Raw genomic sequence first — 62,625 nt, 5'->3', positions numbered from 1 at the left:
TGTCTGTTATTTTACTTGTATATTCAAAGTTCAATCCATTGTGTTGGTGGTAATGCCAAATGCCACATCTCAATGTTTATACCACTTTTCTTTTACTTTCAAACTACACAATTATTTAGCTTAGCACAACCATGAGGTTCAAAAATCAACACGCTCAATACATAAAGGCTTGCCCTGGTGGTGTGTCCTGTAACCAAAATTAGTATCTTCACTTACTCACCAATGGACTGTGGACCACACCTCCCACATTCATTATTCAAGATACAACTCCTTGTTCCCATGTACTTGGTGCTATCAAGTTAGTACTATAATTTATTTTTGGTTTAACCATTCAGTATCATCCGATCATTATTTGGATTCATATGCCAACTATTTTAGTGCATGTTTGGTTTTCAGTTTGAACTCTGTTGGCGCACATTCCAAGAGAAAATGAATGTGGTTTTCACGCTTTCCAATAGCAAACGTGAAAGAAGGTTGTGAGTTAAGTTGGAATGAGAGTACTTTCACTTTCATGTTAACTTAAATACAAACAGTCTTAGATTGAGGATTTTGTTACCGTTTAAGCTCTTTAAACCTTCCCTTAGGTAGTTTCAAAAAAACAAAAAAAACCTTCCCTTAGGTGTATTGTGTGAGGGTCGAACTCGAAAACTCTTCCTACACATTCAATCTGTGTTGCCAACTAAACTATCCTTCGTGGGTAGTTAGTATTATAATTTGTGATTTATACTAGTACCTTCTTTAAAAATATTCACTCAATAATTGCACTAATGATAAAATAGCACAAGAATTATTTGGACGCCTTGGTATTATCAGAAAATTTCTTCTTTTTAATTTTGGATTTTAAATTCCAGTGGGCATCTTTAAAAACAACAATTTCAGATTTTCAGTATTTTCTATGGACAGCAACAGTATTGCCAACTAACACTAAGTTTTTCATTCCTTAAAACAACACTTGTTTTAATTTGGTGATGTTTGTACGTGTACCAATTAAATACTACAATTTGCACTTCCAAAAATTGCATGGCTGTTGTGTGAAGTAATGGGTATTTAACATACTGCATTAAAAGTTTGGGGCCTAATAATTCAAGAGGAGGGATGATAACTGAACTGTCAAGTGGCTGATGAGTAGGTTCATAATGTTTCATTTTAAAATATTATGAACTCAAGGTTTTGCCTTCCCTCTTCATTGCAAAACAAATGCCAACTCGGTAAACCTAAATTCTAATCCCAAAATCTGTGAGAAACTGCATGTTTCAATTTATTTTTATCTGATTATAATTATAAAAAAAACTGTTGTTAAGAGATTTTCTCATGTCAAATAATAAGCTCATGTTAATTTTTTATGTGTCTCTTCATAAATATTTATCCCATATGCTTCAAAAGGATAGAAATAGACACAAAATTTTAACATTACTTTTGTCACATGAATTCCTAATATGAGAGACATCAATCCCTTACAAGCTGCTTTAGAACACATGAAAAAGAAGCTATCAGATGTTGCTCTGTCACTAACCTTGTTGAGGGAAAGTGTGAACTACAATTGATTCTGAAGACAAAATTAACTATAAGGAGAAAAATTTGAGTAATTTCTGGATGATAAAATTGATTCTGTGGAAATAGAAGTTGAAACAAACATGCTTTGAGTATACTAGTATGGGATGTGGGTTATTTTCTCTTGTGTCCTTAGTTTTCCCAGCAACCAAACAATCAGAACAGAAGCATGCCCCATGAAAATCATATTTCTTTGATGTGAATTATGGGGGAGGAGGGGGAGAGTCATATTTGGAACTGAGCCATAGAAGAAGCAAATTGGTACTAAAACTGGTTTCTGAAAAACTTGGTGCAAGTTCCAATGAAACAGGAAACATCATTCAAGGCACAGAAAATGTAAAAACTGAACATTTACAAATTCTAATCCATACACAGTTACATACTTCCAAAAGCCCAAAATTCTCTCGTTATCCTCTGTACAGCATCTCTCTCTACCAATCTAGCTAAGCAAGCACTACTTCTACTATCAGATACAAATGCAACTTCAATTCTGCTAACATATAATAATAGTATATGGCAAAATCAAGTATGAAAATTAAATGTGGAAAGAAACCATATCTGCTTATACTCTGAGCAATGGCAAAATCTATCTCTTATTGTGTAAAGGGTTGGATCCTGTAGGAACCATTCGTTTCTGAGACTCGAACTCTAAACCTCTGCTGCTGCTGTTGATAGGAGACTCACCCCCAAGATGAAAAGCTTGTTTGGTTGAAGTGGAAGGGCCTGAAAACTTGGTCCTAATGGCATGAGAAGTAGGTGTAAGGAAGAGAAGGATACTCATAAGAAGGAACAAGTGGAACTGCTTCATGTTCAATATTTAACTATATAACTCAGGCTAAGAGGGACAAAAGGTGCAAATGCAAATTTGGGGTGGGCTAAGCTTGTTTTTTTTATTTATATATACAATGCTGGTCTTCGGCTCAGTTGTGTTCCTGTAATATGCTTAATGCCACCATATTTAATTTGTGTTTAGTATTAATTCAGTGTAATGTGAACGGACTATTATCTTTATCCATAAAAAGAATTATATTTACTTTTTATTTTAAAGTGCATACTAACATTGGGTTGCATGGATTCGAATCTATATATAAAGTTAGACTTAATATAAAGCACTAATTCAGTTTTTGTGTGCAGTTAGGTACAAGGTGGCCTTACTACCCTCTGATTGGGATCAAATGGTCAACCATTGGTTTGATATCAAAATCTTTAGGTAGGGTCTGGCAAAGTATCAGTGGCCTAGAATGATGGTTGCAGGGGATGTTGTATACAAGGGCCTTGGCCTAGTAATCAAGAAAATTGAATACTGAATCACATGGGAAGTATAATCCGGATATGTGAAAAGCTTCATAACAAGGAGCCGGAGATATACAGTGAGTGGTTTTGCAATGACTTTTGAGTTAACTCTTGAACTAAAATACCCGATCAGCTATGTTCAATTTGGATTATATTTATTGACGTTAGTGTTAACATACTTAATATTTACTTCAAAGTAAAAAGTGAATAATTTTTTTATTTTATATATTAAAATGAAAATATTTTCCCGTTAACCATCCAACCACACATTTTTACAATTTTTTTTTTAAGTCTTTTACAAATTTATAGTGTATGTACTTCTCTCATTAACATAATAACAGCTGTTCTTTTATGATTAATTTTTACTATATTAATTCTTTAAAATTAAAATACAAATAACTAAATGTATGTCATCAATGAGTAGAGAAGATTTGCACACATTAGCAAACAAAAAAGAGAGAGAGAAGATTTGCACACCCCCATAGCATCGTGTAATAACTATGGTGCTTATAATGTAAAGTCTCTTTATAAATTACACATGCATATTTTTGGTAAAAATGTGTAAGGACATCCATTTGATTTTATAACCGCTATATCATTCTACACTTCGATAGCTGTCACATTGAATGTTCAATCCAAATAAAGATCTTGATGTTTAGCTATCGAATGCATGGTTGACTGATATGGCATATACATAAACTTAAGTGGCCTCTAGAGCTTTACCGTCAAAATCTATAGCAATCATAAATAATGCACAGAGTTTATGTTAATTAAAGATCTGTATTATTGAAAATTTTGTGATTGTCAGTTTAAATTAATCTATATTCTATCCTAACATCATTAGTATTAGTTACTAAGTACATGCACTGATGATGCACGAAAAAAATATATATATATTTAGTTATTTGACATATATATAAATAAGGGGAAGTTTAATTCTCATGCTTGTCTTTACAAGTATCATTACATAAAGAAAAACCTTGAGTTCCTTAATAAAGCAATTTTCTTCATTTATTTTCTGAAAATGAATGAACATACGGTTTCAGTTAGACATACAATTGATATATGAGTTAGTGACGGTTTTAGACCGCCACGAATATTTGTGGCGGTCAAAAACTGTCACTAATTCATATATCTATTGTATGTCAACCCAAAATAGTATGATGTTTATGTTTAATGACTCTTTTATTTCACACATGTCAGTTCTGAATTCCAACTTACAATTTCTCTTATTGAGGTATTTACTCATTGGCAAATGCTCTTTAAGTAGTACGAGACCATACCAAACGAAATATAAGAATATGTTTATATAGCCAATCATTTTATTGTTATTTTACTAAGAAAATTAACTTCTTTTAACTTTCGGGAGTTGGGAAGCCGAATCTTTTACGTACATTTAACACTCATGGGAGTCAGGAGGCGAATCTTCCTAGTGGCTGATCATCAAGGTCCTCAACAGGGTTAGGATGATTCTCTTATGGCATTAAACCAATGGAAGTGACTCCTGAATGCGGGTCAAGATGTGTAAGATGCAAATGCAAGCCAAAATCTCTAACCAACTGCTTAACACACAATACATACTTCTAGCCTTCACAACCTCCTATCTGACTACAACAACATCGGTCTAGCCGCCTCATCCCAGCCCTCCATCTTGCGCGTTGTCAAAAAACACTTCACCACCATGGCGCCATTAGAAGCCTGAGTCCCACTATAGTCAATGAGGTCATTGGGCGTGTGTCTTTACATCAGCCACAAGTCTCGCCCCCAACAACATCCTTACAACAAATGTAGTTTAATTTTAAATTGGCACAATTTAATGGGCTGTTTGCATTAGCGTGGCTTGGCCGATGTAAAATTACATTTTTAAGTACCGTCGACTAAGCTCACTCAAAAAATCAATTTTAAATTTAAAACATGTAAAATATAACTTTTTTCCTTTTGAAAGAGGTTAGCGTCAATATCTAACCTACGCTAATTGTCGCAACTAATAACACTCTTTCTTCTAATGATATTACTTGAATATAGGTTTTTTTTATGGAAACTTGAATATAAGTTAGCATGAATTCAATTAACAAAATTTTATAAAATGGAAGTTCAATAAAATATTGTGAGTACTAATTACTCTAGAGTTTAAATTGCAATTAATTTAAAAAAAAAAAGTGAAATGCATCCTCATAGTCAACAATCATCAGACTAATTCCTTGAGAATCTAGAATCAAAACACCAATAAATTAAATATTTATGGAGCTTAATTATCTAACTACTGTGTTGGGACTTATTAATATCTTTCTTTGTAAAATTTCAAATGGTATACCAACAACAAAATTTATTTTTTCAAATATAACCGTGAGCAACCTCATATATAAATTGTCTAATTTAGAATTCATAGCTAATTAGCGTGTGAACCCAGCAAATTAATTCAGTCCTATCAACTGTAGCTATACATGAAATATTAACCACCATATTTTGGAAAGGCATCAATAATCTTAAAAAGTTTCAGCAACTTAATGAATAAAATTGGTTCAAATCTTCAAAGAAAGGATAATTAAAAAGTACGTCGTTGGAGAATGTTGTTATTAATCAACCTAAACATAATGCGCGTTTAATCATTCAGCTTCCATGTGTGTCATGTCCTCTAAATTCATATTTGTGTATCGGCTTCAAATATTGACATTATTCTCGTCTATGTAACCTACCACACTAACATAATTTCTTCCCATAATCCACGTACCTAGATTTTCTTCCACTAATAATCATTATGTACACTATATGCATTTTTTTGCTCTATTTTAAAATTTGCATATATGAACATATGCATGCGACATTTTCTATCAAAGTGATGATGACTAATATAATGAATTAGCTTCCGATACATGGATGCATCAATTAATTTGAGCATGGTTATTGGGTCCTCTTTGAGAAAGAGCAAAATCGAAATTGAATGATACACTAATTAAGAGGCTATTTAGTTTTAGAAAACATTTATTATTTTCATTTTTTATTTTTATTTTTAAATTTTTTAAACTTAAAAAACATGTTTTGTTTTTACTTTCTGTGAACTATAAAGATGCATAGTATAATTTTTAACATTTGTAATTTGACGTTTAAATAAAATATAAAATGATTGATGCACGTATTTTCGTCCAACAAATTTTTTGAAGTCATTGGTTTACAATACATTATAAGACGTTTTAATTTTTATGATTAAAAGTGTGTTTATTTTTTCATTTCAAACACCCTCAATGTCAGTTTGCAACTCAAATTCACACTTAATGTGAACACACACCAAGTGGCTTAGAGATTAATTATTACTTATGGGAGAAAATACATTAAAAATATGTTGGAAAAATTGAGGATGAACAACGCGGACACAAACTATCACACCAACACTAGAGCAATGGCACGAACAAAACCAGTGAATTGTTAAGGTGAGTCGCGAAACTTAATTCGCTGTCGTCGAGAGTTTTATTCGGTGTAATTCCGAACACTCCCCCATGATTAAACAACCCCTTTCGATATGAATCGGGTCTCAGAACTAGCGAGATAAACTTTATTATCATTGCCCAGCAAAAGGAGGTTGAGAGGAGTAGAAGAAGGCTGATTTCTATCTCTCATGAGAAAATAGACTTAGTATATTTTATAGGGATGGTTTCATCAAATACAAGGTACACCCTCCGGTCACATATATAAGCAAAAAACACTTTTTAGGTTCATTCATTTAATGAATGTATCTAGTCATTAAAACAATTAGATACATTCATTAAATGAATGAACCTAAAAAGTGTTTTTTGCTTATATATGTGACCGGAGGGTGTAGTGGAGAGTATAAGTGTTGGGCGGCATAAATTAAATGGTGGGCGAAAAAGTGGAAGGGAGGTTTGGAGAAGAGAGAGTTAGGGGGAAGTATGTGTGTTTGGTAGGTGAGAGGAGGGAGATAGAGGGGAGAAAAAGTGGTGGGTCCCACCACTTTTTTGGTCTCTCCAAATTGAAGAGAGATGAGTGAAGGCTTGATTTACACTATGTTTGGGGTCTCTCTCTTCTCTATCTCTCTTCTCTTTAAATCTACTTTATTTCTCACGTATTTCTCTCTACTCAACTTCTCTCTTCTCTACTCTCTCTTCTCTATCTCTCTCTTCTCTACCAAACAGAGTGTTAATGAGTGGGTGGCAACACAATAAACAAAGTTGATATAATCTATGTTTGATGCTTTGAATTTAATTATACTGGACGGTAGGCATATGTAAACACATGAGTATTTCAAGTTATCATGGTCATGGTCATGAAGGACTTTTGAAATACAATAATTTTCCAGCAAAATATAATGTAAAATTATCTATATATAGTCACTTAACAACTTAAATTGTTTAGGTGGTGCCAATGAAATGGAATACGATTGTTGTATGAAACTGGAATCTTTTTAGCATAGTAAGGTTGGGCGTGGTGCAGCATCAAGTCCATTGACCTGAAAGGCATCTATCACTTTTTCATGCTGTTGTTAATTTGTCTCAGAAGTCACTCTAGTGGACAACCATGATTGAATTTTCTTTATAATACTAAAATACATGTAAGTCAAAGGCATATATTTTTTTTAATTGTTGTTTTTGTTTTTGTCAACATTTTTAATTGCTGTTGGGTAACTTGGGTTTGTGTAAGCAGTCCTCGTTTGGGCCATGGTCAATCCCACAATCCACGTGTGGAATTAATATTGATATATTCTAATGTAAAAATGTTACCAAACTAGTTCATATTCTAAGAGAAAGCCCTACTATGGAATTAATATATTTACTATCTTGCACGCCCACATAATCACGCTACCATGCTGTATAACGCAAACAGTGTCTCTAAATTTGTTTGTCAAATTAAGTTCAGATTTCTATACAGTTACAAGCAGTTAGGAAATGTGTATTATGTAAGTAGCAATTCTTCATTATCAATGATACAACATATGGAACAATAACAAATATGCACAAGAGGCCTCAAATAGAGTTCATTTTACAAACATGACTATATGTACCTGAGCAGAAACATTCACATCTCTCATGTATCAAAAAAAAAAAAAAAAACAAATCGTGTATAATGATTGTCAACTATGATAAAATTGTTAATCCCTCCACCCTTTGTACTGAATCTGGACCAGAAATATGTGTCAATATTCCCTTGCTACATTCATTTTACAAACACTGTTTACTCAGTGTGTGAGAATTTGACCCAAAAACATGATTGAAAATGCCAAATATTTGCTTTACTGTCACCATCCTATCTTCCAGACATAAGATTCACAAGATTTTGATTTTCGTAGAAGGAGCCAACATCCCAGTCGTCAGTGGTTGAAGAAAGTGTCATAAGGGCAACCACAATGGATCTCATACTTGGACGCAGTTGTGGATTGTCCTGTGTGCACGCTTTGGCTAGTTGGGCCATCTGCAAGCCAGAACAGTTACTAGTGTTGAAATCATAAAAACAAATGTGCAGTGTTATAGACACCATATGGAAGAGCTTACATGAGTTTACCTCTTAGCATAAACGCTTACGCAAATGTTTGAAAGAGCTTATCTGCCTATAAGCTGTTTTAAGATTATTTTCATAAGTTGTTCAGATTAGCTTGAGCGATTATACCTATTTATAATCTATTTTGAGCTTATTTCATTAACATTCTCAATAGCATATGAATAAGCGCTTAATTAAGTTGTTTACCCAAACACACCCCTAATGAATGTTCTCACCTTGCGAACTGAATCAACAGGGTAGTTATCGCCAAGCCTTTGATCCACTAGTTTGCGAAGATCTTCTGTAGGATCCGGCTGACTAAGAACTCCTTCAAACTACATTACATAATTAAAAATGAAAAGAAATTAAAACCATGATTTAGATTGATGAAGAACCATGATGATGGTTGATTTGAAAATATTAACATGGACTAGTAAAAATTCTTGAGTAGAGACATAAAGATTGACCAAAGCTACTAGGCCTTTTGAGTCAGTAATAGATTCGCTTGTCTTGACGATTGCGTCCTTAGCCGAAATAAGTTCATAAAGAACAACTCCAAAAGCATACACATCTACTTTGGGAGAGACATCTCCATATTGAGCATACCTTCACAAACAACCATGGTAATCATTAAACAAATTCACATTCACAAGAACGTGAACTTTTTACTTAACTGAATCAAGTGCAAGCAAATTTTAGATTATGATCTATTCAAAAGAAAAAAATATATAAAACATCAGAACTATGGGTATTTGCTAGAACCTAAAACTTGATGCCTAAACAGAACAGGACAATAGACTTGATCAGTCACTGCAAAAATATGCACAAAAAATCAACCTAAGGATTTTAGTCCACTAAATTCTACTTGAAAAGAGGATATTTTTGTCATATCAAGGGTTGCTTGTAGCTAACATGCAATCATCAATTTAAAGCAATAGGGGCAGCTAAAAACACATAGACACCACACTAGTTAACCTTACTAAACATAAAGTTGAACTCAGTTTTGGTACATTATCCAGTGAAGTTCCAGAACAACTATTAAATCTTCAAAATTGTTGCAAACTAAGCCACACAGAATAGAATTTTCCTTTTCTGGGGGAACCACAGGCCAGTAACATGTTTGACAATTGCACTCCGCGTTCTCTCTCTTTCAAAAAAACTGCCACGTGAACTTGGAAAATAAACTTGATTCCATGTTCATTATAAATAGAGAGACTCTTAATATATATTAAAAGAACATAAGTTATCATACTCCGGTGGCATGTATCCAAATGTCCCAACAAGACGACCAGTGGGAAGCGAGGAACTTCCAACTTCTGTGAGTTTGGTCAATCCAAAATCAGCAACCTGAAAATATGAATGTTTTATGAGCCTTCATAAACAAATAATAAAAATAAAGATAGAATCTCAAAACAAATTCAACCTTCCCCCGGTAGTTTTTGTCTATTAATATATTTGCTGACTTTATGTCACGATGAATATATACAGGCACTGTATGCTCATGAATATATTCAAGACCTCTTGCAGAATCCAAAGCAATCTGCACCCTTGTAGCCCATGGCAGTGGATCTCTACCTGGAAACATTATCACTTCACCATTAAGTAAAGATAATCACCATACATCATAGGTAAATAAAAGCTAAAGTATGAGCTGACCTAACCTGAACCACGCAAATGTTGACTCAAGTTTCCATTCTCGATGAATTCATAGACAAGGAAAAGGGAGCCCTCGATACTATATCCGATCAACCGCACCTACGTGGTCATTAAAAGTTTAATACATTAAACAAAATAGGACTTGAGATTTCATAGGCATCACATTAACTTTTTAAATTAAATTAGACAGTATACATGATCAAGAGATGCCTTAGAAATAAAACATTTGCATCAGCAGAGGAAAGCACAAAAGAGAGGATAAGGGAGAAGAAAAAAGTGAAGATGCATAGGCAAGGTAATCTGGACTCCCACTAGTATTTCCGTTAAGTTCTTTGGTCAATTAGATAAAATTTCCTTCTATAGTTATTATGAAAGTTTTTTTTGAAAGTATTATGAAAGATAATATTAAGCTAAAAATAAAACAAAAATAAAGGCTGGGGAATAAACTTTAAAATCAAAAGAAAAATGAAAAGGCTCAGGATGGATGCAATAACAAATAGAAACAAAGATATCAGGAAGTATTCACCATTAACAATCCTCTACTAGTAATCTATTATTTTTAAACCTAAATAAATTCCTGATGCTACTCAAATCTGAAGATGACGACCGACAAAAAAACAATCCATCTAATCTACACTCCTTATAGAGGCTCCCCCAAAGTCTTCTCTACACACACATATTCAATCCACCTAAGGCTGAGATTCTTTCATCTTTTCCGCAGCAAGATCCAATCGTTGGAATTACTAAAAATTCTCTCAGAATAAATCTCCAGCAGCATAGTGTGCAATTCAATATGAAGAAAAAATTAATACATTTAAATGCTTAATGTTTTAAAGGATCAATACCAGGTTAAGATGATGAACACGTGTAAGGACTTTCAATTCAGCGAGAAATTCTTTTGACGCTTGCATATCCATCTTCTTGATGGCAGCTCTCTGCATAGGAAAAGTCATTGCTTATATAATGAGAATATAGATTCTGCAAAGTACAAGATGGAATGGCTCTTAAGAACAAACACAATCCGGCCCATCATAATTATAACATTATATAAACCGATAACATAGGTGGCTTCTTACTGTTATTCATAGTGCAGGAAATATAGTAAATATTATGCGGCAATCTCAACTTCAAGCAAGCAAAGATAAAATTTCTTATTAAAAGAGAGGATGAAAGGAGAATTATTGATTAACTGTTTCTATATTGCCATTATTTCCTTTTACCCAGTTTGGTTTTTTAAGTCTCTTAATTCATCATTGTAAAACCATTTTGAAGCAACTCTCAATCCTTTCTCACAAGTATGTTCTAGCTTGGCTTCCACAATGTGCATCTCAAACAACCAAGAAATGACGTTAAAATATTGATATATGGAAGGATGACATTATTTTTAAATCATTGACCCATACATAGCATGCAGCATATAATATCACCTTCTATCCCAAAATGGCAAGAAAAATTTACTGAACCTCAACTGTGATGAATCATGAATTATCAAGTTTTTCAGCTTCTCTTTGTTCATGTTTCAGTTGTAAAACATAATAGCTTAAGTACTATATTTAACAGAATATCACACAGTATCCATACAGTTATACCATAACATTCAATTTCAACAAGTTTTCGTTCAACTGACTATTAGTCAAAATACTAAACCTTCATAAAACTTCTCTCAAGAAACACTTCCAATAATAGACAGTTATATATGTGATTACTAACCTCTCCCCTCAGCTCCGCATAATAGACAGAGCCAAAACCACCTTGACCAATTTTATTAGCCAAACTAAAGTTATCTGTAGCAGTTGCTAGTTCATCATACGAGAACTCCACTGATTTGTCCACTGTTATGCCTGCCATGGCCGCAGGGCCACCGGGCCCCGGTGTTTCATTCACAGTACTACGGGGATTTTCATCTGAAAAGCACCAAATCATGAACTTCAGTTTTAATTTTCAGAACATGTAAGAGTCAGAGGCACTGAATGTTGACCAAGGTTCCAACAAGAGTAAAAAGCAGCAAGAGCGGCAGAGACGAAATTATTTGTGGTGGATGATTGTAAGAAGAAAAGATTGTACTATGAACAAATATACTCTAGAGAAAGTTAAGTAGCACATATTGAGAAGATAGCATCGGATACCAATGTCTTTTAATCATGTGAGGAGAAAAAAGATGCTTCATTGAGAAAAGTGGTTGAGGATGATCAAAGACAACTTTAGGATAACCATTAGACAAGATTGATCCATATCTATTTTCTAAAATCGGTATTTATAAAGCATAATGGAATTGTTTGATCCATATAGATGATCCCACCTTGTCGGATAAAGCCTGCTTGTTTTAGTTGCTATAGGTGAACAAGAGCAAGAGCAAGAGGATCTCAGTATTTGTTTCAAAATTCAAAAGAAACCCATTTAGAACAGGAAAACACACTACCCATTTACATGGATGCGCATAAAAATCATTAAATGGAATCAGAAATCTAGATTTTTACTTAGTCTGACTTTTTCTATATGTCACAATATTTTCTAGTAACAACATAAACAACCACTGCAGCAGATATAAATTAAGAGATGGATGCTATCTGATATTGGTCATATAACAAACAGTTAACTTTTTCCACTTGGATTTTCAACAGAACTGAGACATGTAACCTACAATTGAAAGGGCGATTGAGGTTATTTCAGTTAGATCTTACATGTAATAGGACTAAAGGATAGCTGTTAAATCAGATAGAGGTAGAGAAGAGAGGTATTGGAAGTGATATGTGTAGAAAGAATTATACCCTTCCCGTCTTGAGGAAAAATTGCACGGGTCTCTTGTGAAAGAAGTTCCTCCTTCTGTATCCTCTTCTTCCGGAAATATCCAACATATATAAAACCTGCCAATAACAGAAGACAAACCGCTACTCCAGCAGCTATTCCAGCAATAGCCCCACCAGCAAGACCTGCATAGATTGAAGCAAAATATGAGCTCAAATCAGCATCCCCTTTCTACTTTTAGTATAAGCTGACCATGTGTTCAACATGAATATGGGAACAATCTTTCCATAACCAAATTTCTGAGAAGAAAGTCAAACCTCCTGAACTGCAAAAGAAAATAAAAAGACAGCCATTAGCTTTAGTCATTTATCGGAGACAAATAAAAACTAATGCAGCCATATGAACAGATGGCAGAAAAAGTATGTAACAAAATTTACCTGGACCCCAGAAGCACATAGCTACCATTTTGATCTGAAAAAGAAAAAAAAATGAAAGAATGAAGTCACAAAATTGGAGAAGCAAAAGTATCTCATCATTAATCAGGGATAGTTTTTATACAATGCAACTAAGTAACCATAAATAGATATCACAATTCACAACAGACTATAACTGACTTTAACAGCTAACCAACTAAAACTAACTGCATTAGTTATTTACACTCCATTAAGAAGTGAGACACATAATGTGAAAATTTATCTGCTTGAATAAATTTTAACTATGCAGGATACGTCAAGAAAAAATAGTTACTATTTTGGTGATAGATGCTCCATTCAAGTTGTCACTTGTCAGATGCAATGAAAGTTACAAACCTAACTTGTTTTTTTTTTGTCAGGAGGTTATAAACCTAACTTAAATAGGAAGTTTAGCAGACTTCTGAATGCTGAGCTTATTTCAACTTCCAAGGGTAGGTAGAAAGAAAAATAGCAACATCACCGCTTGCTCCTAAACCCTTTGGTAAATCATAATAGGGCATCATTTGATCAACTTTAAACAAGTATCATGACATTATCAAATCCTACAACATGATTTATTCACAATCCCAGGGTAACTTATAAAGACAAAATCATAACATGACATGTAACAAAGCATCCAAATCGGCCCATGCACAAGCAAGCTCCACATTAAAATCCTCGAAGAAATGTGAAATCAAAACCAAGTCACCACCAGCACCGTTCAACAAACCCATTGGAATCACTCATCCTCTTCCCTATCCCTATCCCGCCACTAAATGTTGGGAATTTTCAAGTGTGAGTAAGTCCCACATTGGAAGCTAAGGATAAGTTTGAGTGGTTTATAAGTGTGAGGACCCATACACCCATTGCCTTAAGGTTTTGGGTGAAAGATGTGGTGTCTGGTCCACTTATGGTTTGCTCAAAGCCCAATGTGGAGTTTTATCCCCCGATTTTAAACCATCTCCTTTGTTTGACCATTTCTTTGGCCCAACACTAAAAGCATATAAACTAATGCAATAACCGAGTAAAAAACACGAAAATCAGCAAAGCAACAAACAACAATGAACAATAAAACAGCACCCACCTTTGGCCGGAATATAAACAATGCCGCTTCCTTGGTTGAAATTCACATTGGGATTGTACTTCTGCAGCAACGCGGAGTCCAATTTCACATTACTCGCCACAGACCCCAAAGTCTCCCCAGGCCTAAGCGGATACGTAACAAACAACCCATAATCACCCACACCACTATCCCCACAAGAACAATTAACCGTAACATTCAAAGTTCCGGTATCGGGAATATTATCCGGCGGGTAGCTATTGAACCTCCTCAACCATTCAACTGTGGTCAAATTCGCGTAGTTAGTCCCGGCAATGGTGTCATACCTGTCCCCTTTCTGAACATCATACTGAAATGTGTGGCCTAAGAACTCGCCTTCGATGCAGTCGCAGGGGAACGGAACGTTGATCCTCTGGCCAGCTTGGACGCTGTCTTTGCTAGCTATGGTGTCTTGGTTGTAGGAGACTATGTCCTCAGGCTTGGTAAGAAGTGAGGATTGCATAATTTCTGAAAAATTGCGGTAGTTATAAAAAGAATAGAAAAATAAAAAGTGGAATTACATGAATTGATTGTGATTTGTGGTACCTGAAATATATGTGAGATTGGAGCCATTCAATAGGTAGTAGGAGGCTTGAGCTAGAGCACAGCCATGTGTGCATTTGGATTGTGAAGTGGAAGGTAACAAGATGAAGGAGAATAAGAGAAGAGTAATGGGGAACCCTAATCTGGGGTGTTCCATTGAATGATGAATTGTGTGTGTTTGTTAAAGTTGGAATTATCTCATTCTCATCTGGGTTTTGAGTTGAGTTGACTAGGAGAATGGAAACTAGTTGGAGAATTCAGAATTTGCTTTGAGAATTTGGGGTGGAATTTAATGGTACATGTTGTCTGTTGTTTGAACGAGTCTGCAATTGTTTTATCATTTTTGGCTTCAAATCAAGGTTTGTATTAGTATAATAATAAGAATAAGAATATGTGTTTATTATAGAATTTGACGTAGTCTTCTAATAATAGCTTAAGTGGTAATAGCTAGAGACACCTGAGTTAAGATAGGGAGATTCAGGAATTAATTTCTGAATAATGCAATTTATTTATCTTGATGATGATGTAAAAAAAATAGAATTTGATGTAATAATAGAGAGGCAGTGGCGTGTGGGTTCCGCCTACAGTAGGAAGAAGAAGACTCAGTAAGCTGAGTGATGACCCAACGGTTAACGGTAAATTCCCGCCTCTATTAGAAAGTTAACGCGCTACAGCTACTCTCATGGGTGATAAAGAATGGAAACAAGAATATAAGGATCTGTTTGGTTTGTTCTTTTCATATTATTTTTTTTCATAAGAAAAAAAAAGTTAAAAAGAAATTTGGTTGATTAAAAATATTTTTTAAAATATAATCAAAATAAATAAATAAACATTTTTCATTTTCAATGAAAAGTGATGGTGGTGTTCGTGGTAGCTATGACGATAGCAGTGATGATGATAGTGGTTGTGGGGCGATAATAACAACGACGACAGCAATGGTGTTGACAATGACAACGGCAACAACGATGGTAGTGGTATATAGTAATAGTGACGACAGTGGTAGCGATGGTGGTGACGGTGAAGATGAAAACAAAGCGTAAAAACAAACATAATTTCTAAATTTAATAAATTTAAAAATAAATATTTTCAGAAAATGAAAAACAATTTTTTTTTTCTCAAAACAAACAGAATGTAACAAAATTTGTTAGACATTTTTCTTTTCAGTCAATAGTTAATTAATGATTGAACTGGTAGCAATTAAACAATATTTTTAATATTATTTATTCTTATATATAATAAATTTATACAGCATATTAGAAAAATTTAGACTAATTTAATTTTAAATGATTATAGACTTGCCATCTTATATAATATATATGATAAAAATAAATGGTTAAAATTATTTGGCACCAAAATTATAAAAAAACAAAAACAAAAACAAAAGGTTATTGACTAATTGAATGGTGGCTTGAAGGACACCGGACATTGATAAGGTAATAGTCAACTTTTGGATCAATTTCCAGCAAGATATTTGATAATTGCATCCATAACAACCCTGCAGCAGCCCTCCACAAGCAGCTCTTGAATTATTGAACAAGAAGCTTCCATGCGCTCAACAATTTCTATCATTCTGTTCATTATATATGACATCTATCACATCATATCATATGTTAGTATCAACGCATATATATATTTTATTTATCTTTATTCATTCCTCACTCAGACTTGGGTGCAGCAACAAATTTATATTTTACATTTATAAATTATTTATTTTCAAGTATTATGGTATTTCTGGAGCATATTTTAATGATCTACCAAGTTGTAGTGTTTTAAGTGTTTAAGATTTATGTAGACTTTCACTCTTCATTTCTTTAAGAGAAGTCATGTTGAGTTTTACCTAGGGTTGGATGGCATTATTCCAAAAAGTTAGAATTGTCGAAATAGTTAACACGTGAGCTAACCCAATTAAACCCAACTCATCAAAGAGATGGGTTGGTAAAAACTTAACTCATATGTACCTTGAGTCATTTTAGCCCCGCTCATTCAATGTATGTTTGTATTTTAATTTGTATCACATTCTCATACATTCTCAAAAAAAAAAAACTGAGTTTACACAATTTTCAAGAAAAAACATGAAAGGAGGTAAGGAGTCAAGTTGAAGCAACAAGCAAATTGAAATACAACACATAACCTTAACCAACAAGTTAGAGCGGGTTTGAGACAGGTTGGCGTGATTTCTCTTTAATTAATTGATTTACGTTTTTTTATTAAAGCTAGAAGGGTAGTTAGACAAACAAAGCTACAGTTGAACCCTAAATTTCAAATGCCACGACACACCCTTCCAGCTCTAACTTTAGCTCCGTCCAACCTTCTTCGTCATTGCGAAGGCAGACATATGCTGCTACTATTCAGGCTCAAGTTCGTAATGTGTCCAGCCCATTGTTCCTGACCAAATTTCTCATATCACTAGTCAGTACTTTCTCTTTGATCGTTGTTGTACGAACTTCTAGAGATGTTGTGGACCGAATACCCAAGTCATAGGCTATTGTTTCATTCCATGATTTATGTGCTCTAATCTTGTAACTAGTTAGTTATTGGGTGCAATTTAATGTGTATTTTATATGTAAATTGCTCACGAGAAAACCATAAAATAGAGTAAGTAGATCGACATGAAACAAACATGTCTTATTAGGTATGGAGGAACCCCTTATATAGTCGAGGTCTCCCTATATTACAAATAATGTGATAGTGTCAATCAAACAATTACATTATGGAGGTGGAGAGAATCAAGTAATTACATTTACGAGGGAAGAGAGAATTCAAGGGTTCTGAGAGAGGATGCGTCTGGACACTTTTCTCCAAGGTGGCCGACTCATGTCAACAGGTACCTGGCCAACATGCTAAGATTTTGACGCAATATTCGTAACTTGGTCGGCCCAGTGCGTCAGCAGTCCACGACCCCCACGACTATAGGAGTTGAGGCATTGGCGACCGAGCCTTGCTCTAGTCAAACAACTTACCTTGTTATGTCCATGGGCGAGGCAGGCTTGAGTTATGTGATCGACCCAATATTTCAATGGTCCATAAACAAAATACCAAATCTGCAAAACATGCCTATTGTCTAATAATTTAAAATTTTCAACCCGCAAGCCTTTTCATTTAGAAATAAAGCATTGGTCCAAACTTTGACATCAAGGTAATATAATAACTAAGTTTCGAAAAAGGTAATATAATAACTATAAATAATCATCGACTTCTGATAAATGATAGAAAATGCGACTTATTATGAGACATACAATGCATTCATTACGCATCAACCGAGTTATTATATTTCACCTCTTAAAAGGAAAATAAACTAAATTAAAATATTTAATAGCATGACGATACACTTGATGGAAGTATTAGTCAAGTACGAAATTGTAGATTTTTTATTAAAATGCAAAAAATGATTCTTAATTACGTAAATATTTGTATGAATAAATCATGTAATTATTTCATAATTTTAGATATTTTCTAATTTTTAGTTTTAGCGAGTCAAATCACCAACTAATCTACAATGAGTCGAGTTATATTGAGCCGAACGTACCCGCCTTAACTTTTGTTTGTCACACCGAAAAAAGTGAGACGGGTCGGCTCGACCCACTTTACGAGATTTGGGTTTGGCACCCCACCTATTGGGTTTGGCCCCCCATGTATTCAATACGGAAATTTAATTTCCGTTTTTAAAACGGAATTTAAAATTCCGATTTATTTTTTATATGCAATGAACGGTTGAAAATGTGCCACATATGCTAAAATACATAACGGTTTTTTAATTTCCGTTTTTTTGTATTAAAATCGGAATTTAAATTCCCGTTTTTAATAAAGTGGGGTGCGAAACCCAATATGTGGGGTGCCAAACCAAATTCTCCCACTTTACCCTCAACCCCCCGTGTTGAGACCCAAGTCAGACCTGATTTTCACCTAAAAAAGTGGGAAAAAGAAATTAAAAAAAAAGAGCGTGGCATTCCCGTCTCCACCATTCCAGTCTCCGACTTGCAGTGCTGCAACCCATCCGTAAGTTTCTTCTCTCTCTCTCTCTCTCTCTCTCCCTCCTCTTCCGCCGTCACTGGTTCCTCTCCGATTGAAAATGTTACCACACATGTATACGAAACAAGAATCAACTTAGGTTTTTTTCAATATGAAGATTAGAAACCCTACCTAACCCTCTTTCAAATTAGGGTTGTTTTCATGTACTGTTCCTCTTGTTTATGGCCTACTCTCATTTCGTAAATTTGTTATCGGCCATTCTCGTTTGGGGTGCTGCTTACATTACTGTTGCAGTTATCGCATCCTTCAGAGCAATCAACTTTCTCTGCACTTTCTGAACAACTATCATGGGTTATGCTCAGCTTGTTATTGGTCCTGCTGGTAGTGGCAAGGTAATTCAATTCTTCTTCTATTCACCTTATTTTGATCTGTTCTGTTAAACTACATGTTAATCTTTGTCAATTAGTCTACGTATTGCTCGAGTTTGCACCAGCACTGTGAAACTACGCGCCGAACCATACATGTTGTGAACCTTGATCCTGCTGCTGAGAATTTCGACTATCCTGTCGCCATGGGTAAGCGCGATGCGTTGTTTGTCGTGGCTTTGAATTTATTGCTTTGTGGTGGAGCTTGACTGTTTTAGGTTTGGATGGTTGCAGATGTAAGGGAGCTTATTTCCCTGGATGATGTTATGGAGGAGCTCGGATTAGGTCCTAATGGCGGTCTTGTATATTGCATGGAGTATCCTTTATTTCGATATCATTGTTTATTTCCTGCCGCTTTAAACTTCTGTTTTTACTTGAATACTTGTACAAATTATCTCCATCTATTTCTGGTTTTTCCCTTTATTTACTTTTTGTTAGCTACTGAAATTTGTTGCCTTAATAATCATATTTAGACACCTTGAAGAGAACCTAGATGATTGGCTTGATGAAGAGCTGGACAATTATTTAGATGATGATTACTTGGTTTTTGACTGCCCTGGTATTCACAATCATCTCTATACCTATTTGTGTTTTCATATGTATGTATTGGTATCCACAGATTGCAATTATCAGAGTTTTGTGATTGTGAGGGGATAATATTGTTACAAAATGCAGTCACATGAGTTTGTTTATGCAAGGCCACAATCAGATTTGGTAGTATGATGCAACTAATGCTTGTATTAGATTTTTTCCTTTTAGAACAAAACAGTTGTGTGGCCAGTCTGCATAGCCTCAAGTTAATTTTTGTAAACTTTATCACAAATCTTTTTGGTTCCAACTGACATGACAACATGTGATCACTCTAACTTAATCTTGTAATCTTTTGCAGGTCAGATAGAACTTTATTCACATGTGCCAGTACTTAAGAACTTTGTGGAACATTTGCAACAGAAAAACTTTAATGTCTGTGTTGTGTACTTACTGGATTCACAGGTTTGTGATAGATTTGCTCAAATCACACTTCTTATTAAGAAACTGACTCTCTCAGTGTTCCTTTCAGAGTCAGACTTCTTACTACTGTAGTCGTATTACCTTTGATTTGATGATTCTAACCAATTTTAGAACATTTCCAGTTCATGACAGATGTGACTAAATTTATAAGTGGATGCATGGCCAGCCTTTCTGCAATGGTTCAACTTGAATTACCTCATGTCAATATCCTCTCAAAAATGGACCTTGTGACTAACAAAAAAGATCTTGACGAGTAATATATTCAATTAATTTCTTTCACTAATTTGTTTTGTTCACTTTATTCAGTCAAATTCTAATATATGTATCTTTTTCTCTTAGTTTCTTGGATCCAGAGCCTACCTTTTTACTGTCTGAATTGAATCAACGGATGGCTCCTCAATATGCAAAGCTGAATAAGGCTTTGATTGAACTGGTGGGCAATCTATGAATTTTTAAGAATTTGGTTGTTCCTATTTGTCAATAGCATTCATTTTGTCGCTTTTCAGTGGTAAACTGTTTATTGAAGTCTGGGTCATAATATGCTTTGCCCTATTTTATTTTCATATTTCAGTAGCAGTTTACTGTTCAGTGGTACAGGTGCTGGGATGTTAAAAAAATATGAGTACTGCTAGGAAATACTAACAACTTCATAAAAAAAATTGGACTAAAGAAAAGATGATTTTATAGATAACGGTCTAATGTGTATTTGAGTTGATTCTTATTCTGAAAAATAAAGATAATACTTGTCTGATGTTTAGCTAGCATGAACTGTGATTGCTCTCTGAGCAAGAATCAGGGGGAGACACTCCTTCTTTTCGTATGATAATTTGCCTGAGAGCACACCTGATTGTGGACTAATTTAGAAAAAGGGAAACAAATTTACAATGTTGCCAATGAGTGTCCTTTTTAAAAGAAGTAATAAGTCATGTTATATCTGCTACACTGACCCTGTTCTGCTATAATGTCCATGTAGTTCATCACCTTTAGGTACACTGCAGACTACAGTGTGCACCTATTAATCACCGTTTTTGAGAAATATGTAATGCTTGCACTCCCTTGAGATATACTAATAAAAAGTCATGACAAGCTTTTTTGGTATTGTGTATACAATACAAACATAGATGATATATCAATTGAATTATTTAGCTCTAAAGTAAGTGTGGTGCCATAAAGCATCTGGGAATGTTGTCCCTATATATAATTGAAAAGTTATATTGATCTCTCTATCTAGGAATTAGCAACATTTTATTGACATAGCCCCAATTGAAACTTTGTCAATGTTGCAATTCAGGCAGATTAAACATTCCTCCAGATTTTATATCTGTGATCTCTATCAGTGTCATATTTCTCTTCAATTTAATGTTTTTCTTGCAAGAAATTAGGTGACACCAATCAATAAGTGTGATTTCAGTTTCACAATCTACTATCATCAGGAACCTAAAGTGCGTGTGTAAGTTATGAATATCTTAGGGGGTTTTGCTTCCATTTGTTTTTATTTCTCATTGCACTTTTGTGTAAATATCAAGGGAATGATGTGATGGTTTTACCATTTGCCTATTATAAACTTTAGAAAATAATGAAGGTTCTGTTTGAAATTCCTAACTCATTGCCTTATCACTTACATTTCTGAACAGACATTCCTAAATATTCTCTTACCACTTAGGCTTCCTAGGATCATTTATTTGAGTTCTGCAATCTTTTTTTTCTTTCTTAATTCCATCAGCTTGTTTATTTATTTATTCATTCCTTCTGTAACAGGTGAACAATTATAGCATGGTGAGTTTTATACCACTGGACTTGAGGAAGGAAAAAAGGTATAGTCCTCTACATCCTTTAGCTGCTTATCATTGCTGCAGTGCTGCTTGTTCATCATTTTAGTGATCTGTTATTGTTAGCATATAAGGCATATAATTTGGCTCTAGTTAGTTGTTCCGTGATACTGAGTAAATGCCGTTGAGGATACTGAAATATAAAAATCGAATGACATTTTTTTTAATAGGCAAATGTTAGTTGTTAGTAATGTTAGTAAATTAGTCCTCCTTAGGGTTCGAACCCTGGAGCCTTCACACTTCATTCCCCCGAACCCTTATGTTACCACTTGAGCTAACCTTCGGGGGCAGTCAATCGAATGACATAAACTGGTGTAGATTATTTTCATGAAAAAAAGTGGTATGAATGAACTATGAAGTTTGAGTTAAATTAGACTGGAAGCCCTTGGCTATAAGTTGATAACTGGTTGCAGGATTTTGGGAAGAATACCAGTGTCAAGCCCAAGAAAACCTGATTGATTTGATTGCCTTCATGACTATTCTATCAAAATTACTTGAACTTTGAATTATGCTCTGGTCTAGGATCAAAATGCCAAATTTGCTGCTTTAAATATGAGTTCAAACTTAAAATAATAGTTGAGAAGCTGCCCACCATTGATGTTTACCGGATAAACAGGGTTTTGGTATATTGGATTGATCAGTGAATTGCAAACTATTTGTTTAACCTCAAATGCAGCTTGCTGATATTGAGAATCAAAGGACGTGAAAGAACTCATTCTTGATTTATTTTCACCAGGCTGTACAGTTGGTTGTGTTTTCATTAATTTGCAAACTTAAGACAAATAGAAATTTCAATTAATCTTAACTAATCAAGTCCAGCTCTTAAATTACCAAAGTGGTGTTTTTTTTTTGATAAGCAAGTGGTGTTTTGGTTAACTATGGGAACTGATTTTTACTTGTCATTGAAACCTGTGCTAGTTGCATGATTATTGTGTATTTTTCCGTTTCTACTATCCTTTCCAAAGGGGAGTTCAAGTCATTGAAATCTATATATTTAACATCCTCTGTTTGACTGTTCCATTAGCATGGCATACCCCCAAATGAAGTGATTTTTGTTTTATACTTATTATTGGATTGTTTTCAATTGCAGTATTCAATACGTATTGGCTCAAATTGACACCTGCATCCAGTATGGAGAAGATGCAGATGTGAAAGTTAGGGATTTTGACCCAGAGGATGATGAGTAAAGCTTATCCCCTTCTGCAGCAAGTACTGTCCAGTCTTCACATCTTCGTAATATTTATCAAACTCAACCTTTTTTATGTATAGTCTGATTAGAATGTTTTAGTGTGGATTATTAAAATTTTAGCCTCCAAATGGGGGTTAGTTGCAGAGGGTGCTTGGCCATTCCCTTGCTGGCACTGCTTGCATGGTTACAACATGAACACATTTAGACCCGTAACTTTGTTTCCCAACATTTAACAACACAAAAAGGGGGTTAAATTTGAGTTTTGGGAATGTTGATTTTTCTGCAAATAGAAATCTAGTTCAACTTTTTCCTGATATCTTGGAATTGAGTAGAGTTGCTGCTAGAAACAAACAGTTGTTGAACAAACAGTTGCTAGTAGTAGAAATTGGAAACTGAAAATTACTTTAAAGAATCTGAAGAAAAAAGCCAGAGTTCTAACCCTTTTAAAAGAAAAGATGCCTTGAAGTGATTTCATGAAAAGTCAAAGTACAACTTTCAAGAGCTGTAATTTCAATATTGAGAAGCCTATTAACAGATGATGAGAGACGAGCAACTTAACACAATGCTTTATTTTTGGTTCACATTAAATCATGCATTGTAAGCACAGTCGCCAGCAAACTATTGAATTTTTTATATTATTATCAAGTCTTCATGATTGGAGCCTCTTCAAGCTATGCTTTTGCAAGTACTCTTTTATCATGAGTGTTTGCGTGATGCGTGTTTGGATATCAATTGAGCACGATGAGTGTTTGCGTAGTGCGTGTTTGGATATCAATCGAGGGCAATGTAAACATGTTTAATGTAAACATGTTTTTATATTTGTTTACGCTAGTGTTAAGGAATATCTAAATACCTATATAAGTGAATATGTGCTACTGAAAGGGTAACTAATTGGAGGGCTAGTTGCAGACATCTTTAAAAAATAATAATTTTTAAGTGTATTTTAATATTGGCTTAAACAAACTTTTAGTCCCTGTAAAATACACTATTTTTGTTTTTCGTCCTTTGAAAATATTGTTTTTTTAACATCCTCCCAAAATTAAACATTTTGTTTTTAGTCCTTACTATCATATTTTTCATCCATTTTTTTTTGAAAACAAAAGATATATATATATATATATATATATATATATATATATAAAAGGTCGATAGTACAAATAATCATCCAATGCTACAAAGCAGATAATCGAACTGCTACCTAGTGATCATGAGAACAAACTCATAAAAAAAACCTACGAGACGAACATCCGTCGGGGACCCAATCTGTAACAAAAGTCGCACAACCCAACAAAAACGGAGCCACATCTCGGCATTAGAAAAGCAATAACGCACGAACTATCGACCAAAAGCACCTCGGTGAACTAAGCCTAGAAGACCAAAAACCACCAATGCCTCATGTTGCATCAAGACCACCAACCTAGCCTGCATCGAGCCTTCAGTAAAACTCCACCGCGCAACACCTCTAAAGCAGATCAGAAGAAGCTCCACTTCTGCCACCTACATCAAAGTTGCAAAACGGTGAAGGATAGAACATCAAATTAGCATTCTGAAAGCTTCAAATCTGAGGAAGGACGCCGAAATCAACAGATCTGAGGAGCCACGAGCAGTGTTCTGAAAAAACAGGGGTGGTACTCCGAGCGAAGGGAAACAGGGCCGCCGTCGTCGCACTACACCGCCACCACATACTTGGATCTGGCCTCAACAGGCTAGCACATGTCAAGGCAAGCAAAGAGGCTCACCGACGACGACGTGTTTGCAAGGCGCAATAGCGACGAAAGCGCCATAGGCGAGGCTCGAAGCGCTATAGGCGAGGCTCGAACCAAACCTAAATCCGCATAGCAGCAAGAAAAGGGAAACGCCTCGGCTTGAAGGCAACAATGGCTTTGAATCAATGGGGGAAGGAGGACGACGCCGCCGCACAACAAGGCCACCACGCTCCCAGAACTAGCCTCAGCAGGCTAGCACAATTTAGGCAAGCCAAGAGACTTACCGACGACACTCGCTACGGAGACGCGCAACGATGCCGCCAACGATGAGGAGGAGGCAGAGCACTCAACGAAACGAAGGGCAGAGCTCTCACCAGATCGAAGAGGCAAAACACACACCAGATCGAAGAGGCAGAGAATGCAACTACCTTACAACGCCATCCTCCTCAAAGCACCAGATGCAAAGGAAAATAACAAAGGCTAAACAGAGAAAAGGGCAGAGGAAACGCAAGGAAAGCAGGGGAAAAACAGGGGTTTCCGCTGGGGGCAGCGCGACGGCCACCCATCAAAACCCTTAAGAGCTCTGTGCGAGGGAGAGAGCAAATTAGAGAGAGGCACTTCATATATTTTTCATCCATTTTTTTTTTACATCGGAAAGCTAAATTGCACCCGCTAGGAATCGATCCCTAGACCTCCCCCTACCCAACCCATATGTCCCTCAGCTCCTACCTCTTGAGCTATCTTAGTGTTAAATGGTTATTGTGTTTATTCCTCTTTTTTGAAAATTTATTCATTTATACTCTTACATTAATTGGGTTTATTCCAACTTAGATTTGATGAAAAATGTGAAGGCAAGGACTAAAAACAAAACATATAATTTTGGGAGGATGTTAAATGAAAAAAAATTCAGGGATAAAAAACAAAAATGATATATTTTGCAGGGACTAAAAGTTTATATAAGCCTTTAATATTTTATCAAAGGGTAACTGTCATTTCAAAAATATAATTGTTTTCTGTGCATTTTCTCTCATATCTCACTTTTATTCATTTTTCTTTCCTTTTTTCTCTTTCCACTTTTTTTCCCATCCAAACTTGAAGTTTATGTGTGTGTAATTAGTTATTTCAATATCTATCTATCTATCTATCTATCTATCTATCTATCTATCTATCTATCTATCTATCTATTTATCTATCTATCTATACTATATATAAAAGTAGAGTTTCTGCAGTCTTGAGGGCAAACTGGTCATTCAATAATCCGTTGCACTACAACTTAATTTTCAGCATGGGTATTTTAGTAAAAATCCACATAATTTTTCAAAGATTCAATCCTGGTCGTTGATAACTTTGTGGCAACTCTTCAGCTTCAGGAGAAAAGTCATTTTTATAGTATTCTCATTGTCTTTTGGCATTCCAAAATGAATTCACTAAGCTCAATTTTTTAGAACCTTTGAAGAGACCTTCAATCTTCTTCAGTTTTTTAGACCTTCAATCTTCTTTAAGCCTTAAACTACGAGTATAAATACCCCTTTGCTCCATACTATTTTTTGTGGTTTTCTTACCTTTATTTGGCTTCTTATTTGGTTTAAACTAGATCAATCATTGACCCTTCAAGCTTGATCAAGCTTCCAAATGGTGAATGTTCTTCCATGTATTTTCTGTTTTTCCCTTATATTTTATCATTTTTTTATGTTTTCTCATTTTTTTAAAAAGTGAGTGGGTCTACAAAGGCTTGAGCTTCTAATTTCGAATATTATCGTTTGGTTTTTCTTAATTTCAGGTTCCAATTGTGCGAGTGGAGAAGAAGACAAATGAGTGTGTTATGAGGAAACAAGCAAAGCGAGACAATTGTGTAAAGAAATAACTAATATGTTTGTATTTTTCCTTTAAAATGTAGTTTTCCTTAAACATTCATGCTTGAATTTACAAATTGCTATTTTGTTGGGAAAGGACTCAACTTACACCTTTTTTAGCATTTTGTTGGACGAGGACTCAACTTGCACCATTTTTTGCATGGGTTTGAAACACAAAAATAAGAATTTGTGTTTGCAATTTGGTTTAAATAACCAAGATGAAAGATTCTTGCTTCCATAGTTGAACAACTTGGAAGGCAAACTGTATTGACTAGGAAAATGCACCTTTGAAGGGTAGTTGTTGCAACAATAATGATGCATGTGATGAGGATTATCAAGCTTCCAAATCATGATTGTTATCTTTACCTTATGTTGTATCTATTCCGGCTTTACTCTTCTTATACTTTTTTTATCCTTAAAAATTAATATTATTTTGTCTCATCCATATATTCTTCTATACTTGACAAGAGTTTGAGTTAAAATATTTCAAATGATTTGTTCTATCGGTACCAGAAAAGAAGGAGGGATATCCAACTTTAATAGAGACACATACATCTTTAGAGGTGTGGGTTGAAGAAAAATGAAAGAGACAACGGTTAAAGAACCCAAACTTGCTCATCAAGGTTTTGTAAGTTCCTTGAAATCATTATGTTCTTGCATCGACTTAAATTACTTCAAACCAATGTTAAATCTAGAAAATTTACTTAAATTTGATAGAAGAATGTTCAAGTTCATTGGTACATTACTTATTTTTATTTATATTATTAGTAAATTATAATAGTAAAAGTTTGTGCATAATAATATCTATTTATTAACATAATAAAAGTTTAAGACTAAAATTGATAACATAATGAGTTGAAGAATCTTATAGAGATGTTGATGGAAACTTTTATATGTTAATAGTACAAAAAATAATAGCAGGCCAAGACATATAAATATAAATAATACTTTTCATATCTTATAACTAACTAACTGATAAATCTTAGTGTCATGTAATTTGAAACAATATCATTTATGGAATTGGGTGAAACTTACAATTGGATAGTAAAGAGGCATAAGTAATAAAGTTGAAGTTCATTGAATAAATTTTTAGCAGTTATAAAATGTGAATTCCTAAAGTTCCATTCTATATTAGCAATTATAATAATTAATGTCATGAATAAATATTATTTATGACACTCACACACTTTGTTTACTGTAGTGTTAAGGTTGAATAAATGAGATATGCAAAAGAGTTGGAAAAATTAAAATTATAAGAGTAATATATAAAACTTGATTAATATGAATTAGACTTAGGTAAATGTTCAAATTGAAATAAATACAAATATTTGATTTTTTAATAAAAAAAATCTTTGAATTTTACTTTTAATTATCCAATATTGAAATTTTAAACTAAAGCCAATATAGAGTTAAATCTAAATTGAAAGAAAATTATTTAAACATCATTTACTCATAAAGATAATGTTCATTAAAAACATTACGGTTAAAAAATTAATTAAATTGAAATTGAAAGAAATCATTTAAATACAATTTAATCTATTTTTATTTTGACTTAGTAATTGAATGAATAATTGAGGTTGTTATAATAATATTTGAGTGTTATTAATCATTTAATCTTCCACTAATGCCAAGTGATAAAATTTCCAAGCAATTTTTTATTATCTTTATAATAAACTTATACTAATTTGTTTTTCATTTTCTCTCTAGATTGAAATTATAATTTCTTCTGGGAGATGCGTAAAAAGGAGAAATTTGCATGACCTTTTGCATGACTTCCTACACTCTATTATTTGGTGTATTATTGTTTTGTACTAAAACATTATGGATGGCTAGAAGTTTTATGTCAGTTTTGATTTTCACCCTCCTCAAAGGGGATCCAAAAAACAAAACCAGCAAAAAAATACCCTCTAAGATTCTGCAGACCCAACCAAAACCCAACCAAACGGTCAAAAAAATCTGGCAAAACGGGATTTCCTAATGACTAATACTTGCTAGGTTACTTCTCATACAACAGCAGCATTGCATGCTCACATTGTAGTTTATTATTAATCTTTATCCTTTTTTTATTTTACATGTTATTGGGCATTTAGTTCAAAAAAGGTGGATTAATAGAATGTGAAAAGGATGGAAAGACAAATATGCATATAGATGTTGCAATGCACGATTTGACGTGAGTCTTTTTCATACATTGATTGATTATATTAAATTTTTTAGACTCTCCTAAATCATTAGGTTTACTTTATTAACATTAGAATGAAAATCGCGGAGGCAATCAACTGGTGTGTACACTTTGAGGCTTATACAGAGACCTGATGGTGGCGTACTTAAGCCAAGAAAATAACGAAGAAATTTTAGTTGTGATAGTTCATCTTTGAAAGATCAAAAACTTGGGATGCTGATGATGAAGTTCGAGATTGGGTACACAGTTGAAAGGAACCATGTTTGAAGGAAGACTAGGAATTGAGCGTTAAGTAGCTTACGTGAAAGTTCTGAAGACCTTGCAACTGAGAGCAATTCAAGGTGCAATGATGAAAATACCAAGTGTACAAATTATTTTGGGATTTAGTTAGTCAAGGGCGTCAATTTGTTCTAGGTAAGCTCTTCTTTTCTATGTGAGATTCATATACATACTCTATAGTAAAGTTATTTGGATATCCAAGTAAAAATCTTTTCTTGGCTTAAAAAAACGCAAAACAAATCCGCCAGAACTCCAAAATGCGTAAACTCCCAAGAACATCCACTAAACACATCGGCTTCAAGCATAACAACACCGGTGTGAAGCAGATTCAACAATTCTTATATTCAAAATAAATTTTATTCTTTTAATTCATGATTCTTCTTTTAGTAAATCTATAAAAATAACTAAGAATATGAAAAAAAAAATACACATTATAAATAAAAATGAATATCTCCATGTATTTCACGGGTCACAATACTAGGACTTGAATTAAAACTTCTCGAGTCAAAATCTGTTTATATTTTCCAAATTTTTTTTCTTCTATTTTTGTGCTCAATCAACAATTATTCTATGTGAAAACTATTGTTACCTCAAAAAAAAATTGAAATTACTTTCTTTTTGGGTAAGACGTCTTTCTTTTAAGGAAATCATGTTCGAGTCGAGAACATCCATATCACTGTGAGGTTATATCTCTTAGGGGAAAGTTTCTTTCATTCCACATGAAACAAAAAATAAAAATCTATATGAAAATTACCTAAATGCACACCAATTTCACCTCACATAATTTGCCTAGCTTAAAACTCTCATGTATTGTCATTTTTTTCTCTTTTTTTTATTCTCTTTTATTTCTTAGATTTCTTTTCATATGTTTATTGTTTGACATAAATAAGAATGAAAAGACACACACAAACACAGAGATATATATAATAAATTCTTTTATGCAAGAGAAAAATAAACACATTTATCATGAAAAAAATACTTACAAACTAATATTTTCTTATATCCAAAATTAAATTTTATCATTTATTAATCGGCAAATTATCTTTGGCCACTGTTAAAAAGTACTACACACACCCTTATTAATACCAACCACCCTAATATGTAGCGGTAGTGAAAATGTAACACACTTTCAAGTGTGGTACACATTGGGGGATGATAATGATAGGTGTGGGTGATATTAATATCAATGTCCATTATCTTTTAATACATATAACAACAATAACACGGATTTTAAAATTTTACGCAATAAAAAAAATGAAAATCCCCCGTGCATCGCACGGGTAAAAAATACTAGTTAATCATAAATGACACTATTACTAATCATTATTTACTTACTTATTTCTTGATTTAGACATATTTTTTTTTTTTTGAAAGAAGACATAATTTTTTTTAATACAAAATCAAACTTGTTTTAGACTTTTAATACTATAATCTAAATCAAATTTTCTTAATTTAGATTTTTAATCTAAAATTTTATAATTTTGAAATCAATCAATTTAAAGTTGTTAATTTAATTATTTTATTTTGCCCGCACACACATGCGCACAAACAAATATTCAATAGTATTTTTCCTACTTACAAAAAATAATACAAATATTCAATAAAAAAGAGCTTAAAATATTTTTCATGTCACTCAACCTCCTGGAGATATATTGGTATTCCTTACTGGTCAAGAAGAAATTGAAACTGCTGAAGAAATCTTGAAGCATCGCACTAGAAAACGGAAAAGCCGGACTAACCAGTCTGATGTTTGGGACCATTTCACCGTAGATCCCGTGCCAACCGACAGAGCAAGATGCAATTACCGTAACACTTCACTCAAGCGCATCAATGGAACAACCTCCATGAAATCTCATAGTATTAGATGCAAGTCTAATCCAAACTCTTCGTCTTCAACGGTCAATGTTGGTTCTTCCCCTTCTACACTGAAGTTTGACCAAGAAAAGTGCCGGGAAGTACTCGTGAAGATGTTTGTAGCAATGGAGCTTCCTTTTAGAGCAGTGGAACATGAAGCTTTTATAGAATTTCTTCATGTTTTTGAACCGATGTTTAAATGTATATCTCGCTCCACACTGACTCGTGATATGTTGTCGCTTTGGATTATGAAGAAGATCAAACTGAAGAGCTATCTTGCCCATCATTCTAGCAGAGTTTGCCTCACCACTGATACATGGACATGCCAAACCTACTGCTATATGTGTTTGACAGTCCACTTCATTCACAATAATTAAAATTTGCATAAGAAGGTTCTAAATTTTCGCCACGTCACTAGCCATAAAGGAGAGGTGATGTCTAAGGCAATTTAGGCGTGTTTGAGTGATTGGGAGTTGAGTCATATTTTATCTATTACAGTTGATAATGCCACCTCAAATGATGTCGGGGTTGGATTTCCGAAGAAGAGGCTACAATCTTGGTGTAACTTGGTCCTAGACGGAGACCACCTTCACATGCGTTGTTCTGCGCATATATTGAATCTGGTTGTGAAGAATGGTCTTAAGGTGATTGGTGATTCTGTTTTGAGGATCCGTGCAGCTGTAAAATATGTTAGAGCTTCCGATGGTAGAGTGAGAAAGTTTAAAGCATGTGTTGAAAGCAAATATCGAATACAAGAGCCTTGTTTTTATAGATTGTGAAACGAGGTGGAACTCAACTTACCTCATGTTAGAGGCTGCACTAAAACACCAAAAATATTTTGAAGAGCTTGAATTGAATGATCCCAAGTTTGTTGATGAATTAGTAAAGGGGAAGGATGACAAGTTGGAGGCGTGGAGGGGGCCGCCTACAAACTCAGATTGGGACCATGCACGTTTAGTCATACCATTTTTTAGGACTTCCTATGAAGCTACTATGTGCATTTCTGGTTCCACTTATGTGACAAGTAATATATACATCTTAGAGGTTCTTGGAGTTGGGAAAAAAATCAGGGAAATGTCTTGGTCAAATGAACCAAGTTTAAAGTGGATGGCTGAAATAATGAAGACAAAAAAAAAATGATAAGTATTGGGGAACAACTGATAATTTTAACATGTTAATGTTCATTGCTTTGGTGTTAGACCCCATATACAAATTAAAATTTCAGAAGCGAGTGACTCTTTTGAGTATAGCGAGTCAACCTTATAACTAAGTTGGAGTTGTGTTTAAAAGCAAGTTTTTAGGAGTTTAAAGGTGTGGTAGATGGGTCTCAAGGTGACAACTCGCAAGGAAGAGTGCAATTTTATGCTGAAAGCAGTGATGATCGTTATGGATATAATCAATACTTTGAATTAAGTGGGAGTAAAAATGAATTAACTAAGTACTTGAAGGATGGTTTAGAGGAACGTGGATCACTGAACATCTTAAATTGGTGGAAGCTGAATGCAAGTCGATATCCGATCCTTGCAAGCATTGCAAGAGAGTTGCTTACTATACCTATCTCCATGGTGGCTTCTGAATCCACCTTTAGTGCAGGAGGACGGGTGGTTGATCCGTATCGGAGTTCCTTAACTCCAAAAACATTGAAAACACTTATCTGTACTCAAGATTAGATTAAGGGGAAATATTCAAAATCATTACTTTCAAATGAGGAATTTATGGAGCTTGAGAAATATGAGCAAGGTATAATAACAAATTCTATTTGATGATTTTTTTTGTTGATACTTATGATATTAAGACTTTCTAGATAATTAGAAGTATTTGTTAATTTTGCAGAAGTGGCCTCCACTGAAGATATTGCTACCATCTCTATTGCGCTTGATGAAGATTGAAGGACTTCATTTTTTTTTATCTATAAGCTATTGTGAGTTCAATCTCTTTTTCTTAAAAAAATTAATTTATGCACAGAAAACCCTTCAAGTTCGGTGCTTTATACTCTCCTTTTCTCTCTCTGAACTGTGCATTACCATATATCAATTGAGGAAAGACCATGGACAATCTTGTTCTGTAACTGAATGGTTTTCTTGAAGTGGGAGAAAATTCATGAAAAGCTATGTGCAAGTGTTTTGTTTTTTTGGATATGAGTGAAGATTGAATGTATGTATAATGCTCTGCATCTTATGATTCTATTGTCTTGTTATCCGTTGAGTTAAAATGACAGTGTTGTGTCATTGTCAACATGTATATAGCTAGAAAAATGACAAGTTTTAGTGGCAGATTTGAAAGTAAAAGATGTCAATTAGTATTACAATTCTAGACGTGTGCAACAATAAAGGGTGTTCCCTTTTTCTTATTGATCTGTAATATGAAAAAATTCATAATAACACCTGGGAATTTGTTCTATTTGTCTAAATTCTACTTGTCTGTACCCTGTATCCTAACACTGCCAAATTGCCATTTGCACTATGGTAATCTTGTGTTCTTTGTCTATAATACAAAAGCTTGTTAACTTCTCTAGTTAATAGTGTTTGACAGGAAAATTACGGCTATGAAACTTAATGTCCAACCGCTTTTGAATGCTTATATTTGGAGGCACAAATATGTTGGTTTATAATACTTCTAACTTTTTTTTGTATTGGAATTTGGAATGCTTTTCTGATGATGTTAGTTCTCCTCATTGCTAAATGAGGAGGTAGATGCTGTTGAAGAATGCATTTGACTTTTTGGATGTGCAACTATGACTTTTTGTAAAATGTTTCTTTGTTGCTTTGCTTATTAAGTGGGGTGAAGCTTTAAATGAATTGATTGAGTCATATGGTTTGTGTTATGTTTGTCTTGTGACGCAACCTTTTTAATTATTTTCCATATTTTGACTTGGATAATGTGGTTTGTTTTCCCTGTTCTTGGTGTGCTTCCGTTTGAGGTTCTTCTTTGATTTGTTCTCAGTTCTGGGAGTGTTCAGATTTGTAAGTTTTCCTAACTCACCATATTGCAGGTCGGACAATTGAGAGAAGTGTCCAACAAGGTTCACAATGGAGAATTGAAGTTGTTTCTGGAAGTTGAGTGTGGAATGGTAACATTTGAATTATGGAATTTGTATACTATTTAAATAGCATGAAACATCAATACCCAAACAGTCCCGTTGAACATCTGTATTGTTGTTTAGGATTCCCATCCTATTGCACCACCTGACAAGACAAAGGATGATATATTACTTTTCTTCAAGCTATACGATCCTGAAAAGGAGGAGCTGCGGTACTGAGTAATTTTCTTTATTTTGTCATGTTTTGTATGATACCTTGGTTGACACAAGATTTGTTTCCTTATAATGGCAGTTATGTTGGACGGCTCTTTGTTAAGTGTACTGGCAAGCCCTCTGAAATCTTAACGAAGCTAAATGAAATGGCTGGTTATGATCCCGAGGAAGATATTGCACTTTATGAGGTTGGTTTGTATTTTTTCCTTTAATTCAGTTGTAACTTAGTGAATTTAGGCTACCAGCAATTCATTAATTTTGCTTGAAAATTCAAAATTGGAAAATCCCTTTTGAATGATCAATTCTTAGTTAGAGAAACTACTAGATTTGTAGCTGGGATGATAATCATGAGTGCTATAACAGATTTTTTAAGTAACTATGAACTTCTGGTATCACCGCATCAGAGCCTCATATTACCTAAATTACTGTTTCTGTATTATGTTATTAAGTTTTGGGAATCATCAAATCTTAGAACTTTACTTATTATTTTCCTAATTTAGTTATAAATCTTATAGATATATTCTCTGTTTATATAATTGAGTTTTCTGTTGGAAGGTGACTGGTGTTAGCTATGACCTGTTTAACCTTTGGCCACATGATAGGAGCTAGTATCTTTATTACTGAGAATAAGGAAAACTTCCTTTATTGCAGATTAGAACTAGCAGGAACTTTAGGGTCTGCCAAGCCTCCCAATGTCCAAGGGCCTTAAACTATCTCAAATGAATAGACACCCCTCCCTCTCAACCCCTCTTCCTATTTATCAGCAACATGCCTTACTCACTATCCCTCTAACAAACTATTATTCTGTTAACTAATTAACTAACTCATACTACTAACTTACTGTACACAGAAGTGTAGTATTTTCTTTATTTATTGTATATTCAATGTTTTAGTCTCTAAATTTACTTGGCATGGCATTAATGTATTATTGCATCATGTTCCATAGAAAATTCTTTCCTGCATAAGTTCTTCCAAAGAGGGAAGGATCCTTAGCTGCAATCTCATCTTCTGTTTCTGATCTGGATGAAACATTCTTCTTCCTAGTTGTTACTTGTTAATTAATGAATTGTCTGAACCTTGATTTGTGCAGGAAATTAAGTTTGAACCAAATGTCATGTGTGAACCTATTGACAAGAAAGCAACATTTCGAGCAAGCCAGGTGAGTTATATCCACAATTGATGCACAAATTAGTTGTTTGGTTCAGGTTTTGAAAAAATATTCTTGGGAATCTCAAGAAGGGCATTAATGGGAAATGGGAATGCGGATTTTATTGTATGTTTGACCAAAATGTTCGGGGGGACTGATTCTGACTGTTGGTAGTGGCAAGGAGTGGCTGGATTCCAGTGACCGGCTGTGATCTAGCACTGGCTGTCGTCAACACCTTACAATGGCAGAGGCCAGATGGTTTATAATTTTAGTGACAGTTGACAGTGACCATGTTTGGCCAGCGTCAAATGACAATAATAGCCAAGATTTGTATATTCTGGTGATTGGTAATGGTAGCTGAAGTTGTGATAGAATTCTAGGGTTTATAGTAGAGTGAGAAAAGGAAGAGAGAGTGAAGGAGAAACTGAATATGACTGTACTTTCATCCTCGGCGATCAGTGTACAATGCACATCACTATCATTTATATGAAGAAGTGAGCTCCTCTAACTGTCTAATGGTTAGTAACTAACTGGACAGTGATGTAACTAACTGTCTAACAGGTAGTAACTAACTGTAACACACTGTAACTAACTACAACTAACTAAACTAGCTTAGGTAAACAGTACAACAAAAAGAATACTCTCTTCCAAGTTGCCAGTCACTTTTGGTGGTAATAGCAGAGGGTGGATTGCTTCTGACAACTGGAGACTGGGATGTGGCAGTTGTGGTCAATGGCTGCATCTTGTGGTGGTGGTAGGCTGATGACATGTTGGTACAACTTACAAGGCCCAGTTTGTGGCGACTCACGAAGCTTGTTTGCCCCTATGCCTTGGGAATAGAGCAAATCCCTACCCCTATCTCCTCCAGATGAAAGTGTGAGAATGGTTAGCAAAATTATTCTCAGGAATCAGTTTTGATTGGGAATACTTTTTGAGATGGTTTAGCAAAAATGGAAATATAATATTCCCTTGTAAAGATTCTCAGGACTCATAAAAGATTGCTTGAACCAAGTACCTCAATTGAGTTACTAAATCTTCTGTTGGCATATTGATGTGTATTCTATACTTGCAGCTGGAGGATGGTGATATTGTATGCTTTCAGAAAGCTCCACCTGTGGATGGTGAAGAGCATTTCCGCTATCCAGATGTGCCCTCATATTTAGAATATGTGCACAATCGCCAGGTACTTTTGTATTTTTCATTACTTAATGCAGCAGTTTGTTTGATTTTAGATTATGTGGAAATGAAATCTTCCAGAACTTCTATTCTGTCATATTTATACCTTAAATATCATAATTTACTTCTGTACACTATGGGCACTGGCATTTACATATATGTGTGTATAAACAGTCAAGCTTGCAAGTTCATTATGTTTATATTAAAATTTAACAGCTAAGTTGCTTTGTCTATTTGCTGTACTATTAGGTGGTTCACTTTCGATCTCTGGATAGACCTAAGGAAGATGACTTTTTCTTAGAGATGTAAGCTGCTTGGTACTTATTGGAGTAAATGAAATGAACTATTTTACCAATGGGAAGATGAAAATATTTGTATGTTATTATGCTTAACATTCTATCCTTATTCTTATACTCTTATTTATATTGATTTCTAGGTCAAGGCTTTATACATATGATGATGTGGTGGAGAAAGTAGCGCAACAACTTGGTTTGGATGATCCATCTAAAATACGGCTTACCCCACATAACTGCTACTCTCAGCAACCAAAACCCCAGCCAATTAAGTACCGAGGGGTGGAACATTTGTCTGATATGCTAGTTCACTACAATCAGGTAGTTATGGTTAGTTAACTCCTTAATGGTTGTTCTTTGAAGTGCTATACATCTGATTCCTTTCTTCAATGTCAGACCTCAGATATACTATACTATGAAGTACTTGATATCCCTCTACCAGAATTACAAGGTTTGAAGACTCTGAAAGTTGCATTTCATTATGCCACGAAGGATGAAGTGAGTATGGTGACCTGCTTCTCTTCCATTTTCGGCTTGATTTCTCTCTTAACCCGTTGCTATATTTCTTTAATTTGTTCAATCAGGTGGTTAGTCATACCATCAGACTTCCAAAGCAGAGTACTGTGGGGGATGTCCTTGATGATCTTAAAACAAAGGTGAAGTTGTTAAACTTTTTTCCTTAAACTTGCATGCATTGCATTTGCAGATAAAAGAGTTATGGTGTTTGCACAACTTTATGGTAACAGGTCACCACTGCACAGATAGAGCACACATGGCTTCATTTGAATTGTGAATTCTAAAGGGAAAAAAGTTGTACCACTTAGATGAAACCATCTTTGCCTGTTTTCAGTAGTTGTGACCGCATTATTGTGTAATTTGAAAAAATATTGCCAACTCTTTCCCCAATTAATAAATTTTCACTTGGTAGTATATTATAAATCTGTATCTTGCTTACCTTTTACTGTTGGTGCTCAGGTAGAGTTGTCCCATCCTAATGCCGAGCTTCGGTTGCTTGAAGTTTTCTATCACAAGATATACAAGGTATGAACTGAATTAAGTGTATTTATAATGATAGAAATGTATATAAAAGGGAGATAAATCTTAAACTGAATTAAGTGTATTTATAATGATAGAAATGTATATAAAAGGGAGAGAAATCTGAAACTGAATTAAGTGTATCTTGTAAAACTAGTTGGTACTGTGTGATCAACTCTATTTGTAGAGTTGCAAAGCTACCAGCAGCTTCTAACAGAAGGTTAACAGTTCGTTAACAAACTTGTACAATCTTAAACTAACTGACAGCTATATGCAACTAACTGCTAAACTAAAAGTTATGCACTGAACAGAATTAGATATTACAGAACACATGTAACATAGATGAGTGACAGAGGCATATATCTCGAACATTCCCTCTGTAGATTCAAGGGGTAGCTGAAGGAGAGAACACCCTGAGTTTAGACGGCCTTAGTAAGGATGTCTGCAACTTGTTCATGGGTTAGAATGTGTGGGATGCTGAGTGACTTAGCCAAAACCTTTTCCCTGACAAAGATCACATCTAGTTCTATATGTTTTGTCCTGGAATGCATTACTGGATTATGGTTCCGCAGTAAGGAAAACAAAGTAGGGTGTATTTTGGGCATAAAACTTCCTGACATAGACCGGGTCTGCATAGGATGAATAACATGGATCCTGGAGGAATAGGTACAGAGAGGAATTAAATATAGAGGGTTGAGATGACTGGCCAGAATTGTCTGGGTTGAGATTGCAGGTGACACAATATAAATTTTTTATTAAGTATATTGTATATTGTATATTATTCATATATATACCACTGAGTTCGGGAGCCCCTCTACTATCCATACAATGATCAAATAGTTCACAAGGCGAGTTATTCGGCCTTCTGGCCTACTTTCTCAAACCACAGCTACTATATTTGCCATTATACAGATAGCAAAGAGGACCGTAACAATGGATCTTTGGTCGGATATATTTCTGATACACCAGATCCCTTGAAGGGCAAGTGTAGAGCATACTCTATATCTTGAAGAGCCATCTTCTCCGGAATCTCAAGAGTTTATGTCATATTAACAAGAATCAAGCTTTCAGAAAGGAAATAAGGAGTTTAGAAAGACATGTTTTTAGATCACACTGATATTATTGATTGATAGGAAACTCGATGATCTTACAAGTGAAGATATGGGCTCCTTATATAGGCAGAGGAGTCCTAATACAAACAACATTTAGTGGTTTTTTACATCATTGCTTACATCATCATCCTGGTAGATGTGTATCACACATTATTGTCACACTTTATCAACATAATTACTAAAGTGATTTATTTTACAATAAACGACAAATGACTCAGCGCATTAGTTTCGTCTTTTGCATATGGGTTCATGTTCTGGCGACATATTCATGTCAGACAGATTCCCGCTGTCGTCAAAAAGCATTGGCTCTGGTTCTTCAAAGGGCTGAGATGGCTCTGGATAAGGATCTTGTGCATCATGCATTATTACACATCCTGGTCCACTTAGGTCTACCGCACTAAGAGTTTTGTTGGAAACACTCTTGATGGTTGGTATGACCTTTTTTCCTTGATTATGAATAGTAGGAGGATCTTCCTTTAGAGGGAAACAGATAATATCCATCGGCTTCAGATGAGAGCAGGTGGAGCTAAGGTTAATTACTTCACCATAAGTTCCATTTAGCTCATGGAGCTGGATTATTAGCTCGGCTTGGTGGAAGGGTGGTTTATCTTCCCCTTGGAATATTGAGATACTTGGAAATGTTGACCAGATCCTAACTTGATTCTGAGTCCAAAGAAACTTTGTTGTAGGATGTTGGAAATAAGGTCGATGAATTATTGCAATAGTCACATACTTGTTTTGTTCTTCGTTACTTAACTTCCAAGTCTCCATTCTCTCGAGCTCTGACTTGAGGTTTTTCTTCCAAAGATCCAGTGGTTGATACCATTCTAACCAATTCCAAAGTAATGAGGATTCATTTCCTGGATTTTCTAGAAATTCAAGCATCTTCATTGTTGGGAATAAAATGGGATAATTATGAAGTACCGTAGTACACCATAAATACCATAAGTCTTCCTCAATGAATGACTGTCCTGATAAAATGGCAAAAATATTCAGGAAAGGGGCTGCTGGATGAAACCAGGTAGCTTTAGGTTCAATGCCATGCTTGTGTAAGGACAGTGCTAGATAATGAAACATGTGATCTTCAGCAAATCTTTTGATGATACTCGGATTCAAAAAATCTGTTGAGAGCTCAGGTGGAAAGTCTCTTCTTCTGGCAAAAGAGGAAGATGAGATTTCTACGTTCATCAGGATGAGAGGATATGAGTTGGTGGATGAGATCATTTGGATGGGTTTTTCTGGTGATTCGGGCCTAGAGAGATAATATGGAATGAGATTTTTGGACCCTTGAACATGTTTGACAGAGAAATCATACAGAGAAAACCATTCCTTAAGCCTGAGGATTTGAGGATTGGGAGGAGTTTTGTTTTTGAACTCAAGCATTTTTGGAAATGATGAGTTGTCAATTTGGACTTCAAAATGATGACCTCTGAGATGGAAATCAAATTTCTTGATTCCATATTTGACTGCTAAGGTCTCCTTAAAGGTAGTGTGGTAATGGAGTTCAGCATCTTTAAACTGACCGCTAGCATGTCCACAATAGAACTTCTGGTTACCAATTTCTTCAATCAGCACTGCAGCCCAGTAGTGATCACTTGCATCAGTTTGTAGAATCCTTTTCCCATCTCCAGGGATCTTTAGAGGAGGAGGATTTTGAGCAGCTTTTTTCAAGAACTTTACTGCTTCTGTTTGCTCCTTTCCCCATGGTGATGCATTCTTCCTCAACATCTTGGAGAGCTTTGATGTGTATCTAGAGACATGTGGAATGAAGTCTCTAATGTAATTCAGAATTCCAAGAAATTGTTGAATTTGCTTTGTATTGAGTCCTTCATCAGGGAACTTTGGAAGTTCTTCAACGATATGGGGTTGAGGAACATATTTTCCTTCAGCAAAGTGCATTCCTAAGAAATCCACTTCCTTTGTTGCAATTTGAGATTTCCTAGATGAGAGCATGACCCCATGCTTGTTGCATATGTCATGGAATTGTTGAAGGAGTTCTTTATGACTTTTTTCATCTGGAGAAAATAAAAGTACGTCATCAATGTATACTAGAGAGGTATGTAGTATTGGTTCAAAGATTCTTGTCATGGCTCTCTGGAATAATGATGGTGCCACCTTGAGACCGAATGGAAGAACTGTCCATTGGTAATGAGCATTTGGGATACAGAAAGCTGTCTTGGGTCTGTCCTTGGGATCAAGGCCAAGTTGCCAAAATCCTGACTTCATATCAAACTTTGAAAAGATATGGGCATTCTTTATATAGGAATAAAGAGAATAGATCTTTGGTAATGGAAACTTATCATCCTTAATGAATTGATTCAAAGGACGATAATCCACTACGAGCCTTTTCTTTTGCCTGACCTGTTCTGATCTCTTATTCACATAAAACGCCGTGCAAGCCCATTCTGATCTGGTTGGTTCTATCAGACCTTGCTTGATAAGCTGTTGACATTCTTCCTGTGCAGCTTTGAGTTCTGACGGAGTCATTCCAGGATGTGCCGCTTTTGTAGGATTGATGTCTTCATTTAGCTTAAAAGGTAACTGAATAAAAAATTCTTCTTTCTTCCAGAGAGGATTTGGATGCCTGAAGAGGTCATGACTGTCTGCACAAAGTTTTAACAACTTTTCTTGTATCTCTTCATATCCGGGAGGAGCTTCTGCCAGGGTAAACAGCTTAGGTAAAAGGCAAAATGGCTTAAAATCTCTTTTGTACCTGATTCCATTGGCGAGAATTTTAAGCTTTTGGCTTTGGACGTAGATATCCCAACCGATTAGAATATCTTTGTCTGGAAGCTCGGACCCTATGACTCTTGTCCACCAAATAAAATTAGGGAAAAACTTAATCCCAATTTTATTTTTAGTCATGAGGGTGGTTTTGAATGTCTCTCTGTTGGCTGCTTTGAAATGATGAGTCTCTTTTACCCAATATTCAGAGGGTAATATGGCTGGATTCATCATACTGCGCATTGCTCCAGTATCTATAAAAGCAATGGTTCGTATTGGCACATGATACTTTGATGGAAGTATTTGGACTTCAATGTTTGGCAATGAAAGAGACTCAGGATTCACAATATTAATTTCTGGTTTAATCTCTTGCATGTTTAGTACTGGAAAATGTCTCATTTCAGTACCATCTTCATCTCCATCAGAACTTCCTGTATCTTCAAGAGATTCAACATCTGAGTCTTGTATGCCAAAGATTGTAAGGCCATCTGGTGCTTCTTGCTCTTCGTACAAAGATTCAACATCTTCGTCTTCATCTAAAAGGAGGGATTTAACAAGTTTGACCGCCTTTTCCTTCTTTTTAGGACAGTATTTTGAGAAATGTCCTTTTTCTCCACAGATGAAGCACCTTCTATTCTTCCCTTTCCCTCTGAAGGGTTTCTTCTTGAAGAACTTAAAGTTTTTCTTCTTCCCTTTTTTGGAAAATGACTTCTTTCCTTTTTTGAAGGGCTTTGAGGCTTTGCAATGGCAATTCTCATCTTTGCATTTTATCTTTTGATATTTCTTTTTGCAGATACCTTTGTACTTCTTTTTATCATCCATCATCTTCTCAAAGAGTTGTTGTTGGCTGCAAATCTTTTCAAGTGCAGCAATACTGACTTGATAGATTTCTCCCATGGTCATTTGGGTGACATCTTTATTCATAGCCTGAAGAATTCTCCACATTTCTTCTTGTATCTCCTCTGGAAGTGAACCAACATAGGTATTTTTCAGACTAGGATCATTTACCCCATTCAGCTGGTAGAATCTCTGGGACATCCTTTGATAGTGTCGTTCTAAGTCTGTCCTCTTGAGAGAACAACACTTCATTTCAAAGTATTCCCTTCGGACTTCTTTGTCTAGAAGTGATTGATCTCCTAAAAACTGGAATTGCAAAGTTGTAACCACCTCCGGGATAGAGATTCTATGGAATGAGTCTTGATGGACTGCCCCGAGACTTTCATACCATTCTTTCAGAACTCCGGTCATATTGGCACAAAATTCTTCAATGACCTTATATTGATCCGCATCAGCTTTTACCATCTTTGCATCTAGCCATGCCTTGAAGTCTAAAAACTTCTTTCTCCATTGGGATGGAGGGATATTGTCAATAGAGAAAAGAGGAGTTCCTGAAGGATTGGGAGTATTAATCTCTCGAGGATGTAGTCTTGCCGACTCATATTCCATTGGTGCCGACGATTCTTCATTTATGGCAGTAGCCATAAATGCATTCGTCAGGTCAGCATACTGAGAGGATCCTTCTGAGTCTTCTGATGCTTCTTCTGAAGACATCTCTTCACCATCTGAGAGGTTTTGAGTAGATTGAGCTACCATCAAAGCATGTTTTGGAGAGGATGCAGAGGAGGCTATTTATGTCTTCTTTGGAGAAGGTTCTGGTGATTGCTCTGAGGATGATATGGGTTCAGGAATGACTTTTTCCTTTCTTTTCTCTCTTGAAGTGCTAGTATCTATTTTTAGGTATGGAGGGAAAAGAGGAGTGGTCATTTGTGGTTTTGTCAAGGCGAAGTTTGGGAAAATCTTTGAAGGTAAGGTATAGTAAGGATCACCTTCAAAAGCCATTGGGTTCTGGTGTTTGGAAACATGCTCCTTCAATTCTTCATATTGAGCTTGCGTTTTTCTTAACTCCCTTTCTTTCTCCATGAAAGCGGTGTTGAAAATCCTTTCCTTTTTCATCGCACCAACTTCTTCTTCAAGGTTCTCCAACTTTTGCTTGACTTCTCTGTAATGTTTCTGCAATTTTGTAGACATTTTGTTAATTTCTTGTTCTAAGAAATCAACCTTTTCATCTATCTTCTGCAGAATCTTGTTTTGAGCTAAAGAGTTCTCTGTCTGCCAGTTTAGAACTTCTTCAGCTTGAGTAACAGGTTTCGCTGTTCCATCAGGAAGTACTTCAGTGCTGGTAACAAAAGGTTTAATTTGAACCCTTTTGTTTGGGTCAGTTTTCCTTTCAAGAGGAGGAAAATCATGAGAGGAGAACATCATGCAAGTTTCTTGCTGTAAAGGCTTCGGAATAGAAAACCTGTTGCTGCTTTTACAGTTTGTAGGAGGAGGCCAAGTGACCAAAGTAGGATCATTTGGTGGAGAACATGGTTTTTCTTTTCTCAAAGCCATCAGGCCTTTTCGATAGAGAGGTAGTGGTTCAGGTTTTGAAGAAAGAGACCAAGGTTGATTCCTTGGCTTTGGCTTTCTTGGTTTTGGAGGAGGTTGACAGGGAGATTTTGATTTCTTTTTCTCTTCTTCTTCTTCCTCATCTCTGTCCATCCAGCAATCACAGTCTTCATCACACATTTCTGGGGCCACATCCCACAGGAAATGACCATTTATCTTGTCACTGTAGATAGGAGTGCCATCTTTTGTAAAGGAATGAACAGGAATCTCCTTTTCCTTTTCTCCAAGTGTAATCATCATAGTAGAAAATACAGGGTTGGAGGAAGAGGATGGGGCTTCTTCCTTTTTCCTGAAAATAGTCTTAACATTACCATCGGAGAGTCTTCTCATGGTAAATTCTGTAGACATCACAGGCTGTCGTTCTTTCTTAAAAGCTTCATAGTTACTAATCCACTCTCTTGGAATTAGTTCTTCAAGTTCCCTCCTGGGGATTTGCTTTGGAATCTGAATGATGGATGGAGCATGATTCTCAGAATTTGCTATAACCATTAAAGCATTTTCTGAAAGTTTATTCTCCATAGGAAGATCAATAAAATGATCTTGTAAACGGAATACAATCTGATGATTCAGGGAGGCCGCAAAGGCGTCTGAATCTTGGGAAGCACCCACCATCTGGACTTGTACCTTAAATCTTTTTGGTACTGTGGGATCTGCCAAGTGAACATTGAAGTTTGGAAACATAGTAAGAACTACGCTCCCAGCATTCAAGGTAGTCAAAACTGTTCCAATGACTGCATGTTCATACTGATGGAAGGTTGAGTCTATGAGTGAGACTCTTGCAGTTACCGGAAGTCCTTTCCGTCCATGGAGAGTAAGGATTAGACGAACTGCTCCAAGATGCAAGGCTACATAGCCTTCTTGTTGCCACAGCTTGATTAATGTAGGATCTATTTCCAGATCCACATACTGTTCTACCGAAGTTGCCCTGAGCTGACACTTATCCAGTTTGGTAGTCTGGATAAACTCTTTGACTCCTGGTCGAGGAGTTGAGATTAATTTTCTGATAGACCATGTGAAGCCAGACTTATGCCTTCTAAAGACATTATATGGACTGAGAAGTGGTGGTACTGCTGTTTCGATCTGAGCACCTTCTGGAACATAGGAATATTCCACAAGGTTTTCTATTTTTGAAGCAAGGGTCTGTTTACAAGAAGCAGGGATTAAGATTTTTGAGGTGTGATTTACAGAGCTAGATCTGGGGGAGTCTATTTGGTTGTCACTCATGTTTGTGGAGGTTTCCTTCCTACTCACCTTCATCCTATTATTATAACATATACCCTCGAGAAAAAGGACAGAGAAGATTGCTCAGACTGCAGTTAGGCTCAGACTGCAGTTAGGCTCAGTGGTTTTTGAGAAGATTCCAAACACCAGAACCCAATGGCTTTTGAAGGTGATCCTTACTATACCTTACCTTCAAAGATTTTCCCAAACTTCGCCTTGACAAAACCACAAATGACCACTCCTCTTTTCCCTCCATACCCAAAAATAGATACTAGCACTTCAAGAGAGAAAAGAAAGGAAAAAGTCATTCCTGAACCCATATCATCCTCAGAGCAATCACCAGAACCTTCTCCAAAGAAGACATAAATAGCCTCCTCTGCATCCTCTCCAAAACATGCTTTGATGGTAGCTCAATCTACTCAAAACCTCTCAGATGGTGAAGAGATGTCTTCAGAAGAAGCATCAGAAGACTCAGAAGGATCCTCTCAGTATGCTGACCTGACGAATGCATTTATGGCTACTGCCATAAATGAAGAATCGTCGGCACCAATGGAATATGAGTCGGCAAGACTACATCCTCGAGAGATTAATACTCCCAATCCCAATGGAGAAAGAAGTTTTTAGACTTCAAGGCATGGCTAGATGCAAAGATGGTAAAAGCTGATGCGGATCAATATAAGGTCATTGAAGAATTTTGTGCCAATATGACCGGAGTTCTGAAAGAATGGTATGAAAGTCTCGGGGCAGTCCATCAAGACTCATTCCATAGAATCTCTATCCCGGAGGTGGTTACAACTTTGCAATTCCAGTTTTTAGGAGATCAATCACTTCTAGACAAAGAAGTCCGAAGGGAATACTTTGAAATGAAGTGTTGTTCTCTCAAGAGGACAGACTTAGAACGGCACTATCAAAGGATGTCCCAGAGATTCTACCAGCTGAATGGGGTAAATGATCCTAGTCTGAAAAATACCTATGTTGGTTCACTTCCAGAGGAGTTACAAGAAGAAATGTGGAGAATTCTTCAGGCTATGAATAAAGATGTCACCCAAATGACCATGGGAGAAATCTATCAAGTCAGTATTGCTGCACTTGAAAAGATTTGCAGCCAACAACAACTCTTTGAGAAGATGATGGATGATAAAAAGAAGTACAAAGGTATCTGCAAAAAGAAATATCAAAAGATAAAATGCAAAGATGAGAATTGCCATTGCAAAGCCTCAAAGCCCTTCAAAAAAGGAAAGAAGTCATTTTCCAAAAAAGGGAAGAAGAAAAACTTTAAGTTCTTCAAGAAGAAACCCTTCAGAGGGAAAGGGAAGAATAGAAGGTGCTTCATCTGTGGAGAAAAAGGACATTTCTCAAAATACTGTCCTAAAAAGAAGGAAAAGGCGGTCAAACTTGTTAAATCCCTCCTTTTAGATGAAGACGAAGATGTTGAATCTTTGTACGAAGAGCAAGAAGCACCAGATGGCCTTACAATCTTTGGCATACAAGACTCAGATGTTGAATCTCTTGAAGATACAGGAAGTTCTGATGGAGATGAAGATGGTACTGAAATGAGACATTTTCCAGTACTAAACATGCAAGAGATTAAACCAGAAATTAATATTGTGAATCCTGAGTCTCTTTCATTGCCAAACATTGAAGTCCAAATACTTCCATCAAAGTATCATGTGCCAATACGAACCATTGCTTTTATAGATACTGGAGCAATGCGCAGTATGATGAATCCAGCCATATTACCCTCTGAATATTGGGTAAAAGAGACTCATCATTTCAAAGCAGCCAACAGAGAGACATTCAAAACCACCCTCATGACTAAAAATAAAATTGGGATTAAGTTTTTCCCTAATTTTATTTGGTGGACAAGAGTCATAGGGTCCGAGCTTCCAGACAAAGATATTCTAATCGGTTGGGATATCTACGTCCAAAGCCAAAAGCTTAAAATTCTCGCCAATGGAATCAGGTACAAAAGAGATTTTAAGCCATTTTGCCTTTTACCTAAGCTGTTTACCCTGGCAGAAGCTCCTCCCGGATATGAAGAGATACAAGAAAAGTTGTTAAAACTTTGTGCAGACAGTCATGACCTCTTCAGGCATCCAAATCCTCTCTGGAAGAAAGAAGAATTTTTTATTCAGTTACCTTTTAAGCTAAATGAAGACATCAATCCTACAAAAGCGGCACATCCTGGAATGACTCCGTCATAACTCAAAGCTGCACAGGAAGAATGTCAACAGCTTATCAAGCAAGGTCTGATAGAACCAACCAGATCAGAATGGGCTTGCACGGCGTTTTATGTGAATAAGAGATCAGAACAGGTCAGGCAAAAGAAAAGGCTCGTAGTGGATTATCGTCCTTTGAATCAATTCATTAAGGATGATAAGTTTCCATTACCAAAGATCTATTCTCTTTATTCCTATATAAAGAATGCCCATATCTTTTCAAAGTTTGATATGAAGTCAGGATTTTGGCAACTTGGCCTTGATCCCAAGGACAGACCCAAGACAGCTTTCTGTATCCCAAATGCTCATTACCAATGGACAGTTCTTCCATTCGGTCTCAAGGTGGCACCATCATTATTCCAGAGAGCCATGACAAGAATCTTTGAACCAATACTACATACCTCTCTAGTATACATTGATGACGTACTTTTATTTTCTCCAGATGAAAAAAGTCATAAAGAACTCCTTCAACAGTTCCATGACATATGCAACAAGCATGGGGTCATGCTCTCATCTAGGAAATCTCAAATTGCAACAAAGGAAGTGGATTTCTTAGGAATGCACTTTGCTGAAGGAAAATATGTTCCTCAACCCCATATCGTTGAAGAACTTCCAAAGTTCCCTGATGAAGGACTCAATACAAAGCAAATTCAACAATTTCTTGGAATTCTGAATTACATTAGAGACTTCATTCCACATGTCTCTAGATACACATCAAAGCTCTCCAAGATGTTGAGGAAGAATGCATCACCATGGGGAAAGGAGCAAACAGAAGCAGTAAAGTTCTTGAAAAAAGCTGCTCAAAATCCTCCTCCTCTAAAGATCCCTGGAGATGGGAAAAGGATTCTACAAACTGATGCAAGTGATCACTACTGGGCTGCAGTGCTGATTGAAGAAATTGGTAACCAGAAGTTCTATTGTGGACATGCTAGCGGTCAGTTTAAAGATGCTGAACTCCATTACCACACTACCTTTAAGGAGACCTTAGCAGTCAAATATGGAATCAAGAAATTTGATTTCCATCTCAGAGGTCATCATTTTGAAGTCCAAATTGACAACTCATCATTTCCAAAAATGCTTGAGTTCAAAAACAAAACTCCTCCCAATCCTCAAATCCTCAGGCTTAAGGAATGGTTTTCTCTGTATGATTTCTCTGTCAAACATGTTCAAGGGTCCAAAAATCTCATTCCATATTATCTCTCTAGGCCCGAATCACCAGAAAAACCCATCCAAATGATCTCATCCACCAACTCATATCCTCTCATCCTGATGAACGTAGAAATCTCATCTTCCTCTTTTGCCAGAAGAAGAGACTTTCCACCTGAGCTCTCAACAGATTTTTTGAATCCGAGTATCATCAAAAGATTTGCTGAAGATCACATGTTTCATTATCTAGCACTGTCCTTACACAAGCATGGCATTGAACCTAAAGCTACCTGGTTTCATCCAGCAGCCCCTTTCCTGAATATTTTTGCCATTTTATCAGGACAGTCATTCATTGAGGAAGACTTATGGTATTTATGGTGTACTACGGTACTTCATAATTATCCCATTTTATTCCCAACAATGAAGATGCTTGAATTTCTAGAAAATCCAGGAAATGAATCCTCATTACTTTGGAATTGGTTAGAATGGTATCAACCACTGGATCTTTGGAAGAAAAACCTCAAGTCAGAGCTCGAGAGAATGGAGACTTGGAAGTTAAGTAACGAAGAACAAAACAAGTATGTGACTATTGCAATAATTCATCGACCTTATTTCCAACATCCTACAACAAAGTTTCTTTGGACTCAGAATCAAGTTAGGATCTGGTCAACATTTCCAAGTATCTCAATATTCCAAGGGGAAGATAAACCACCCTTCCACCAAGCCGAGCTAATAATCCAGCTCCATGAGCTAAATGGAACTTATGGTGAAGTAATTAACCTTAGCTCCACCTGCTCTCATCTGAAGCCGATGGATATTATCTGTTTCCCTCTAAAGGAAGATCCTCCTACTATTCATAATCAAGGAAAAAAGGTCATACCAACCATCAAGAGTGTTTCCAACAAAACTCTTAGTGCGGTAGACCTAAGTGGACCAGGATGTGTAATAATGCATGATGCACAAGATCCTTATCCAGAGCCATCTCAGCCCTTTGAAGAACCAGAGCCAATGCTTTTTGACGACAGCGGGAATCTGTCTGACATGAATATGTCGCCAGAACATGAACCCATATGCAAAAGACGAAACTAGTGCGCTGAGTCATTTGTCGTTTATTGTAAAATAAATCACTTTAGTAATTATGTTGATAAAGTGTGACAATAATGTGTGATACATATCTACCAGGATGATGATGTAAGCAATGATGTAAAAAATCACTAAATGTTGTTTGTATTAGGACTCCTCTGCCTATATAAGGAGCCCATATCTTCACTTGTAAGATCATCGAGTTTCCTATCAATCAATAATATCAGTGTGTTCTAAAAACATGTCTTTCTAAACTCCTTATTTCCTTTCTGAAAGCTTGATTCTTGTTAATATGACATAAACTCTTGAGATTCCGGAGAAGATGGTTCTTCAAGATATAGAGTATGCTCTACACTTGCCCTTCAAGGGATCTGGTGTATCAGAAATATATCCGACCAAAGCTTGAAGAACTAATTCCAAGAGAGTGGATTAGTAACTATGAAGCTTTTAAGAAAGAACGACAGCCTGAATATATATAATTGTGCTAGTTCGATCACAGTTAAACTAATTCAGTGTCGCTTTTTAAAGCACTGTGGATGATGTTATGTCAGTATTGATGATTCACATAGAAAGAGTAAATTTGTTATTATTGTTGCAAACAAGTTTATTTGGGGTCAGAGATTAAATTTACTATATTTGGTATGCAATTATGATTCTTCAGTTGCATGTTTGATTATGCTATCTCACAATTAGACAAAAAAGAATTTTTAATATTGAAATCTTTTTATCACTTTCTGATACTCTGCCTGTGCAGGTCTTCCCTCCAAATGAAAAGATCGAAAACATCAATGACCAATACTGGACATTACGAGCAGAGGAGGTAGGAATCTCTTTCTGTGAGTTTGGGTTCAATTCTGCATTATTCTACAACTTTGGGCTCGTGGCAAAGATAGCAAAAGGCTACTCTGTATAGGCAACTAATGAAATTAGCAATTCAGATGGTGTTTGCAGACTTAAGTTATTGGTATTTAATTCTTTCTGTCAATGGAGTACATTGCTATCAACACCTTCTGTATCTGCCGATCTCAGCGCATTGAGCTTTTTACTGCTTCCGTTTTCTTATGGAGGTTTTTCAAGTTGAGGTCATTGATCATCATCACTGAACTGTATCAGTACATATGATTTTTGGATTAGTGAGTGTATACAGGGTATAGTTGGTTGACTTTTGGTCATTTTCTTGATTGCTTCCTGATTTTGTTTAGTTAGAAGTGTCAATCCGAGGGCTGCATAATGGTGTAACAAAGACAACTTATATTTAATGTTGTAAAAATGACTTGCCAGCCTCCATAAAATCTATGCTAGCATGGAATTTTTACAATTTCGTATGGCTGTTTCTGCTGTTTTTAAACCTCGTAGCTATGTATAGGACATGAGAACAGGAATGGAAATTACTAGCGCCAGTAAAGGAAAAAATATGAAGCCTGAATTTTAGTTTCTTTTTTTTTGCTTAAGATGCTGCTTTGAACCGCACAAATAAATGTGGTTTGTTATTTTTTAAGAGTTCTAACACAACACAGCCTTTCATAAACAGATTTATCAAACCACAATTATAAGTGCAGAAAGCTTTTTTTACCGCACATATAGGTGCGGAATGCATATCCTGTGCCAGTAGCTGAGAATCCAGCATACTGCACTTATATACTTGTTTAACATACTGCACTTATATGTGCGGTACATGTTTACTGTCGGACTAAAAAAACATACTGCACTTATGAGATGCTGATGTTACATCACATTATAAATGTGGTATTAAAAAAACATTCTACATTTTAAAAGTGGGGGGAAAAGAAATGAGTGTACCAACTAAGAAAAGCAGCGATGGAAGATGAAGATAACTAGCATAAGCTTGATTCCATCAAGCTTGATCTCCACTTATGAGGAAGATGAAGTGATGAGAATGAGAGATGAAGGGAGTATGATATGGTGAGTTAAATGGGTTGGAAAATGGAGAGGTGAATGAGTTGGGAGATGAAGATGATGGGATGAAAAATAAAATGGGAGGCTTCGGTGAATTTTTTTTTTAAAGGGATGGCATAAACATTGATGGAGTGACAAGAAAATCAAAACCCTTGCTAATATCAGCGAAGTTATTATTATTTTTGGGTAGATAATATCAGCGAAAATTAATAACATTAAGGACATGCACAAAGTCCTTTGATTTTAGTAAATTTTAGATGTTAACTCAATGGTGAATAAGTCTAATCATATACTTTTTTTTTGAACTAATCATATACTTTATTAAATCTAAGTTTATTGGTTAAATATGTTAAAAAGAGAAATTGCTGAAAAATTCAGTGATAATAAAAAGAGTAAGTTTTTTCTTATTTATAGTATTGAGTAAATTTATTTTTTATAGCTCTTGACCAACCACAAATTAACTTATGTTTTTCACAAAAATCAATAAAAATAAACGTTTTAGAGAACTATTTTTTTTATAATCTTAATCAAACACACTTTTTGTCTATACATTACCATCTCCTCCTCTCATAAAATTTGAACTAAAGATTATGGGGCTGTTTGGTATGGTAGAGAAAGGTAAGAGAGAAATAGAAGAGAGATAGAGGGGAGATGAGAGCATAAGCCTTGTTTGGTATGGGGAAGTGGGGAGAGAGGGGAGGTGCAGAGGCGGATCCAACACCTTTTTGCACTCTAACCAAATTCGAGAGAAATAGACTATATGCTGTTTTTTCTACTTAGGAATTTTACACCGCTGGAAAGTTGTATTCAGACGCCAAAAAAATGTTTACATTGAATAAAATTATTTTTAATTCTGAAAATAACTCTTCTCCTTTATTTTTTCTATCATACCGAACAATCTATCAAATCCATTATATTTCTCATCTCTTTTCCTATACTAATATTTTCTTTTCCCTCTCTCTCTCCTAAACCAAACAAAATAATATATGATGACTAAAAAAAATCTCTCCTTCCTTCCCTCCCTTAGATAAATATAAAAATGTTATTATAATGGGTAAAATTAATTTTTTGGTTCATGTAAAATGTGCGAGATCTACTTTTAATTCATCGTTTAGTAAAGTTGAAAAAAATTCCCTGCCTCTAGGGAAATAACATGGTTTTATAGAGTTCCGACAATATTGTCATGTGTCCAACTAAAGCTTATTTAGCACACTCATGTGTAATTTTTAACTAATACTTCATCCGTTCTAGAAAGGTTGCAGTTTTGGGTAGTTTTTCAATATTTCAAAATGTTTGTTGTTTTAGAATGCAAATGTATTTTCCCCCATTTTTTTTCCTTCTATACCCCTATTTATTGAATTTTCTCTCACTTACCACTTTTCATATTAACCAACCACAATTTTTCTCTATTAACTACATTCTTTCTATCCAAGGTAAAATTTAATAGTAGCACATGTCTTTTTTTTTTGAACGAAATAGTTGCACATGTTACTAGTGAAGTTAGATAGGGGTGTTTTAGTAGAATTATACTATCAATAATCATCCTCTTACTTTTTGTACCACAACCTTAAATAACAATCTTTATGGAACGGATGACGTATTTAGTTTTCACGTGTATAATTTACTATGGGAAGAGACTAAAATGAAATCTCAATTATTTTATGGTGAGCATAAACTTATTTAACCAATTAATAATTCCATTGTAGCTAGCCACAATATTCTTAGGAGTAAGGATCCACATGCTTGTCAAGGTGGCATCGAATTTCACTCATGTGAAATTTCCTCCATATTTTCTCTCTTCACATATATGTAACTAGTATTTTTTACCCGTGCGATGCACGGGGGATATTCATTTTTTTATGGCGTAAAATTTTAAAATATGTGTTATTATTGTTATATGTATTAAAAGATAATGGACATTGATATTAATATCACCCACATCTATCATTTTCATCCCCAATGTGTATCACACTTTAAAGTGTGTTACATTTTCTACCGCTACACATTAGGGTGGTTGGTATTAATAAGAGGGTGTGTAGTACTTTTAACAATGGCCAAAGATAATTTACAAATTAATAAAGGATATAGTTTAATTTTAGATATAAGAACATATTAATTTGTAAATACTTTTTCATGATAAATGTGTTGGTTTTTGTCTTTGGAGAAAAGAAACTATTATATATATATATATTTATATGTATTTTTCATCCTTATTTATATTAATCAATAAACATATAAAAAGAAATCTAAGAAATAAAAGGGAGTAAAAAAAAAAGAGAAAAAATGAAAATACATAAGAGTTTTAAGCTAGGCAAATTTGATGTGAATTTAGGTAATTTTCATATAGATTTTTATTTTTTGTTTCATGTAGAATGAAAGTAACTTTCCCCTAAGAGAGATAACCTCATAATGATATGAATGTTCTCGACTCGAATCCTTCAAAGAAAGACGTCTTACCCAAAAAGAAGGTAATTTTCATTTTTCTGTGTGGAGGTAACAGTAGTTTTCATATAGAATAATTGTTCATTGAGCACAAAAACATTAAAAAATGGAAAATATAAATAGGTTTTGACTCGGAAAGTTTTAATTCAAGTCCTAGTATTGTGACCTGTGAAATACATAGAGATATTCATTTTTGTTTATAATGTGTATTTTTTCATATTCTTAGTTATTTTTATAGATTTACTAAAAAGAAGAATCATGAATTATAAGAATACAATTCATTTTAAATATAAAAATTGTTGAATCTGCTTCACACCGGTGTTGTCATGCCTGAAGCCGATGAGTTTAGTGGATGTTCTTGGAAGTTTATGCATCTTGGAGTTCTGGCGGATTTGTTTTGCGTTTTTTTAAGCCAGGAAAAGGTTTTTACTTAGATATCCAAATAACTTTACTATGGAGTATGTATATGAATCTCAGATAGAAAAGAAGAACTTACCTAGAACAAATTGGTGCCCTTGACTAACTAAATCCCAAAATAATTTGTGCACTTGGTATTTTCATCATTTCACCTTGAATTAATCTCAGTTGCAAGGTCTTCAGAACTTACACTTAAGCTACTTAACGCTCAATTCCTAATATGCTTCCACCAAACATGGTTCCTTTCAACTGTGTACCCAACCTCGAACTCCATCATCAATATCGCAAGTTTTTGGTCTTACACGGATGAACTATCACAACTAACATTTCTTCATTATTTTTTTGGCTTAAGTACACCACCATCTGGTCTGCGTATAAGCCTCAAAGTGTACACACCAGTTGATTGCCTCTGCAATTTTCATTCTTATTTTAACAAAATAAACCTAATGATTTAGGGGAGTCTAAAAAATTTAATATAATCAATCAATGTATGAAAAAGACTCACGCCGAATAGTGTAGCGCAACATTTATATGCATATTTGTCTTCCCATCCTTTTCACTTTCTATTAATCCACATTTTTTCAACTAAATGCCCATTAACATCTAACATAAAAAAAGATAAAGATTAATAATAAACTACAATGTGGAGCATGCAATTGCTGTTGTATGAGAAGTAACCTAGCAAGTATTATTCATTAGCAAAATCCGTTTTGCTAGATTATTTTAACCGTTTGGCTAGGTTTTGGTTAGGTCTGCAGAATCCTAGAGGGTATTTTTAGGCTGGTTTTGCTTTTTGGATCCCCTTTGAGGAGGGTGAATATCATGTATATCTCCTCATCTTTATTTCAATACATTTTCACTTTCAAAAAAAGTATTAGTCATTAGCAGTTGTCTGAATTTTAGGAAGTGGTACATTATCATATTTTGCTCCATAAATTGTGTCACTTGTAGTCTCTTTAACTTTAGAGATGCCCATTAAAGTAATCTTGTATTTATACTTTGTGACTCTACTTTTCTTAGCAGATGTTTGAACCACAAAATTCTGAATCATATAAACTTGTCATTCACACAATGTGTCACTAAACTGTGCTATTTGACTCCGGCCAAAGGTTGCATGGATCTTCGAGTGCTGTTTTATTTTCAAAATGAAAATTTTCAATAATTTTCAATAATACAAATTCATGGTTTTGTATGGTAAAAATAAATAGTTTGAATTAGGTACCATGAGAATGGGAAAAACTATTAAAACAAAATACATGTTCATCGATTAAGAGCAACTTAATACTATTAACAACTTGAGGTTTTTTGAAATCTCTTATTTCCCACACATGGAGCACGCAAACTCTAAAATATCGGATACCTTATGCAAAGTTTGGGCCATCAAAAAGAAAATATTTTGTTAGGTGTTTCAATTTTACATGATGAAATCAAGTTGAAAATCATCATGAAAAAAAAACATGTTAGAACACATATAAACATTCTAGGCTAGTACATCAATAGTTACCCCTTGAATATATGTACCTGAGAAAAGGGCTTGAACCTTGAGCCTTTGAAAAAACAAAAGCAAATACATAAACAAAGATTATGTGAATAGCACATGTTGAATGAGTATTGACACTTATTTATATACTTGTAGAGAGAAGGGTTATCGTATTATTTTGGTAAGATGTTATTTAATATTAAGTTTTGTCTTTTTGAATTTCATAACTCATAATAAATAAATAATAATAAATTTATTTAAAATATTTTTGAAGTTAATAGTATAACTCTATAGAATGACATTGATCAAGGAAGTTCAAGAGGAAGAGATATGATAATTTTTTTATTGAATGACCTTTAACTTTTAAGGTTTAGTATTACTATTAATTATCAATTGATTAGAGCTTAAACAAATCTAAACTAATAAAATGTATTCTATGGAATGTCATATGTTTTTTAGTGATATCATATTTAATATTAATTTTGTCTTATGAAATTTCATAACCAACATGAATTAAATAGTAATAAATGTTTTTAAAATAATATTGAGATTAATAGTAGAAAGTTATAGACTAACATTGATAGAGGAAGTTCAAGGGGAAATGGATAGGGATTTTTTTTTCTTTTTCTATCACATATTTGGGATATTTATTTTTATAATTATGTATATTTTTTTTAATATTAAATTTTTATTTTTAAATTTCATAACTCATAAACAATAATAAATTTACTTAAAATAATTGTGAAGGTAATAGTAGAAGTTCATAGAATGACATTAATGAAGGAAGTTCAAGAGGAAGGAGTATATGAGTGTTTTTTTTTATTGAATGACCTTTAACTTTTGAGGTTTATTATTAATATTAATTATTAGTTGATTAATGTTTCAACAAATATAAACTAATAATATGTGTCTCATAGAATTCCTACTCTCAAGCGGTTAAAACTATAAAGACGAAGAAATGAATTGAAATTGAAACCGAAAGTTAGTATTTAAATAACATTTAATATACTTATATTATGGTTGAGTTATAACATAAAAAATTAAGATTCAAATAATTTAACTTGAATGTCATTGGTCCTTCAATTTCAGTCAAAAAATTAAGGATTTCATTTCAATAGGGAAATGATCAAAAACAATGAAGTACACTCAACCAATATAGTTGATATTTATATAAAAAAAACCAATAGAGTTGATAGATAAAAGAAATAAGAAGGCAGAACAAAACCAAAAATTGAAAAAATAATGTAAAATTAGTGCATTTGTAGTGTAAGTGACACCTAAAAATGACAAAATAAATTAAACCTATTGTATTCGAAGAGAAGAAGGACGATGAAGATGACAATACTGTATAAAATGAAATAAAATAAAGATGACTCTCATTCAGTAGACCAAGTTGACAATCAAACAATTAAAAAGTACAAAAGATGCAAGAAACTTACATATTTTCAAGATAGTATATTGGAAGAACAGAAACAATAGCAGTAAAACCTGAAAGAAGAAAAAATTGAAATGAAATCAATTAAATGTAAAATAAGAACAAAAACTTCATTGTATTAGATTAGAAGAAAAGAAAATCAGTTAGTTGATTTAGTTGATAATGAAAATGAAAAGAAAAGCAAGAAACTTACATTAACTAAAGATTGAATTGTCAAAGAAATGGAAATAACATCATAAAATTGTGCATGAAAAAAAGTGAAACACAATAAGAGAAATGATAAAGAAGAAAACATAATCGAAGTTAAGAAAATATCATAGTAATTTTATTAATCCATAAAAAACTCTTACCGGATGGACGGTGATGATGGAGAAGAACATCAATGCCTAAAGAATGAAAACTGATGAAGAAGAAGAAGTGACTGATAAAAAAGAAGAGATGAAGTAGAAAATTTTCTAACCTGACAGAAGATCTTCTTATGTAGGGGATGATGCTTTTGGTGAATTCAAATGAGAGAGATTTCTTCCATAGAAATAGAGGTTTTGGAGATCAAGATGGGAAAGATGAAAAGAATCTGAAAGTGGAATGGAAAGGTGTTTCATATATGGGAGAAAAAGGAAGAGACTCTTGCTATTTTTGTAACCACATTCAAGAGTTATAAAAGTAATAAAGAAAACAACCAAGAATGTCAAAAGGTTTCTCAAAGGGTTTTGTAAGAAAATGATGCACGGTTAGGATTAGAAGCAATCAACGGTCAAGATTGATTTTATAATTAATTATTCACAAATTTACATATATGCCCATGAAAAAATATTCACTCATGTGCATTGATTTATTGAATTACTATCTTACCCTCAAAGTTACAAAAACTCTCCCTTTATATAGTTTATAGATAGATAGATTTAATAAGTTTTCGTGAGAAACTAATGCTTATAAAGAGAGATAGATACTGACGATACAAATTTTCAACTCGAGAGAATATGACAGATGAGTGGCAAGGTGAGGTGAAGCACAATGCCTCCACAGCTCACATAGAGAGGAAGAACAACAAACAACTATAGCATCCTTCTTTCTTTCTTTTCACTTTTATTTTACAGTTTCAATTTTCAACCTTTTTCCTTCCTCCCACTTTGTATGTATCGATTCTTTTCTGCAGGGTCAATATACTTCAAAGCAAACATCTCATCAGTTATTTATTTCTATCATCCTAGATGGAGGAATGGTAAAATATGATATATCATATACGGGTCAGTACTCAGTACCATGAGCTACTGCTTGCATGTTAAAATTAAAGTATATAATAAAATAGAAATACCCGTGAAATTCATGCTGACACTGCTTATGTAATAATTATATCATTTAGGGTATATTTGACATATCAACTTTTAATTAATAGGACAATTTTCTAGGTAGTCTTGACTCTGATTCCTTAATAGCCATCTTTGGTTCTGTTCTTCCACGCATGAAAAATGCTGGCTCTTGAGGTAATGGCAGATCCATTGAATCACAGTTGAAATACAAAGCAATTGTTGCCATTGTAGGCCTTTGATCCGGGTTTTCTTGTACACACAGTAGACCAATTTGTATGCATCTATTCACTTCTTTTTCTGAAAATGAGTGTGCTAATGTGTGATCCAACAATTCCAATGGCTTATTATCCCACCACTTCTTCCAAGCCTGCAATCATAGATGTTCATTACTTGCTTACCTTTCTTAATAATATGTCTGTTGTTAAAAGTAACCCAAATAGGAATATAATCAATCATCTGATATATGATACTCACATGGCTCAAGAGGTCATCAATGGAATCTACCCCATTAAAGTTAACATTTCTTTTTCCACTAACAATCTCTAGAACTATGACTCCAAAGCTGAATACATCAGATTTTACTGAAAATTGGCCTAGCATTGCATATTCAGGAGACATGTAACCACTGCAAGGCAACAATAAATGCCAAAGTTCATATAAGGGAAAATAAATATAGACCCCGTTTGGATGCAGATCAAATAGCACTTATTGGACTTATCTGGTGTTTTTTCTAGTAAAAGAAATAAGTCTGTATCCAAACAGGCTCATAGTGTGTGTCATATAAGTATGCAAAGCCAGAAGTTTCTTTATAGGAGAATCCGAGTAGAGATATAGTTTCACTTATACCGAGATTCCTAAGTCTTTTTGGTTTCAGGAAAAAGTTAAGCATAAAAAACTTACTATGTCCCAGCAATTATACTAGTATTTCCTTGCATTTGATCTATGGCAACAATCCTTGCCAAGCCAAAATCTGATATCTTTGCAACCATTCTGTCATCTAACAAGATGTTGCTGGGTTTAAGATCGCAGTGTATGATTTTGAGATGAGAGTCCTCATGCAGATAAAGAATACCTCGCGCAATTCCTCTTATGATCTTGTAACGTTCAGGCCAAGTAAGTCTTCTATGGTATCCAGGGCCTATAATGTTTAAAAATCACATGTTGCATAAAAGGAAAAAAAAAAAAAAAAAAGAGGAAAAAAGTGAGTAAAGATAAAAGGTTAGAAGTACCATACTGAATAGGTAGTAATCAAGGCTTTTGTTGTGCATAAACTCATAAATGAGTATCTTCTCATTCCTTTCCATGCAAAATCCTAACATTCTCACAAGATTTCTGTGTTGAAGCTTGGCTATTAACAAAGCCTCATTCTTGAATTCTATAGCTCCTTGACTGGACTTCCTTATGAGCCTCTTTACTGCAATTTCATGTCCATTAGGAAACATACCCTACAATATAAATCCCATCAATAAAGATCAAAATGAACATTCAACAAAATTTCATGACTGTGATTTAAATCTTGACATAGATTAATAACCTTGTAAACTTCTCCAAAACCACCTTCCCCTATCTTGTTATCTTCAGAGAACTTGTTTGTAGCTACTTGAATTGTGGCCAAATCAAATTGCAAAGAGTTCATTTCTGGTGTAATCTCTTCCCCAACTATGCAAAGAAAGTTAATTAAAAAAAACATGTCAGTTAATATAAATATCTCAGTTATTAAACCTGAAATTCAGAACTGAAAATCAGAAATGGAGATTCTGCTTAGTCCCATATATTACAATTTTCTTTTTGACACTTGAAAATCTTCCTTGCTTTCCTATGTAGCAGATAGTAGCACCCAAAACAGAGAATCGTAACTGGAATAAGTCCATGAAATATTATGACATATGCTAGTGCTCTATGCCCCCTTTTCCCCCCTGCCATAATGATTAGTGTTAGCTCAATTTACTATAAACAAATCAAGATCTAGTTTAGTAAAAATGTTCAAACCTTTAGGTAGTGGGAAAAATGAATAAGAATCATATCTAACAATACAACTTGGATACAGAACACTTCCTCCTATCTTGCCTCTTGCACATGTGGTTTTAAGATAAGCCATGGCATCCCTTAGGCACTTCTTGCACTTATCCTTGGAAAGGCTTGGGATGCATTGAGCAAGACCAAACAAGAATTTGTCCTCAGAGAAAATTGTTTTGTTAACAACAAATTTTTCAGAACCAATTGAAGCTTCACCAACTTGAGTTAAAAGATCCTCCATCAGGGAACTTAGCACTTTGTTAAAGCTACTCAACAGGCCTTGATTATCCTTCATGTTCTCCACACAGAATGATGGCCATTCCTCCATAGTGTTGAAGAAAGACCGGTTCGAATACCGAACCAAGCATTGATCAGACCAAATTATAGCTTCTTTATTGAAGGCACACATTGAAGCAAGTGTCTTGATGGAGTTACTCACACATTCTCCACAGTGTTCTATGTGTCCAATACACATGAAGAGGCCATAAATAGTGTTCGAAGTGTTTGTTCCACCAATTGTGGTGTTGTAGAAGCCATGGTTTGTGATATCAGCAGCTTTGGACAAAAGTGCAAATAAGAGTGTGTCTAAGTTGAATTGGTAAGTGCTATTGGGACTAAACGTGTCCTTGCTTGTGCAGTTGTAATGGCTGAAAGTTGATGTTGTTTCAGTAGGTGAAAAGAAGAGGAAGGCAAGTATGCAGAAGAGAAGAGTTGAAAAGAGTCTAAGAGTGAATGAGGAAGACATGTTTTGGGAGAATCTTTGTGCTTAACGTTTTAAAACACTGAGAAGTATTATATGCAGCAATAGGTTTCTATCTATCTTCAAAGACTACAAGTGATTATTTTAGTATGCTTTGGTTATGATTGAACTTAGAGCTCAGGAATCTAGTTGTTTTTGTATTATTTCCACTCATAGACTTACTGGTCCAATAAAAATGCTTAAGTATCATGTAATTTCTTTATTTTTGTTCCTCTCCAACAAATAAATAATAATTTCTTTATTTTATTTCAAAAAATTTAAATTATATTTGGGATAGTAGGGGGGTTGTGTTGGGGACGATGTTTTATGATGTTGTAGTCGCATTTCTTATAAAATATCTGGTAGGAATATCATTTCCTTCATATCATTGTTTCTTTATATTTTCTAGTATTTTTTTACATTTTTATGAATTTTGGCCAATTTTTGTTTTTAATTTAAATAAAATTGGGTCAGCTCACCTAACTCATCAGTTTGTGATACATTGAGCCAGGTTATGATTTTAGTGGCTTAACAGAAAAGTGAGCTAACTCAATTTAACTCATTTTTCTTTCAATTCGTGGTGAGCCAACTCGGTTGCAGTTGAGCTGACTCATTTTGACATAATACAAAAATTACTCCTGTTGTAAAATAAAATAAAAATGATAGTAGTTAACTCATGGGTCATGATAGCAATTGGAATAATTTTGATGAAACACAAACGTGAATGGCCATTGTGGTGCAAAACTGGCATAAACATTTTCAAATATAAATCAACTAGCCATTCGTGACACCAAATGGCTGTATCACTTTCAAGAGATAACGCAAGCTGAGATCTCAAGTTTCTGAAGTAGAAATGACCATTTTGTGGTGTCTTTTTGGAAATTAACCAACA

At 34.7% G+C, this 62,625-nt stretch overlaps 4 protein-coding genes and 1 long non-coding RNA gene across 7 annotated transcripts; 2 read left to right on the top strand and 3 right to left on the bottom strand.

Annotated features, from left to right (window-relative positions):
• Nucleotides 1–7,747: 7,747 nt before the first annotated feature.
• LOC130724547 (lysM domain receptor-like kinase 3) lies at nucleotides 7,748–15,163 on the bottom strand. The gene is made up of 13 exons (XM_057575807.1): nucleotides 14,830–15,163; nucleotides 14,269–14,751; nucleotides 13,170–13,203; nucleotides 13,050–13,057; nucleotides 12,756–12,917; nucleotides 11,698–11,891; nucleotides 10,833–10,922; nucleotides 9,993–10,086; nucleotides 9,755–9,906; nucleotides 9,584–9,678; nucleotides 8,799–8,937; nucleotides 8,568–8,666; nucleotides 7,748–8,265 (listed from the first exon to the last, which is right to left on the bottom strand). The coding sequence occupies exons 1-13, from the start codon at nucleotides 14,981–14,983 to the stop codon at nucleotides 8,101–8,103; spliced, it is 1,869 nt and encodes a 622-aa protein (XP_057431790.1). The 5' UTR covers nucleotides 14,984–15,163; the 3' UTR covers nucleotides 7,748–8,100.
• A 3,512-nt stretch (nucleotides 15,164–18,675) lies between these two features.
• On the top strand, nucleotides 18,676–23,518 carry LOC130723922 (uncharacterized). 3 transcript variants are annotated; one of them, XM_057575071.1, is made up of 10 exons: nucleotides 18,676–18,822; nucleotides 19,090–19,187; nucleotides 19,262–19,370; nucleotides 19,455–19,536; nucleotides 19,694–19,779; nucleotides 20,110–20,213; nucleotides 20,354–20,484; nucleotides 20,571–20,664; nucleotides 21,990–22,045; nucleotides 23,151–23,518. In XM_057575071.1, the coding sequence occupies exons 2-10, from the start codon at nucleotides 19,143–19,145 to the stop codon at nucleotides 23,245–23,247; spliced, it is 804 nt and encodes a 267-aa protein (XP_057431054.1). In that variant the 5' UTR covers nucleotides 18,676–18,822; nucleotides 19,090–19,142; the 3' UTR covers nucleotides 23,248–23,518. The 3 variants fall into 3 exon arrangements, with proteins under 3 accessions (XP_057431054.1, XP_057431055.1, XP_057431056.1); XM_057575072.1 differs by having other exon boundaries at nucleotides 18,740–18,822; nucleotides 18,987–19,187; XM_057575073.1 differs by lacking the exon at nucleotides 18,676–18,822 and having other exon boundaries at nucleotides 18,829–19,187.
• Nucleotides 23,519–33,983: 10,465 nt separating this feature from the next.
• Nucleotides 33,984–51,302, top strand: LOC130723338 (ubiquitin C-terminal hydrolase 13-like). The gene is made up of 12 exons (XM_057574343.1): nucleotides 33,984–34,040; nucleotides 34,113–34,190; nucleotides 34,284–34,372; nucleotides 34,453–34,561; nucleotides 35,464–35,532; nucleotides 36,593–36,703; nucleotides 36,946–37,001; nucleotides 37,133–37,310; nucleotides 37,386–37,487; nucleotides 37,574–37,645; nucleotides 37,965–38,030; nucleotides 50,732–51,302. The coding sequence occupies exons 1-12, from the start codon at nucleotides 33,999–34,001 to the stop codon at nucleotides 50,888–50,890; spliced, it is 1,131 nt and encodes a 376-aa protein (XP_057430326.1). The 5' UTR covers nucleotides 33,984–33,998; the 3' UTR covers nucleotides 50,891–51,302.
• On the bottom strand, nucleotides 37,054–39,161 carry LOC130723340 (uncharacterized). Its single transcript, XR_009014261.1, has 2 exons — nucleotides 37,945–39,161; nucleotides 37,054–37,742 (listed from the first exon to the last, which is right to left on the bottom strand). It is a non-coding gene; the product is annotated as an uncharacterized LOC130723340 (long non-coding RNA).
• Nucleotides 51,303–58,945: 7,643 nt separating the features above from the next.
• Nucleotides 58,946–61,824, bottom strand: LOC130724151 (cysteine-rich receptor-like protein kinase 25). Its single transcript, XM_057575323.1, has 7 exons — nucleotides 60,968–61,824; nucleotides 60,757–60,894; nucleotides 60,513–60,637; nucleotides 60,213–60,423; nucleotides 59,879–60,116; nucleotides 59,453–59,603; nucleotides 58,946–59,345 (listed from the first exon to the last, which is right to left on the bottom strand). Exons 1-7 carry the CDS (start codon nucleotides 61,737–61,739, stop codon nucleotides 59,058–59,060), a joined length of 1,923 nt encoding a protein of 640 aa, XP_057431306.1. The 5' UTR covers nucleotides 61,740–61,824; the 3' UTR covers nucleotides 58,946–59,057.
• Nucleotides 61,825–62,625: the final 801 nt, after the last annotated feature.

Source organism: Lotus japonicus, chromosome 6 (genome assembly GCF_012489685.1).
Source record: "Lotus japonicus ecotype B-129 chromosome 6, LjGifu_v1.2".
Classification (NCBI taxonomy): domain Eukaryota; kingdom Viridiplantae; phylum Streptophyta; class Magnoliopsida; order Fabales; family Fabaceae; genus Lotus; species Lotus japonicus.
Note: the sequence above shows the minus strand (reverse complement) of the source record. Positions and strands in the feature narration are given on the sequence as shown.

What these genes read in the sequence shown, in the direction of transcription:
- LOC130723922 (XM_057575071.1), top strand. Translation starts at nt 19,143, where the DNA reads ATGGGTTATGCTCAGCTTGTTATTGGTCCTGCTGGTAGTGGCAAG. An exon ending in GGTCTTGTATATTGCATGGA is followed by an intron (nt 19,537 to 19,693) that starts GTATCCTTTATT and finishes AATCATATTTAG; the next exon opens with ACACCTTGAAGAGAACCTAG. An exon ending in ATAAGGCTTTGATTGAACTG is followed by an intron (nt 20,665 to 21,989) that starts GTGGGCAATCTA and finishes CTTCTGTAACAG; the next exon opens with GTGAACAATTATAGCATGGT.
- LOC130724547 (XM_057575807.1), bottom strand. Translation starts at nt 14,983, where the DNA reads ATGGAACACCCCAGATTAGGGTTCCCCATTACTCTTCTCTTATTCTCC. An exon ending in GTGTTCATCATCTTAACCTG is followed by an intron (nt 10,087 to 10,832) that starts GTATTGATCCTT and finishes ATGACCACGTAG; the next exon opens with GTGCGGTTGATCGGATATAG. An exon ending in TCAACATTTGCGTGGTTCAG is followed by an intron (nt 9,907 to 9,992) that starts GTTAGGTCAGCT and finishes TAATGTTTCCAG; the next exon opens with GTAGAGATCCACTGCCATGG.
- LOC130723338 (XM_057574343.1), top strand. Translation starts at nt 33,999, where the DNA reads ATGTGGTTTGTTTTCCCTGTTCTTGGTGTGCTTCCGTTTGAG. An exon ending in AAGATATTGCACTTTATGAG is followed by an intron (nt 34,562 to 35,463) that starts GTTGGTTTGTAT and finishes TGATTTGTGCAG; the next exon opens with GAAATTAAGTTTGAACCAAA. An exon ending in GATGACTTTTTCTTAGAGAT is followed by an intron (nt 37,002 to 37,132) that starts GTAAGCTGCTTG and finishes ATTGATTTCTAG; the next exon opens with GTCAAGGCTTTATACATATG.
- LOC130724151 (XM_057575323.1), bottom strand. Translation starts at nt 61,739, where the DNA reads ATGTCTTCCTCATTCACTCTTAGACTCTTTTCAACTCTTCTCTTCTGC. An exon ending in GTTTTGGAGAAGTTTACAAG is followed by an intron (nt 60,424 to 60,512) that starts GTTATTAATCTA and finishes TTTATATTGTAG; the next exon opens with GGTATGTTTCCTAATGGACA. An exon ending in CCTTGATTACTACCTATTCA is followed by an intron (nt 60,117 to 60,212) that starts GTATGGTACTTC and finishes TAAACATTATAG; the next exon opens with GCCCTGGATACCATAGAAGA.